Source organism: Paramisgurnus dabryanus, chromosome 1, assembly GCF_030506205.2.
Source record: "Paramisgurnus dabryanus chromosome 1, PD_genome_1.1, whole genome shotgun sequence".
In the NCBI taxonomy this organism is placed as follows: domain Eukaryota; kingdom Metazoa; phylum Chordata; class Actinopteri; order Cypriniformes; family Cobitidae; genus Paramisgurnus; species Paramisgurnus dabryanus.
This window is the reverse complement of record NC_133337.1, coordinates 10,690,270-10,762,358: the sequence shown is the minus strand read 5'-3', so window position 1 is coordinate 10,762,358 and position 72,089 is coordinate 10,690,270. Positions and strand designations below refer to the sequence as shown.

Genomic DNA, 72,089 nt, shown 5'->3' with positions numbered 1-72,089 from the left:
TTGGGTGTGCTTACACGCAAACAGTGCATGAGTAGCGCACTGGCATCTGTTTCACATCTTATTTGATTAAATATTTAAAGTGGCATTGGCTCAAAACACACGCAAATGATAAACTTCTGTGAAGATGCTGTACTGGCCCGATCATCATTCACACTGGCCCTGGGCCATTGGACTGTCAACTAATTACAACTAGATGAAAATGTTAGTGCGGCATAGAATCTCTGGGTGGTCGTAAGATTAGAAGAAGCTGAATAGGTGTGTTTTACTTTGTGCGCCATATCAAATTACTGCAAGAGTGAATTAGTAGAGATCTATGATCTTTCACCGTTATATCCTCTATTTTTATACAGCATCAAACTGTTTTTATTTAAGGATTTTGTATTTTGCGCACACTGCATCTTTTCATATAAAGACAGTTAACCTAATCATTTTGTTGTTTATATTTTGTATACTGTAGATTCTTATTTTAAACATTTTCCAGAATCAAAGGAAATCTAGAAACTGGACCTCATGGAACTAAAAATGAATATCCCTCAAATAACATGCTTGGCCTGTGGATGTGTTAAGGTCTCTCAGTTATTTTTCCAGCAAACACATTTTTAACTTGTTCATGTACTGGACAAATGTAGATAAAATATTCAAGATAATTACTGCTTTTTACATGACAGTTTTCCTTTTTTTTCATGTCAATGAGCCCAAATGTCTTTCGTGTCCCCAGGCACGATTATTTTTTCATGTCATTTTATGTATTGGTTTCTTGACTTTTTTCTATTTTTTACCACTGTTGTTTGCAAACAAAAAAATACAAAAATGTATTTGTCTTTTGCAAATCTATGAAACATTCTATTCACTCCATACATGCCATTATTTATAGAGTTAATCGTTTTAACACAATCATTTTTGTATTCAAATCATATAAAGGGGTAGAGAGAAATAAAAAAACTGTATCCATCCTACCTCGACAGATGACTCCAGCATCACCAGAATGATCACAGTTGTGTAATGCCCAACCACGAAATGTGCACTCCTGTAGTGATAATTCAGTCCCTGTACATTCCACATCATCCATCCATATTGTTCCCACACCAGGTCCAAAATAGGAAAATCTTTTTGCTTCAGCACCGGTCGGACATCCGACTTCTTGACATACCACTGCAGCATCAGTAGAGTCCCAGGAATCTACACACACTGTTCCCCATGTCCTATTATGAAGAACCTCCACTCGTCCAGAACATGAGTTATCACCATTCACCAACCTAACAGGAGCTAAACATGAATAAAAGACATGTTATTAAAAATGCTCAAATGTTCTTTTTAATTCTGTCATTCATTATTTATTCACCATCATGTTGTTTCAAAGATGTAAGCTATTATGGACCACTGAAAGAGACATTAAATAAAATGTCATGTAGCTCTTTTCCATACCTTAACAAATAAACACACCAAAATATTTTTTATTTAATTTTTTAAGCTCACGGTTACAGACGACCCCAGCATCTTGTCCATGGCTACAGCTGCTTGTTCCTAATGCCTTTGATGGACAATTTTTCACTGTCAACTCATTCCCAAAACAACTCAGACCATCAAGCCACACGGGTCCTGAACCCTGCCCAAAGAAAGCTCCAGTTTCTGCTGCTATTGGAGTCCCACAACCAACGCTACCACACACCACTGCAGCATCTGTTAAATCCCAGCCAGCATCACAGATGGTTCCCCATTGATTATTATATAAAACCTCCACTCTTCCAGAACACTGATTAGATCCATCTACCAGTCTAACATCTAAAGTAGAGTGGATAAATGTCAGTAAAAGTAGACTGTAAAAAAATGCATCATGAAGTTACGGTAAAACAACTTGGTTTTGCAAGTCAGTTGAGCCTACAAGTTTAAGTTTTGACTTGTGAAAGTTATAAACAAGTTGATAAAAGTTTAACTTAATTATTTAAGTGAAAGTAACATCAAATATATGTTGATTTGACTAAAAATGCTGCTTTTTTACAGTGTAGATGTTCAAAAGCAGGAAACTCTGTAAGAAAAAGCCATAAAATGTTTGATATAAGTCAGTGAGATCACATTTTGATGTTATTATTCACATTTTGTATCATTATTATTATTATCACTTTAAGTCAGCATTGTATATGTAATTTTTGTTTTATTTTCCACCATGTTTTCCTCTAGTATCCAGGTTGAAAAGATTTCTACTACTCTATTGTAAAATTTAATTATGTCACTTCTGACACCCATAGTAAACAAATCTAGGGGCAGTGAATATTTAGGTCTTAGCCCAAACGTCTGTGGATGCATGTGGATTCGTAGTTTGAATACTGAAATATTTCATACTTCAAAAGAAATAATATTACTATACCAAATCATTTTGATGACCTTTATAAAACACTTCAGTTAATCTTAAAAAAATACTGGAGGTCCCTCTACTGATATTGTCAAGAGACATGCCCAATGTTTTCTTCATAATGCGCTGGCTAAGTTTTATCTTTACGCCTTTCGTAGCGTACATTCAATGAATTCTAGTGAATTAAAGTACACCTAACCAGGGTTTCCCGCGGAAAATGTGTTAGTTAAGGTGGTAGGGTTAGCTGGGGGGCGTGGCAATCAAAGGGGCAGGGCTTATGCCTCATGATGAAAATGAAAATATTTTTTTTCATTAAAAACACTCAAATAAAACTTAATTTTGAAGAAACTACCACAGTAAATGAACACATACTAGATTATTAATGAATGAAATGTTTTTAAAAGATAGCTCTAACGGGAAAAGCTGCGTGATGAAGTGAAACTAAAGCGTTAATAAACAGAAACCGAAGCAGATGTTAGTTAGCACAAAGATTGTAAAAACAAATTATTTGCCATTATTAATTACATTATCTTAAAGGAGTGTAACTACTGTAGCATGTAAAAAATGCACATAAATAACTGAGCAAGAGCGCTCAACAATTATATCGAATCAACAGCTAGCAGGTTGCTCAAACAACAAAATCACCAGCTAACTTACTTTAAATTTGCAAGAACTACAGACTAATACAATAACAGGCTTAAATAAACACAAAAACAATTGAGTAACCAACACGTGAAACTGACACGGAAAAGAAAGTCTGTGGTACAGACAGAAAAATGCAGAGATCCGTGACAAAAAATTAATGAGCAAAAAAAACTGTGACTATACCATGGAACTTTGTAAGATCATGTTGGAAATTATGTAGTAGTCTTATAGTTTGATGATTAAATACAAACAGTTGTAAAGAATAAAACCTTGTATGTGGTTCATTCACTTAATGTTTTTAGAGATTAAATGCTTAAACATGAATCTCTAGTTTTCAATCTTCCTGTTACTTTTACTTTTTTAATACTCATGTACAATTTTAATGTGGTACTTTTTTACTTTTACTCAAGTATGATTCTGGCCAGATACTTTTACTTTTTATTGAGTAAAATTTACACTCGGTACTTGTACTTTCACTTGAGTAACATTTTTGAGTACTTCAGGACCTCTGCACTTACAGTTCTGTATAACACATATTCTACATTAGGTGTGACTTAGACAGGGAATGAGGATTCTGATTTTACCATTGCAAACAACTCCTGCGTAAAGTCCATCTGCACAACTGCTATCATCATGTCCGATAAATGAACAGTTCCGTACTGTTGACTCCTTTCCTGTACATTTAATATTATCCATCCATACAGGGCCAAGAAATGGACCCGTATATGATAGTGGTTCTACAAGGCCACCACAGCCAAGCTCTTTACACACAACTGCAGCTTCTTTCAGACCCCAGCCAGTGTGACACACTGAACCCCAGTGCTCATTATAAAGAACCTGAAGTCTGCCATTACATGGATTCGTACCACCCACCAGCTTTACATCTGTAGGAAATAACAGATTCACACATATTAAGTATACAGTGGCAAGAAAAAGTATGTGTACCTTTTGGAATTTCATGGTTTTCTGAAAAAAATTGTCATAAAATGTGATCTGATCTTCATCCAAGTGTATTGGCAAACATAATGTGTCTAAAAATAATAACTCATAAAAGCCCATTCTTCCTGGCAGATCTGCTTTACCGTCTTAAAAGGCAGGATAGGCAGGAATTATCTAAAAAACTTTTTTCCAAATTTGTTTAAACTGTCTTTATATACCAATACATAATTAAAATTTAAGTACTCTGAAAAAGAGAGTATAAAACTCGAGTGTCTGTGTTTTAAACACAGCTCATTATATCCATTCGGGACGAAACAAATGATTGGCTTGCGCGACTGTCACTCTCTCTCGCGACCATGGCACCACTCCTGTTGCTATGGGATCTGCCCAGACATGCGCACACCCGATTGATTTGAACGTGCACGAGGCACTCTAACAAGAGCAAAAGTACGGCAGAGAAAGAGCATTCAGTACTCACAGTACCTGCATATCCAGTCAGCGAAGGCAAACCAGGAATAAATGAAGAAATCAAACGAGAGTAAATATCGTGTGGCTTTTCCTCGAGTCGACCATGCAGTAGCGGTATTGTCTCCGGAGTGTAGTCCTCATCAGAGTCAACAATGCTTTCATCACGGAAACTCTTCCATGCCAAAAACCGTATATGTTATACATCTTCATCACATTGTAACTGATGGTAATAAAAAAACTTGTTTTTAGCTTTGTCTTATAAATATAACTAGCTCGTTTGTTACCGAATCAAACTAAATATATTTTAAACTTCACCAGTATCAATATGCTAGCTTAATTGTGAGTATTAAATGCAGTGCTATTTTTTTTATATTTATAGTGATAAAGTTAGGTGTATTATTACATGGGATTTTGACATGATGTTACTTCATGCACCGCGCTCCTTCCTCTCCGCTCGTCTGAGGTAAATGCTTCTCTCAGCAGAGCCGGTCGGCTTCGCGCGTTCATATGTTTTGGGGGCATGGCTTTAGAAGAAACCCAGAAGGGAGGGGGTGGAGTGAATGGAAAAATGAGCTGTCGTGAGAGGTCTACAGATACTCGATTTTTATACTCTCTTTTTCAGAGTACTTACATTTTACATATGTATTGGTATATAAAGAAAGTTTAAAGAAATTTGTAAAAAAGTTTTTTTAGATAATTCCTGCCTTTATGTCAATCCATAGCATCTCTATTGGGTTGAGGTCTGGGCTCTGACTTGGCCACTCCAAAAGGGGATTTTGTTTTTCTAAAGTCATTCTTGTATTATTATGCAACAAATTCCTTAGCTAATTTAAGATTAAAGTTCTTGTCTTCTGTGTGAAAATAACTTTTATAGGTATATATTTTTGTAATAAAAAATAAGCATATGTTCCATAAACTTGGTACTGTTAACTGTTACGAATTAACCCACCTCTCCGGGTCCTCCCGGTCGACAGAGGGCGCCTTCAGAGTTTTAGTTATCTTCCCCGTTCACTACATTTCCCATCATGCCCCTTACCTGGGACTGATCATGACACCAAATGTAACCAATCACGAACTGCGTATTTAAACTCCTCTGGAACAATGAACTGTGCGAAGTCTTGATTTGCCCTGTGTAGTAATTTTTTTGTGTTTTCATGTAAGTGTATTTCTTGTTGTGACCTGGTCTGTTATTTGGATTATTGATTGTTATCTGCCTGCCTCTGATCTGTGCCTGTATTTGTTATCGACTGTTATCTGCCTGCCCCGACCCTGCCTGTCTATTGTTTACAATTCTGGTTTGGCCTTAGTTTGTATTTCCTGTGTTATTAATAAAACTGCAAATGGATCCTCTGTCTCACGACGCCTGGCCTCGTTACAGAAGAACTCGCCATACAACGATCCAGCAGCAATGTCACAGATGTCAGCCAAGCTCACCGCTCAAGCTCACCAGTTAGCGACTCATCAGAACCAACTCACCCGCCTCACACATCTCACTGAGGAGTGGGTTACATCTCACTTAGGAGTTGGTTAACCCTCTGGGGTCCGACCATTTTGGGACACTGTCAGAGGTTCTGAGATGCTCTTACATTTTGTCTTTTTTCAATTGCTTTAAAACATAATAAATGGCAAGTGTCTCATAACATTGCGTTCAGCACAAACTGGGCTACCATATTATATGAGCTACATGTATGTACAGGGCCAGATTAACACTTTGTTATACCCTGGGCAACAATATTCAAGGGCCCCATCATCACGACCGCAGGATCACCATAATATGGTCATATACAGAATATATTACTGTAATATTCAGTAAATATACCCAATACTTCAAATTCTAACTGTCATCAGGTGTATTTTGATTTACAAATATTTAAATGCTCATAGAACTACAAATGCACTACTATGTCCCCTCTCAAAGACATTATCTTATGATGCTATGAAAACAAAACACATCAGCATCTGTATAACCTGGTAAAATTGACCCACTTCATTGAGAGGGAGGGAAATATCCTCCATTTTCACAAAAATGAATAAATAAGCAACCACTTTCAAACCATTACTTATTTAACAACATTAATTCCCAATAGAAATGTATTGAATTGATAGAGCTATAACAGAAAAACACAGATAACACATCAAGAAACATTTTGGTCCTCAGCTCATTTACAGCAGAAATCACCCTGACAGGGTGACCCTGTCTCCTCAGAATTCAACAAGGCAATCAAGTTATTAGTCCAACACAAACTATTTGGACTCTGACAGTTATCCCTCCACAACTATTTACAGCATTTTAATAAAGCTGGCACCTCAAGGAAAAAGATAAATATAATGCAGTATCACTATTATCTGCTCATAAAATTTTTTATCCTAAGCTCATTTTAACTTGTTTTAAAATAAAACAACAACATATCACAGCACAAATAACCAGTTAAACATTTTAGTGCTACATAAACATTTAGAAATCTGTTAATTTCTCTGAAGAAGACAAGACAGAAATAAATGCTATATAATCTGGCAAAACACACAATTTTAGTCCTAAATAATGAGGAATGCATGTTTGAATTTGAATTGCCTTCATTTGGCAAACACATCTTACAATGGCTTTTTTCTGGACTTTGACTGTGCAAACGGTGTATAACATCTTTAAAATCAAGGCCACTAACAAGTTCATCTCCAATAGCTAAAATAGAAAGTGCAGAGCCGTGTCTTTGACACAATTTCTTTCTAGAAGACAAGATAAAAATAAATACTACAAAACCAGGCAAAACACACAATTTTAATCCTAAATAATGAGGAAGTGCATGTTTGCTTTCATTTGGCATCTTATACTGGCTTTTTTCTGGACTTCGACTGTGCAAACTGATGTATAATATCTTCAAAATGAAGGCCACTAACAAGTTCATGTTCAATGGCTAAGAGAGAAAGTGCAGAGAGCCGTGTCTGTGCCATTGTGGTCCTCAGCTCATTTTTAACCCGTTTCAAAACTTAAGTTAAACCTTAACTACACGTATACCTTTTCTAGGCGTGTTTTCCGAACTGTACCTTAGCGGGATTCTTAAGGTATACCTTTGTGACAGGTGGGAAAGTTATGAATTGTGATGCACCGGGCTTTAGTGCGAACAGTTTTAGCGAGTCACGTGATCATGTTTAGTGAGTCATGTGATCATGTTTAGCGAGTCATATGAACATGTTTAGCGAGTCACATGACGTTCTCTCAGCTGACTGGATGTAATGCGAGTAGTATATTAGGCCACCCCGCATTTACTATTTGAAATCTGATGGTGTGACTAATTTATCACGTTGAACTTGGCCGGCGGTGATCCGATACGAAGCAGGGTTCGTTGTCTGCCGCGTGATCGGCATCTTTGGCTGTATATACATGGTGCGCTGATATTCAGGTATTTAAAGCTATTTTGTCCATCTGTTTGGTGCAGCTTTTTCATGATGTGTTTAATATTGTAGTTTCCTTGTTTGCGCTGTGTCCAGACAAGATGGATGGATAGCTTCATGAGTTTTGTTGAAGATCGTGTTGAAAGTAAGTGTTATATTTACTAAAGTGTAAATCATTAATTTTAAGATAAATAAGGGATATGCTGATTGTGTGTTTAAGATGCATTCATTGTTTTTATAGTTGCTTACAAATATTAAAGTGTAAACCATTAATTTTAAGATAAATAAGGTACATGCTGATGATGTGTTGAATATGTATTTGTTGTATTTATAGTTGTCTATGTGGAAACATTTCAGTCTATATGGTATGAGATCAGTACAGACGTGATCAGGTATTAAATAATTAATATTCTTAACCAGATATTATGCATTTCAAGTAATTGAATGGGTATGGGATTAATATGATTGTTTGTTATTTTCAGGAGTTTAGAACCTGGACGGTAGGACAATGTAAACTCGAAACGACCGAAAAATAAAGCCCACCGAGCCTGCCTAGAGTTCAAACGTTTAGCAGATTTGATGTATTCGAGATTCTTTTGATCAGTGTAAACTATAAAGGGCACACCCGACCCCTCAAGCCAATGACGCCATTCTTCCAGTGCTAGTTTAACAGCCAACAACTCCCGATTACCAATGTCATAATTACGTTCAGCAGGCGATAAGCGATGAGAGTAAAACGGGCAGGGATGCACCTTTCCGTCTGAGGATGTGCGTTGAGATAACACGGCTCCTACCCCCACATCTGACGCATCGACCTCCACTATGAACTGGCGTTTACGGTCAGGGGCCACGAGAATCGGGGCTGAAACGAAGCAGCCTTTCAGTTTGGCGAATGCAGCCTGGGCTGCATCCGACCACCTGAACGCCGTGCTAGGGGAGGTCAAGGCGGTCAGAGGTGCGGCTAGTTGGCTGAAATTGCGAATAAAACGCCGGTAAAAATTGGCGAACCCCAGAAATCTCTGCAGGGCCTTGCGAGACTCTGGGGATGGCCAATCCACAACAGCCGTAACTTTCTCCGGATCCATACGGACACCCTCAGTCGAAATGATGTGCCCTAGGAAGGAAACAGACTGTGCATGAAATTCGCATTTCTCCGCCTTGACAAAAAGCCCATTCTCTAGCAACCTAAGAAGCACTCGTCGTACGTGTTGCACATGTTCCTGGAGAGACGTAGAAAAAATCAGTATGTCATCCAGGTAGACATACAGAAACTGATCGACCATGTCTCGCAACACGTCATTAACGAGTGCTTGGAAAACTGCTGGCGAGTTGGATAATCCGAAAGGCATCACGCAGTACTCAAAATGGCCACGAGGGGTGTTAAAAGCAGTTTTCCATTCATCCCCCTCCCTTATGCGGACCAAATTATAAGCATTACGTAAATCCAGTTTTGTGAAGACAGATGCTCCTTGCAACCTCTCGAAGGCCGAAGACATTAACGGCAAAGGATAAGTATTCTTTACCGTAATGTTATTCAACCCTCGGTAATCAATACAAGGACGCAAGGACCCATCCTTCTTACCAACAAAAAAGAACCCCGCCCCTGCTGGAGACGAAGAAGGGCGAATGAACCCGGTTGCCAGAGAATCAGAAATGTATTTCTCCATGGCCTCCATCTCAGGAACAGAAAGAGAGTAAAGTTTGCCTTTAGGCGGAGACGTACCTGGCAGTAAATCTATGGCACAGTCATAGGGACGGTGTGGAGGTAGAGAAGCGGCCCGGGACTTACTGAACACTCCCTTCAGGTCATGGTACTCAGCGGGCACGTTAGTTAAGTCCACCGTCTCCTCCTGAAACACAGACGCAGAGACAGGTATACAAGCAGAGACAACACAAGACTTATGACAAGCTTCACTCCAACCGGTGATAGTTCCTAATCTCCAGTTGACAGAAGGGTTGTGTTTCAGCAGCCAAGGATGTCCAAGTACAATGGGAGCCAGAGGGGAAATGGTAACATAGAACTGCAAAGTCTCAGAATGGTTGCCAGAAAAACAGATGGTGACCGGGTCCGTGATGTGGGTGATGACAGATAATTCACTACCATTCAGTGCAAAGGGTGAAATGGGTTTGGAGAGAGCTGTCAACGGAACCTGGAGCTTACATGCAAAGTGGTGATCGATTAAATTCCCCTCGGCTCCCGAGTCCAGTAGTGCATCACAGGTGAGATGTACGTTGCGCCACCGCAGCTTCGCCGGGAGGAGGGTAGATGTTAACGGGGTCTTTGCTGAAGAGATTCCGCCCGAAAGTAACCCCAGCACTACTCCCGAGCGTTGCCTTTTACCGGACACCGATGGAGGAGGTGCCCGGCCTCTCCGCAATATAGGCAAAGCCCCAGTGCTCGACGGCGAATCCTCTCCTCCCGGGAAAGCCGAGCTCGACCCACCTTGCATGGGCTCCGGATCGGACATGGAGGAACCGGCCGCACTCTCTCTCGATGGTGGTCTTCTTTCCAGAACAGCGTGAACAACTCCTTCGTCGTCGTAAGCTGGAATACTCCTCAGTCGAATATCTGCTCGGATAGCCGTATCGATGAGACCATTGAGAGAGGCTGGAAGCTCCCCGTGCTGAAGTTCACGCTGGATGCGGCCGGTTAACCCATGCAGGAAAATATCCCACTGCGCCTCTTCGTTCCAATGCGTGTCCGCCGCTAGCGTACGAAAGTCGATGGCAAAATCCGAAACGGACCGTGTACCCTGACGCAGATCGGCCAATTTCCTGGCCGCATCTCTTCCAACTGCCGATCGATCAAAGACCTTCCTCATCATCGCTGACAGCGCCTCGAAACTAGAGCCCGACCGATACGCATTTTTTTGGGCCGATGCCGATACAGATAATAGGGAGTAAAAAAACACCGATAACGATATATCGGCCGATATTCTTTGTGTATATTATAGTACAGTACACACATACTACAGTATATTATACTACAGCAGGCTACTGTACATATAATACACTATATACATTAACAGAATATACTATATATAAATACTTTTTTTGCAATGATCACTCACAAATGTGGTGATCAAACACTTAAAATTACGTGACAAAGATATGTAATATAGGCAGGTTTTACAAGTTAACAATAAACTTTATTATCCAAAATGATTCTGACATAAGTGCACAAAACAGTAAACTTGACTAATTATAAATAACTTTTAAACACAAACAAAACAAAATACATATAACTTAAATGATTGTCAGTTTTGACGAGAATAATGTTATATTGGGCTTATTTTGAAAATGGAAACTTATAAAGTCATTTTTTATTAGCTTTACAATAAGTTATGTGCTTCACAAATTAATTAGAAACTTACCGTTAAGACGACAATGCTTGACTTGCTGACAACATAATGATGTAGGCTTATGTTTAATGTACTGCACAACGTTTTTATAACACGAACCCACAGTGTTCTGCCGAGACTTTAAACTTGTATAAAACTAAAGCGTCTTATCTCCGCCGCTTTAATTTAGCGAGGGTGTAAAGTTGCGCGAGCTTATTTAATCAATTGCTTTGAAATGAGCATGTTCAGTAACAGCACAAGCAGCTGTACTCCCACAGACTGCGCGGCAGTTAAAGCGCGTCCTTTCTCCGCCTCACGTCATTTCTTCCACTTGCGTTTTAAATAACTCGCAAGTGGACAAAAGAGACGGATTAAAAACACCAAATGTAAACCGGAATGTGTCTTTCTCGCCCACTTATAATCCAATCGACCAAAGCGCGTCTTAATACCAAGTGTAAAATGTTGTGAAGAAACCGCGTGACTGCCACCACCTGAACTGAGGGACTGACAAAAGTGAAGGGGGGTTGGCTGGTGTCACTACAGTGAGTGACCTGGGTCACCATTAGCAACCAGTAGGGCGCACTCTGCTGGACAAACAAGTACTTACATCTTTCAAAAGCATTTAATGTCTTCTGTAACGAACGTTCATATCGGCTTCATATCTGCGGCTTATACGCCGATACAGATATATCTGCGACAGGCTCATATCGGCCGATAAAATCGGCAAAACGATAAATCGGTCGGGCTCTACTCGAAACTCTGGGTACACGGGTCGTTGTTCTCCCACACCGCTGTTCCCCAACGCGCCGCCTTTCCCGTCAGGAGAGACAACACAAATCCTTCTTTACTTTCTTCCGTATTGTAGGTCTGGGGCTGAAGAAAGAAATGGAGAGAGCATTGAGATAGAAATGGTCTACAACATTCTGGATCACCTGCGTATTTCTCTGGCGTAGATAGTTTAGGTTCCTGACGGGACGCGCTCGCGGGTGGTCTAGGAGGAACAGACGGTGCGGGTGGCGCAGTGGGTAGCGTCAGCTGTTGGATCGCCTGGGTGAGCTCGGACACTTTGTCTGTCATGTCCTTCATTCCCCGGCTCAGTTCCTCAATCCGGCTGTCCTGGGTGGTGAATCGATGTATAGCAGCGGAGATGAACTCTTCAAACCGAGCCGGGGATCCTTTACCTGCTGCTTCCATTATGGGCCAGATGATTCTGTGATGACTGTATGTGAATAAACAGGAAGCAAATGCAGGAATGAAATGAAACACAGTTTATTTGGAAAATGACACAGATGATACGGATGATGTGGTGGGACAGACAAAGGCTGCGATGACGGATCCTGGTGCTCGTGGGTGAAGTCAGGTGAACTGATGAAACCGGATACACAAACAGGCAGACCTTCACGCGAAGACGAGACCACAGGAACACAGGAACACGAGAACACAAGCGAGACATGTAGCGTAATCATCTGGCAGTGAGAAGAGAGAATGAGTGAGTATATATGCCGTCTCCGTAACTACCACCAGCTGGAGCAAAGCAATCACGCGCACCTGCACTCACTCAGATCATTAGTGATCAGACACACACACGCATACTCCAGTCATACGACAACACAACACAGAAAGTCACGATGGATCCTACCATCCTACCGTGACAACAAGCAATAATCAAGAGGAGCAGTTTTCTTTTGAATGTTTATAAAGAACATGCAGTTGCCTTAAAGTTATAAAACATTAAAAAACTTCGATGCAAAGTCGAATTAACATTAATAATCATAATTAGGAAAATCAACACTTATGATTTTGAAAAAAATCGGGAATCCACATAATAGGTATTGCAATTATTTATGACAAGACATAAACAAAAATACTACAACGAAATGAATGTGTTTTCCCTTAATATTCCTACTTAAATAAACTTCAGTCAGGACCACTTTGTCAAATAAATATTTATTAAATTATATGCATACAGTTAGTGTTGGTTGTATGGTTCTGTTCTGGGCAAAGATTTCACTCGCCTGTCCATGCGCATGCATAGACAGAGCCTGGAGAGCAGCGGCTAGAAAATAAAATAGACCCCCCCATAGAACAGAACAACAAATAGGCTAATCATACATAGTATTAATGTGCAAACTTACAAGTTCGATAAAATAAAATAAAAGTGTAAAATAATAATAATAAATAAAAATAAATAGATAAAAAATATAGAGAGAGGGGGAGAGAGAGAGAGAGAGGGAAGAATGAAGATAGCGTTAAATTGGTACAAACGGACAACAGGTGGAGTCGGGGTTGGAGGAGGGAGTTTGAATGGCAGCAGCGACAGGAGCAATGCGCTAGAAAGCGGCTCAATGAATGGGAATTTAAAAGGTCGGTTGTTACGGATGTCGTGGATGATTGGTGCGCGTCATGAACAGCTGATTATCAGCTGATGCATGCTTGACTGACGTGGCATGCCTGAACTAACGCGATGCTTGATTTAGGTGGAATAGATAGCTGTCTAGGTGGGTCTCAGATTGAAGTTTAAGCATCCCTTATTATAATATATTTGCCGCCATCAAATACATTTTGGGGCTGCTCCATTGAAATTGACTCAGCAAAGTCTGTTGAATGCGCTTCCGTGGCATGCGATTTATACTTGATTTGTTTATTTGCAGCTAAAATACCAGGTAGACTAAAGATTTATCGGATATGAAATGCACAAATGAAATAGTGAGACTATTCGCTGAATAGCTGCCATAGTTTCACCAACTTCTCCACCCCAAATCATTTTTTAAATAGTTTCTTAAACCTGTAGCATTTAATAGTTCGTAGCTGACGTTTCTTTGGAAAATATAATTCAAAACCTAACAACCATCAGTGTAATGATGTCTAATTATGTGAATGCCTAATGGCACACGGAGTGTATTGCAACTTTTACAGATATTTAGTTATATAGACTGCAATGTACACAAGCTTTTTTCACAGTGATGGCCCCTGTGCATAGTCCCACAGCATACTCATTATTACCGTTTCCAGTTTATCAAGTTTTGCGACCAATGCAGCAGCTTCGAGTTTACTTTGTGTTTTCTCATCACAGTCTAAAGATATTTTGACTAATATATCTCTAATTGTCCCATAATTTTCTTTGAGAGCTTTTGTGGAGTCTGCTCTGCAATTCCATTGGGTGGTGCTGAAGGATTCAAAAGTGTATTTTATGTTATGTTCACTGTTCTTGAAAACTGTATTCCAGCAATGTGTTGATGCACAAAATCTATACAGAGACTGTATTGAATTGAATTGAATTGAATTCTTTATTGTCATTGTATATTTAATACAACGAAATTGCGAAGCTTCTCCCCAAAGGTGCATAATACATAAAAGTAATAAAACAAGTAGTGTACCGTTAAAAAGATTTAAGCTAAAACTAGGAATAAATAGAATTAAAAAAGAAAGTGATAAAATTCATGCATAATAAATTAATGTCGACACAGGTAGAAAACAAAAGCAGACTGATGTTCAAAGCATATGTGTGTTCAGTGCAATTATAGCTCTTGGAAAAAAGCTATCCTTAAGTCTATTTGTCCGTGACTTTAAACATCTGTAGCGTCTACCAGATGGCAACAGTTCGAACAGATGGGAGCCAGGGTGAGAGTGGTCTTTTTCAATCCTCAAGGCTTTGCCGAGGCAGCGGAAGTTGTAAAGTTCCTTAAGGGGAGTAAGAGTGCAGCCGATGATCCTCTGCGCGGTGTTAATAATCCTCTGTATTCCCCTTCTCTCTGCCTCAGTACAGCTGCCATACCATACTGGAATGCAGTATGTTAACAAACTCTCCACTGTAGAGCGATAAAATGTCTCCAGCAGCTTCTCCTTCAGGTTGGTCTTTTTTAGTACTCTCAAAAAATGAAGACGCTGCTGTGCCTTCTTGATAATAGCTGTGGTGTTGGCTGACCATTTGAGGTCTGCTGAGATGGTTGTGCCAAGAAATTTAAAAGTTTGAACCCTCTCTACACAGTCTCCATTTATATAGAGGGGTGCTGGATCCGCCTTATGCTTTCTGAAGTCGAAGATGATTTCCTTTGTTTTAGTGGTGTTTAATGTCAGGTTATTGGCTGAACACCACTCTGACAACCTCAGGATCTCGTTTCTATAGGGGGCCTCATCCCCCTTTGAGATTAAACCCACCACTGTTGTATCATCTGCGAATTTGATGATTTTGTTGTGATGATAAACTGGACGGCAGTCATGCGTGTAGAGAGAGTACAGGATTGGGCTCAGCACGCACCCTTGAGGGGAACCAGTGCTAAGCATGCGGGTAGAAGAGAGATGTGAACCAAGTTTAACAGTCTGAGGGCGATCTGTCAGGAAATTCATAATCCATTTACATGTAAGTAAAGGGAAGCCCAGATCTGTAAGTTTGCTGAAGAGTATGTCTGGTATGATGGTATTAAAAGCCGAGCTATAGTCAATAAAGAGCATCCTCACATAGCTATCCTGATTTTCCAAGTGGCATAGCGTATTATGGAGAGCAATAGATATTGCATCCTCAGTTGATCTGTTAGCTCTATAAGCAAACTGATGTTCATCAAAGGTAGAAGGGAGACAGGTTTTCAGGTGGTGTAACACCAGCTTCTCCAAGCATTTTGTGATAATTGGTGTTAGAGCAATCGGACGATAATCATTGAGGCTATTTGTGGCCGATTTCTTTGGTATGGGAATAATTATTGAAGATTTCAAACATGGTGGGATTACACCTTGTGTCAGAGAGAGATTAAATAGATTTGTGAAGACTCCAGAGAGCTGATCAGCACATCCCTTGAGCACCTTCCCTGGGATGCCATCAGGGCCACAAGCTTTCTTTGTATTCACCATTTTAAGCACCCACCTCACTTCATGCTCCTGAACAGTGAGTGAGGGGGTAACAAAATCTGGGGTAGACTGGGGTGGTATAGTTTTTTGCGGCTGTGGTTTATCAAACGAGCAAAGAAGCAGTTCAGCTCCTCTGCCAGTGATACCGAAGTGTTTTCAGCTATGCATTTGCTACCTCTGAAATTTGTTAAGTGCTGAAATCCCTGCCATACCTGTCGTGGTTTATTGTCTGTAAAATGATCTTCTACCCTATTTTTATAGTCCCTTTTTGCATCCTTGATTCCTCTCTTCAAGTTGGCTCTAGCAGCACTGTAGAGAGCTCTATCACCCGACTTGAAAGCAGCATTCCGATCTTTAAGAAGCTTATGGACCTGTCTGGTCATCCAGGGCTTCTGGTTGGGAAAAACCCGGATAGTTTTATTTACTGTAACGTTGTCCATGCAATACTCCATGTAGGCCAATACCGCTTCAGTATGAACAGCCAGGTCATGATGTTTAAAGACTTCCCAGTCAGTGTGTGTAAAGCTATCCTGGAGCTGTAAGAGTGCATTTTCAGGCCATATTGAAATAGTCTTTAAAAATGATGTTTTACATCTTCTAATGGAGATGTATGCTGGGGTAAGCAACAGAGAGAGATGATCTGATTGGCCTAGGTGAGGGAGAGAGGTAACTCTGTATGCGTGTTTAATGTTAGTATACACATGGTCCAATGTGTTATCCCCTCTGGTCGGACATTTAACATATTGGAAAAAATGTTGAAGTACTATTTTCGGATCTGCCTTATTAAAGTCTCCGGCTATAATGTGTACTCCGTTTGAGTGAGCACATAGTTGTTTGTTTATAGCATCCGATAAGAGAGCGAGAGCTGTGCTAACATCGGCATTGGGTGGAATATAAACAGCAGTAACAATGACTACTGTAAGTTCTCGCAGTAAAAAAGAACGGTCGACATTTAACGGTCATATTTTCCAAATCCGGGGAACAGTGGCTTTCAAGAATTATACTGTTGTTTGACCCTTTGCTCTTACCAGATTCATTGTTACTGTCCCAGCGATGTAAAGTACGACCCGCCAACTGCACTGCAGCGTCAGGGATCCCTGGGTGCAACCAGGTCTCAGATATGCTCATAATGCCACAGTCACGGATATATTGGTTCCCGGCGATGTAAAGCTCCAGTTCGTCCATTTTGTGAGCCATAGATCTTGCATTGGTAAGAAACATACTTGGTAGAGAAGGCTTATATGGTTGTTTTCTGAGTCTCGCGAAAAGGCCGGCCCGGCAGCCCCGCTTTTGTTTTCTTTCCCGACGCCGTCTGCGTCGTCTGCCAGGGCCGACAACAATCCACGGCGATCCCGGTGCTCTTATGATATCCTTCGGGACATTGTGTGTATGATGAAATTCATGTGTAACTGTAACCTTGTAGTGGAATCCAATGTCTACAGTTCTGACGGCTGTAGTTATGCTTCACTGGAGCAACGAACAAAAGACACACGAGAAAACAAACGAAAATGCACCAACGGCGAGAGCTGTAAGCCGCTGCGTCCGTACGCGCCGCCATCTTAAAGAACAAAAAAAGAGTTAACCTCCTCACAGCAATTATCAACGCAGTTAACACCTACGAGGTTCAGAGAATGCGCAGCACACGGTGTATAATAAATTAGCGGGTTTTGTTTTTTCAAGTGCGCCTGGAGCCCACTGTATTTGCCAGCCATGTTGCTAGCATTATCGTAACTTTGGCCACGACAATTTGACAAGTCTAACCCCAAGCGACACACCATTTCAATCACAGATTCGGCTAGGCTGACACCTGTGTGGCTGTGGATGTGCTCAAATCCGAGAAATCTTTCCACTACTCTGCCCTCTGCACTAACAAAATGAAAAACAAATGTGAGCTGATCTACATGTGCTAAATCTGGTGTTGAATCAACGATTACAGAGAAATATTTTGCATATTTGATTTCATCTGCAATCACTTGCTTAGTTTTTTCACCCATTAATGAAATAAATTCTTTGCACACAGTTGATTACAGGGAAGATGGCTTACCTCTACCCTTATTGCCATGTTTCTCAAGATGCTCCTTTAAAAAGGGGTTAAACTCCGCTATAAATTCAAACAGTACCCAAATAGTTCCCGTTGTGCACAGAGCCCAGCAGTTTGTTGTCGCCTCGAAATGGCAGGGCTCGCGCTCCCAAAAATTTAATAACAGTGACCACACGTCTGAGGACTTCTTTCCGGTACTGCTGTTCTGACTCACAGTGTCGGGCAAGAGAGGCGTCCACTCTGCATGCATATTTAGATCTGTGCAATAAAGACAGCATGTTTTGTCTATGTTCTGCACTCTTTTCGTGATCACTAACCCACTCTGGATGTTTCCAATCACAGAATCTGATGATAAATGTATGCTTTTGGGATAACAGAAGTTTTTAGGCTTAAAAATAAACTGATACAGTTGATGGCGAGTAAAGAAGCCATTCCCTTGGCACAATTTGATTGGGAGTCGGCAGTGAAGCAAATCGTTGGTGAGGGAGCGTGTCCTACTTCCAAGTCCGGACTCCCTTACCGATGCAGGATACTTGTCGGCTCGGTTCTGGAAAGCTGCAGGCCCTCTGTATATCGCTTCTTCCCGGAGCCGCTCCGTAACGGCCCCCCACAGTGCAGGATCCCCAGGAAGTAGAGGCGTTGAGATGCAGGGGCTGCTCCCAGACTCAACAAGCGGCTCAGGTGTCGCCGGCAGTGACACTGGAGACCCGCCATCACCGCTTTCCTCTACGATCAGATTCGTTGCCTCTGGGTTGTTGCTTGAAGTTGCTGCCGGCTCTTCGCTCTCTGTAAACGTAAGCTAGCGGTGTAGAAAAGTCCTGGCTAGCCGAGTTGTCCTTGTCGTTGACGGAAGCTGACTTAACAGAATTGTCGGCAACATTGACAGGAGTAAAGAAATGACCTATTTTAGGTATATACTAAAAAATTTCTGCCTTTCTCTTTTCTTTTTCTTTTTTTAATTTTCGCTTCGCGCTCCCACTTAACTTCTCCATGTCTCATTTTTTTCTGTTTTAAAAAAATGTGTCATGTGATCTGCTCAGCGTAACTTTTGACCCACCTCATGCGAACTGACCAATGAGGAGAGGGTCTTAACTTGAGGCCCTCTCTTCACTGGTCAGACTGCATGAGACTCTCAACTCACATTCAAAGTCATAGGCAGCGCAGCGTGCAGCGCAAAAACCAGTGTTGACAGTTTGTTTAAAAGCGGAAGATTACCAGATACATTATTTTGCTTGTGCTCTTGCTGCCCTGGGCCCTTTAGAGGTCTTGGGCCACTGGGCAATTGCCCAGTTGCCCATATGGTTAATCCGGCCCTGTGTATGTACATGTTTGTATTTTTGAGAGAAAAATGTTTATGCATGGTTTTTAAAAAAGCTACATTTTTAAGTCACTGATATAAGTCCACAAAACCCATACTAAACATGTTTTCAAAAGACTTTTCTCAACAGAATCTAGTAGTCTAGAGGTTTTTCTTTAAAATGAAGTGAAAATCATTCTGCCTACTCATTCACATAAAACAATATATTGATTTAGAAATTGTAAGACACTTTTTGTTTAGAGGGCCCGTATGCGAGAAGGATTGTTTGACAGCTAGCAAACAAAAGACTCGCATAATGAGCTGCATAATGAGGCAGGGAAAAATGTGAGGACCAATAAATGTATACATGTTTGTTTGTGGTTTATTAAGAAGTTAACAATATAATCAAAATAGAAATGAAGGTCAGTGGGACATTTTCAGTTTATTTGGAAACAAACCCTATTCAAAAACTTAACTTGTATAAACTAAGAAACTGATACACAACAGAGCTGTAAACATGTGGCTCATGTTACCATATAACTTTGTCCAAAAAGTGTGAATATGTTTTTCCACTTCATAGTTTTGTACTGATGAGAGGGATGCAGACATGTAAGAGAGTTATAAACAGCTGTTAGCATAAATTGTCCACATAAATACCCTTATATACATAACTGATAGGTAAATATCACTGATTGTACCACATTCAGATAAACTATCATGTACATAAACTGCATGGTGAGATCACGCGTCCTCGTTTGTAAACAAGCATGTAAACAATATATGGATCATATTACACCACACACTTAAAAGATCCAGCAGTGCAGCCTTACTGAAAGTTGCCATGAAGGATACGAAAGTATATAACTGTGTCTAACACTGTACAGCATGTAACAGTTTAATCCCCCATTACGTGAGATCACGCGTCCTCGTTTTTTTTGTAAACAATGCGAAAGTTTTTCAATACGAAGCCCGCAGTCTGCTGAGGTGGCTTATATAGGCTGAACTGCACAATCCATAAGCATATTACATGATAGCAAATATAAATGAGGATAAATTACTTACTTTCTGGAATATATCCTCCTCCAATGCGTCTTCCATTGTTCTTCTTCTTAGGTAACGTTAAAGATAAACGCTTCTCTTCCTCAATGTCCAGACATAAATGAAGATATTCCTCACATGTGTGTATAAAGTTTACCATCCAAAAATCTGATAAAACTTTATGCCTTGTTTGTTAAGGTTTGAACTGCTCATCCTCTCATTACCATGTCAACAGCGGGTACCGCCTCTGGGCGTGATCGCATTAGAGATAATGAGCTCTGCCAGGAAAAACTGTACTCTCTTTACTTCAATGCAGATTATACAAACAGGCAGTATTTGTTTTCGATTATAATTAGCTTGTTTAAAAGTAGACATTTCAAGCTTCCTTTGGATATGTGTATCATATTTGTGTGACGAGTATTCGCAGAGTTTCAATTGATGACGTCTTTAGTCACTACAGGCCTGTATCATTAACCTTTATTATAATTAAATGTTTTGAACAAATCGTTAAAAACATTATGCTTCTATATGTTACTCCAACTCTAGATTGTTTCCAATTTGCATATAAGCAGAAGAGAGGTACTGATGATGCAGTGGCCTGTCTCCTACATTGTCTACTGCAACATCTGGACATTTCAGGGAATTATGCCAGACTTCTTTTTATTGACTTTAGTTCGGCTTTTAACTAGATTCAGCGTCATTGGATGATAATGAAACTACAGAGTGTGCAAGTTCCATCATCTTTTATATATTGGATCCATAATTTTCTTTCTAATAGACCCCAAGTGGTTAAAGTGGACAGTACACTATCCATTGTCCTTAACACCGGTGCCCCTCAGGGATGTGTACTTAGTCCATTACTTTTTATTCTTTACACAAATGACTGTCAGAGTCCAGTTACAACTACTCAATATTTTAAATATGCAGATGATACAGCAATTCTGCTAAATGAGGACAATGACTCTCTTGTGAACTATCAGTGTTCTGTGGCACATCTTAGTAAGTGGTGTGAGGATAACTTTCTGCAACTCAATATTTTTAAGACTAAGGAATTGGTCTTTAGCACCCTAAAAAGACAGAACCATGTTTTTAACACTATCATTAATGGAGAGATAGTTGAGAGAGTTGAGCATTTCGAATATCTTGGCATTTCAATCAGCACACTTTATGGGTTTACAAATGCTGTCAACAAAGACTGACATCTATCCGTAAACTTAGGTACCTGTCTGTACAGCCATGTCTTCTTATGCTCCTGTATCGCAGTTTTATTGAGCCAGTCCTTACTTATGGTGCCATTTGTTTTTTCTATATGCTTACAGTTACCAATAAGAATAAATTCTTGAAGGTAACTCATTTGAGAAGTAAAATTATCGGCATCCCTGTCCCAAATTTATCAGAGAGTGTCTCGACACTCACATTGCGTAAGGCACAAACAATCGTAAATGATTCAAAACATCCACTTTACAAATATTTTATTCCTCTGCCATCTGGCCGTAGGTTTAGGGTACTGATGTGTAGAAAGGCCAAGTTTAGTAAGAGTTTTGTTCCCGTATCTATACGAGGTCTAAATACATAGGAATTGGCCATTGACATGTCAGGTATGCTCTCCATATATGCTCTCCACATATATATGTGTATATGTTTATGTTGTTGTAATATGTTGTGTATGTTTGTATCATGTTGTAATATGTTATGTATGTTTGTATCATGTATGTACGCATCGATGGTGGAAACAAATTTCCTCTTGAGGATAATTAAATTAATCAATCAATCAGTGTTTTGAGAGACAGCTGACGGAGACAAAAATGTCTGAATGCGCACCGTGTTTATTTTCCTTATTTGACAAAAACACAAAGATCTGTTCTTATTGTGAATGTAAACAAATTAAAGATCCTTCACAGTTTTAAATTATGTCAAACACGTAAGTGTATGATTATTAGGGCACTCACACTATCCAAACCGCGCTCGGCGTGTTTGACCCCCAAAGCCTGGTTTATCTGACTAGTGTGATCGCTCTGTTCCGCGCCCGGGCGTGGATTGGTTAATTGCGGCGTGGCCGGGTTGCAGAGGTGGGCCGGAGCGCGGTTTACTTGGGCTCAGGCGCGGAAGGCTGTGGTGTGAGCGCAATCGCGCCTGAGCGCGATTCAAAAGGTGAAGACGTCAGTTGCACGACCACTCACCTTCATCTGCCTCAGTAAAACCTTTTGATGCGAGCAGTGAGAGCGCTGTCTGTAATCGCGCACCAAACGACTCAGAATAAAAAACACAGACTTATCATTACGGTGGGTTCCAGTGTTAAAAGAGTGCTTTACTTCCTGCTTTTTTCAAAACAATCGCATCTTAATGACGAAAGCGTGCCCGGACTCGGATCGTTAAAAAAGTACAGTGTGAGTGTGTGCACCTGGGAGAGTAGGGAGGGGTGACAATCGCGCTGGGGCATGGTTTGGTTTGGATAATGTGAGTGTGCCCTTAATGATGGAGTACTTTAAGTTGATTCTGCCATGATAAGGAGAAAACACGTCAAAACGTGGCACCGCGTTTTTGGACCCCAGGGGGTTAAATCCCTACAGGGTCTGCAGCTCATACCCCCGGAGCCTCGCCAACCGTGACATAGTCTCTTCCTGCACCGGCACCCCAGAGCAGCACGAGTCCCTGGCTTGCTTTCCCCAAAAAGTTCAACTGAGATGCCGCCCGCTGTAAGGGATTTCTGTTACAATTCCGTGATGTTTTTGGACACCCTGCAGGAGGTAAAGAAGCAGGTGAGCAGCTGTTTACATTGCATCAGGGCTGCGAACAGCAGGGGATTATGCTTTAACGTTCCACACACTAGCTGCTCAGACTGATTGGGTGGAGGACACATTGAAGTTATTGTACAGGAAAGGATTAACCCCTGAGTTACAGTCTGAATTAGCATGCAGAGTCTAAATCATGCATGGAAATACCTGTCAGTATTTCTGGTCCGGGCATAACCCTTAATACATCTGCACTATTAGACTCCGGTGCTGCAGGGAACTTTGTCACTTCAGTTTGCTCAAAGTCACGACATCAATCTCAACCCTTGTACTTCTAATTTGGCAGTGGAAGCATTAGATGGGCGCCCAGTCGGAGAAGGAAAGATATTATTTGTGACAGAAACTCTAATCATGCAGATTGGGACACTTCACAAGGAAGAAATGAAGTTCCTCATCATTTCCTCTCCACACCACTCACTCGTTTTGGGCATGCCATGGTTACAGAAACACAACCCACAAGTGTCTTGGAATCATGGACAGATCACCCCACATGTTATAGCCAGTGCATCACTCCTATCAACAAGTTGTTCCAGATTTACCCAGAGAATATTCTGATTTAACCGAGGCCTTCAGTAAACTTAAAGCTACCCAGTTACCCCCACATCCCTCCATTGATATGGCCATTGAGCTCATCCCAGGATCAACAATTCCTAAAGGTTGCATCTTCCCGTTATCACAACCAGAATCAGAGGCCATGAAGGCATACATTGAGGAGGAGTTAAAGAAAGGCTTCATCCATCCATCTACTTCACTTGCTTCAGCTGGTTTCTTCTTTGTGAAGAAAAAGGATGGAGGTCTCAGACCCTGCATTGACTATCGTGCAGTCAATAACATCACAATCAAGTTCCGCTATCCTCTTCCTCTGGTCCACTCGAACAATTAAGACAGGCCAAATACTTAATCTCCAAACTGCATACAACCTCATTCGTATCAAAGAAAGTGATGAATGGAAGACAGCTTTCTCCACCACCTCAGGTCACTATGAATATTCTGTGATGCCCTTTAGCCTTTCTAACTGTCCATCTGTGTTCCAGTCATTTATAAATGATGTGCTTCGAGACATGCTTGACAGGTGGATCATCGTCTACATCGTCTTTTTATTATATCCTCACTTATTCAACCTCCTACGAAGAACACGTCCAACATGTCAGAGCAGTGCTTAAACGCTTAATCCAATTTCAACTCTACGCTAAGACAGTGAAGTGCGAGTTCCATTAAACGTCCACAGCATTTCTCGGATACATCATCAGTCAGGAAGGAGTTGCCATGGATGAATCTAAAGTAAAAGCAGTGTTGGATTGGCACCATCCAAATACACTTAAGGAACTTCAGCGATTTCTAGGGTTTATCAGAAACTTCAGCTCTGTTGCAGCACCTCCATGATGAAACGTTCCACGTCACGTCTGCCCTGGTCCTGTAAAGCTCAAACTACATTTAACACAGTTTCACTCCAGCACCCATTCTCCATCACCCAGATCCAGAAAAACCCTTCATCGTTGAAGTTGGTGCCTCAAACACCGGCATCGGGGCTATCCTCTCTCAACGGCACGGTAATCCTCCCAAAATGTTTCCATGTGCCTTCTTTTCTGTAAAGCTTTCGTCCGCTGAGAGGAAGTACGATGTAGGTAACTTGGAGCTCCTAGCCATGAAAGCAGTGCTGGAGGAGTGGAGGCACTGGTTGGAGGGGGCTTAACATCCGTTCATAGTGATCACAGACCAAAAAAACCTTGAATATCCGTTCTGCCAAATACCTCAACCCACGTCAAGCTTGCTGGGCATTGTTCTTCACAAGATTAAACTTTTCTATCACCTATCGCCTCGGATCCAAAAATACCAAAGCTGACACTCTATCCATCAGTCAGATGAAACCACCAAATCCGATTGGTCCGAAAATATTCTCCCTGTCACTCTGCTCGTTGCTCCAGTTCAGTGGGACGTCATGACAGAACTCGCCCAACACAAAAACCAACATCCACCTCCAGCCGAATGTCCACCCAACAGAATTTACATTCCAGAACCCCTGAGACTTAAACTCCTCCAGCACACTCACGCAAATCCATGCTGTGGACACCCAGGTATCACTAACTTATCTGCCGACACCACCACTTTCATTAACCAGTGCAATACCTGTAACACTGCTAAGGTTCCACGTCAACTACCACCAGATTACTTCAACCCTTACCCATACCTCAATGCCCCTGGTCCCACATAGCGGTGTATTTCATTACAGACTTGCCCAATTCACAGGGAAATACAGTTAAACTCACCGTCATTGACCGTTTCTCCAAAGGTGCCATCTGATACCTCTGCCGAAACTTCCCAGTGCTATGGAAACTGCTGTAAGTTTTTGTTAAAACGTCTTTTGCTTCTATGGTCTCCCCTAAGACATTGTGAAAAAATTCCATTCAAAAACCAGCCACTGGACTAACTCAATTTAAGTGCATACTGGGCTTCCAACCGCCAATGTTTCCATGGCCAGAAGAACCCTCCAATGTTCCAGCAGTCAACGATTGGTGTCGACGAAGCAAAGATGTTGGGTAGAGAGCTCACACCACTCTCCTGTGTGCGATACGACGGCAAGAACAACAGGCCAACCGGCATTGTCGTTCCAACTCAGCCAACGTTCCCGGCCAGTGGGTGTGGCTCTCAACCCAGGACATCGAGGGGGCTTTGTTACGAATGAACCTGCCTCTCTGCGTCCTCCCGGTCAACAGAGGGCGCCTTCACCAGAGTTTTAGTTATCTTCCCCATTCACTACATTTCCCATCATTCCACTTACCTGGCTGGGACTGATCATGCCACCACCTGTAACCAATCACAAACTGCCTATTTAAACTCCTCTTGAACAATGAACTGTGCAAAGTCTTGATTTGACTACTGTGTAGTAATTTCTGAGCGTTTTAATGTAAGTGTATTTCTTGTTGTGACCTGGACTGTTATTTGGATTATCAATTGTTATCTGCCTGCTTCTGATCTCTGCCTGTATTTGATTATTGATTGTTATCTGCCTGCCTCAGATCTCTACGTGTATCTGGATTATCGACTGTTATCTGCCTGCCCCGACCCTTCCTGTCTATTGTTTACAATTCTGGATTTATGATGTTAACACTCTGGGGTCGACTGCGGCGCGGGCGCCGCAAACTCTTTATTTTTTAATCACTCCGCAAAGAGACTTAAATTGCTCTGCTGATTTTGGACATACAGATATGATTTATACATCATTTAAAATGTTAAAGTGTCTAGTTTTTTTCTGTCCAGTCCCAATAAAAACAGAATGTTGTGCTTTTCGTAAAATAAAGAAAATAAACATGATGCATGTTTTGTTCTCTCTCCCTCGGTGAAGTCATTTCAGAAACACATCAGAAAAATTCACTGTAACTTAACGGATACTTGTCATAGAAACATAAGATACTACATAATGATTGGAATGTCTGCTTTTAAATGATGTTAGTGAGATCGAAAACAGATATTGTCATTCGTTGTAAACTGTGTGAGAAGGAGGAGAGGTACCATCTTTGTCCTGTTACCTGTTTATCTGTAATGAGATGAGATCGCCACACCCTGCGCCATTGAAGTTAATGAGCAGAGACATCCATATGCATAACTCGTGCCTCCTGCAGTCAATGGATACGCAATCCACAATCCAGCCTCTCTATTCCTTGTTATGCTGAGTTGTTTCATCGGAGTGCATCAAACATGACATCTAAATCCTTATTTACTTGCATATGTGTGTCAGTATCTCCAGACGCGAGTGTTTTCTTTGTCTTTCCGTCAAACATTTAGGGCAACAGGAACGCACATACACAAACACGCGAGTCAGGAAATTCTACACGCTTTTTGGTATTCTTATACGCGATTGCAAACAGTACAATCCTTATTTAGTTGCATCTAAGCATATATCTCCGCACAGCAAGTTTATTAAACACAGGATCACTCGCGTGTGCACACATGTACTGCTTTTATGATCTACAGGTGAGGGAGTAATGGCGGCGGCTGTAAACAAACATTGATACATTTATCACGCTTGTCCCTTGTGGTGTTTCTAGTATAATGATTACAAAAACACAAACAAGAGTCCAGACAACGATAGGCTGTTCTTCTTTTGAGCTTTTTACTGCACAAAAGTAAACCTCTCGCTGGCCAACCAAACACTAACACTGTGTTCATTACGGTGGCTAAACAGTACACTTTACCATGCTTAGTATGGTTTTTAAAGGTATACTTGTGAAATTAATTTAAAATATATATATATATATATATATATATATATATATATATTTTTTTTTTTTTATGGGTGTGTGTGTGTGTGTGTGTGTGTGTTTACATTCTATTGGAAATTTTTGTTATAAAATTCCCAAGTAAAACTTATCATGGTTTTACTACAGAGAAAGTTACATTCCTGTTGAACATTCCTACAAGGCTCATTATTCAACTCTTTTGTTCTCCACCTGTCAATCACAAATTATTCAGGAGCTTTCCCGCCTCCACGCATACGGCCTTTCCCAAGCAAAAGTGTCTTAGAAATTGTAAATCAATATATTGTTTTATGTAAATGAGTACGCAGAATGATTTTCACATCATTTTGAAGAAAAAAAACTCTAAACTACTATATACTGTTTTAAAAATTAGTTTTGTGGACTTATATCAGTGACTTAAAACATTTGCTTTTTCAAAAACCACGCATAAACATATTTCTCTCAAAAATACAAACATGTACATACATGTTGATTATATAATATTGTAGCCCAGTTTGTGATGAACACAGTGTTATGAGACTTTTGCCATTAATATGCTTTTAAGCAACTGAAAAAAGCACAAATGTCAGTGCATGTCAAAACTTCGCCAAGGCCCTAAAAACCCCTTAGACCTCAGAGGGTTAAAATAACATTCTGTTTGGTCAACTATACTCTTCTGAAGCTTCCCTAGGAGCACTGTTGAAATATTTTGGAGGTGGGGAACAATCAACGCCATCTGCCCCAAGCGCCAGTGTATTTGCTCAGTTTAATGTAGAATAACCCATGATTAATATTTCTAATTATAATTAGGGCCCGAGCACACCAGGGTGTGAGGACCCTATTGTTTTTGCTCCGTTTATTAGGGCTCGAGCACCGAGGAGCAGGCCAGAATGGCCTGCACCGTAGGTGCGAAGCCCTATTGTTTTTGCTCGGATTATTATTTTTATTATTATTTTTTATTTTATTTTTTTTAACACTTTTGGACTTTTTGGGTGCCTTAACATACTCGAAAACTCTTGAAAATTGGCACAGACGTCAGAGTCGTCCGTCATCGCAGAAATCCAAAGGCTGGAACACGGGCGTGGCACGGGGGCTCTGTAGCGCCCCCTGTAATGCAAAAACAAACATTGGGGCACAGATTCGACAAAAATTTACGCACATATACGGGAGTTGGTACGCATATAGATCTCATCGACCCAAACAACTTTCGCCCTCTAACATTTAAGCTCCGCCCAACAGGAAGTCGGCTATTTTGGATTGTTTAAAAAATGCATGCGTTGAACTTTTAAATACTCCTCCTAGAGGATGCATGCGATTGACACCAAACGTGGTGAACATGATGTCGAGACATTGGACTTGCTAAATTGCGAAGGGATTTTTGATATCTCGAACGGTTCTCCCATGGCGAGCCGACAAATTTATGGCGAAATCAGAGAAACAGGAAGTGTCTAATATCTAAGGCAAAAAATGTCTTATTGTGATGACACGCGGGGTCTTTGTTCGTCTGAAGATTCCGATCGCATCGATGTGCCTATTGTGACTCCCGGGTATAGCGCCACCACCAGGCGCCAGGAAGTGTGTCAGTCACAAAGGGGGATTTTTTTGACAGTTCCATCCGATGTTCTTTTAAATACTCCTTCTAGAATATTCATGCGATTGACACCAAAAGCGGTCAACATGATGCCGAGACATTGTAGATGATAAATTGCGAAGGGATTTTTGATATCTCGAACGCTGTTCCCATGGCAACCTGTCAAACTTTACTTTCATTTTTAAGGCATATTTAAACCTTACAGCTGCATGCGGTAAACTTTTAAATACTCCTCCTGGGGAAATAATGTGATTGACTCCAGAAGTGGTCAACATAATGCTTAGACATTGTAGATGATAAATTGCGAAGGGATTTTTGATATCTCAAACGCTGTTCCCATGGCAACGCGTCAGATTTTACTTTCATTTTAAAGGCTTATTGAAGCCTTTAAGTTGACGCCGATGTTCTTTTAAATACTCCTTCTAGAATATTTATGCAATTGACACCAAAAGTGGTCACCATGATGCTGAGGCATAGTAGATGATAAATTGCAAAGGGATTTTTGATATCTCGAACGCTGTTCCCATGGCAACGCCGCAAACTTTACTTTTATTTCAGGCATATTTAAGGCTCTTGACGTGCTTAGATTAACCTTAAAGTTGGCACAAACATCAGAGTTGTCGGCTTTTAAGTGTGCACAAAAAGATCAGACATAGGCGTGTCTCTTAAGTGGCTCACTAGTGCCCCCGTTTGTCTAAAATGTGGGGTTTCTTTTACCTACAGTCCCCAAATGGGTCAGTAACAACATTAAATAGCCCACTGATATTTACCCACTTGATGCCCTTGCCCGCCGTGCATCGTTTTCTCGGAGGCACCGTGTAGCGGTAAAAAAACGTGCGAGGGCCCGCCATTGCTGCTTGCAGCTATATTTATTATTATTCTTCTTCTTCTTCTTCTTCTTCTTCTCCGAAATGGATCGCATTTTTGAGGGCCTAAACATACCCGAAAACTCATGAAAATTTGCACACGCGTCAGAAGTGGCGAAAATTTACATGTAGTATAGGCGTCAGAAGTGGGCGTGTAAAAATGGCTCGATAGCGCCACCTGCAAAATTTCAAGAGAACAGCCCCCCCACTACGAAAAACTTACAGATACGAAATTTGGTAGGATCATCTATTACTCCAAGACCTACAAAAAAGTCTCTTGGAGCTAAGCTCTAAACCCCACAGGAAGTCAGCCATTTTGAATTTTCTCTGTCATTTTTTGACATTTCCAAGCGTCGTACTTTAACGAACTCCTCCTAGAGATTTAATCCGATCATCATCATATTTGGTCAGTATCATCTAAAGGCCTTTGCGATGCTAAATTGCGGAGCTTTTGACTTTTCGCTGGAGGGCGTGTCCTTGGCGGCCTGGCAAAGTGTGATGTTTCGCCATGAAACAGGAAGCTGATGTAATTCAGGCATACATTGTCCGATCTGCCCCTGACTTCACACGTTTGATAAGGGTCCAGGCCTGAACACATCAACATGGCATAATTCAATAACAGTCATAGCGCCACCTAGAGGCAGCAGGAAATACCATGTTTTACGCTGTGACTTACTGCTCTTAGGTATTTAACCATATCAACATCATATTTCACCAGTGTAATCTCAAGACTTTGTGTGATGATAAAAAGCAACGACCTTGACTTTTTATTAAAGGGCGTGTCCGTGGCGGCCTGACAAAGTATCGCTAAATGAATCACATTTTGACAGGCTAAACAAGCTCAAAAAGTCATAAAACGTTGCACACACGTCAGAAGTGGCAAAAATTTACATGTGGCATAGGCGCCAGAAGTGGGCGTGCAGAAATGGCTCGATAGCGCCACCTGCAAAATTTCAAGAGAACAGCCCCGCCGCTACGAAAATCCTACAGAAACGAAATTTGGTAGGGTCATATATCACCCCAAGACCTACAAAAAAGTCTCTTGGAGCGAAGCTCTAAACCTCACAGGAAGTCAGCCATTTTTAATTTTTGCTGTGATTTCTGTGCAAATTTTGTCATTTCCAGGCTTCGTACTTTAACGAACTCCTCCTAGAGATTTTGTCAGATCGTCATCATATTTGGTCAATCTCATCTAAAGGCCTTTGCGATGTTAAATTGCGGAGCTTTTGACTTTTCGTTGGAAGGTGTGTCCGTGGCGGCCTGACAAAGTTCAGCGTTTTCGCCATGAAACAGGAAGTTGTTATAACTAAGGCATACAATGTCCAATCTGCCCCACACATCACATGTTTAATAAGAGTCTTGGCCTGAACACATTTTAATGCCAATATTCAGCTTCAGTCCTAGCGCCACCTAGAGGTAGCAGGAAATGCCTTGTTTTACGCTGTGATTCACTGTTCTCAGAGATTTAATCAAATCATTATTATATCAGGTGAGACTGATCTTAAGCCCTTTGCGATGATAAATTGCGAAGATCTTGACCTTTCGTTGAAGGGCGTGTCCGTGGCGGCCTCGCAAAGAGTGATGTTTCGCCATAAGAAAGCTGTTGTAACTCAGTCATGCAATGTCCGACCTGTCACAGACATCATACGTTTGACAAGGGTCCTGGCCTCAACACATCAATGTTACAACAATCAAATACAATCATAGCGCCATCTGCTGCACAAAGGAGGTGTGGCACTTCAAAGTTCCTTTGAATATCCGCCTATATTTACCCACTGAAATTTCAATCCCCCTGGTTCATTGCTTTACTAAGGCCATAGAGTGGCGGTGCACATGCGTGCGAGGGCCCTTCCATCACTGCTTGCAGTTTTAATTATTATTCTTATTCTTCTTCTCCGAAATGGATCGCATTTTTGAGGGGCTAAACATACTCGAAAACTCATGAAAATTTGCACACGCGTCCGAAGTGGCGAAAATTTACATGTAGTATAGGCGTCAGAAGTGGGCGTGTAAAAATGGCTCGATAGCGCCACCTGCAAAATTTCAAGAGAACAGCCCCGCCGCTACGAAAATCCTACAGATACGAAATTTGGTAGGGTCATATATCACCCCAAGACCTACAAAAAAGTCTCTTGGAGTGAAGCTCTAAACCTCACAGGAAGTCAGCCATTTTGAATTTTTGCTGTGATTTCTGTGCAAATTTTGTCATTTCCAGGCTTCGTACTTTAACGAACTCCTCCTAGAGATTTTGTCAGATCGTCATCATATTTGGTCAATCTCATCTAAAGGCCATTGCGATGTTAAATTGCGGAGCTTTTGACTTTTCGTTGGAAGGTGTGTCCGTGGCGGCCTGACAAAGTTCAGCGTTTTTGCCATGAAACCGGAAGTTGTTATAACTAAGGCATACAATGTCCAATCTGCCCCACACTTCACATGTTTGATAAGAGTCTTGGCCTGAACACATTTCAATGCCAATATTCAGCTTCAGTCTTAGCGCCACCTAGAGGTAGCAGGAAATGCCTTGTTTTACGCTGTGATTCACTGTTCTCAGAGATTTAATCAAATCATTATCATATCAGGTGAGACTGATCTTAAGCCCTTTGCGATGATAAATTGCGAAGATCTTGACTTTTCGTTGAAGGGCGTGTCCGTGGCGGCCTCGCAAAGAGTGATGTTTCTCCATGAGAAAGCTGTTGTAACTCAGGCATGCAATGTCCGACCTGTCACAGACATCATACGTTTGACAAGGGTCCTGGCCTCAACACATCAATGTTACAACAATCAAATACAATCATAGCGCCACCTGCTGCACAAAGGAGGTGTGGCACTTCAAAGTTCCTTTGAATATCCGCCTATATTTACCCACTGAAATTTCAATCCCCCTGGTTCATTGCTTTACTAAGGCCATAGAGTGGCGGTGCACATGCGTGCGAGGGCCCTTCCATCACTGCTTGCAGTTTTAATTTTAAATGTATTTTTCTCATAGGTCATTCTACTTCTGTGGTCATTGGGATTGAAGTAACACCTACTCCCAAAGCAACTTCCAGCCTACACCATAGATCAGCAACTCCTCCAGTTGATCCAGCTGAGCTACATTTGTTTTAGTACACCACATTATGTAGGCCAACAGTCCTAAAGCATCTCTATTTGTAGATTGTTTGCTTAACTGTAGACGGGTGATTTTCTAAATTCTTTAAAATAACTTTGTAACCATTTTTAGCTTTATGGAAAGCAACAATTGTTAATCATAGCTCCTTCAAAAGCTCTTTTTGGGATGTATGGCTCACATAAGCTTGCTCTTCTTGTGCAGAGCAAACTCCAAAAGTTTGAGGGGGTTTTATCAGTCAAAGCAGCTGTAGTTCACACCTACAAACGTATTATTTTAACAAGACTCCAGGTGTACTAAAACCTGACTCCAATTAACTTGTTTGAGGTCATTAACTCAAGGGTTCACATACTTTTTCCACAAGCACTATAAGGTTTTTTGGTTGTTCTCAATAAAGACATGAAAGATCAAAATTTTTGTGTAATTATTTTATACACATTATGTTTGTCAATAGCCTTGACTTAGATAAAGATCTAATTTTTATTCAGAAAACTATGATATTTCAAAAGGTTCACATCATTTTTCTTGCCACTGTAAGTTCTTTCAGTCATAAATGATAATTTCACCTCACCTTGACAGATGACTCCAGCATCCTTCGAATGGCTGCAGGTGCTTGTTCCTAATGCCTTTGATGGACAATTTTTCACTGATGGCTCATTCCCAGAACAAGTCATATTATCCAGCCACACAGGTCCTGAACCCTGCCCAAAGAAAGCCTCGGTCTTTGCTGCTACAGGAACACCACATTCCATACTATTACACACCACTGCAGCATCTGCTAAATCCCAGCCAGCATCACAGACGGTTCCCCATTGATTATTATTTAAAACTTCGACTCTTCCAGAACACTGATTAGCCACATTTATCAGTCTAACATCTACAGTAGAGTAAACGAAAACCATAAGTACATGTTAAAGTATGTGTCAAAGTCATTCTTGCAATATCTTTTTTGCTAATCTAAAAACTCTTAAGGATAATGCTATATTAAATAATACTAAATACATACAAGAGACATAATAATGAATTACATATTTTATGTAGTACAGCCATTTGCAGAAACTGTTGTCTCGTAATTTATTACTCGCAGGTCAGCAAAACTGATTAAACTTCAGTTAGCAAAAACTTGTTCTCTGAGTATAGTTTTAAGGCTTTTAACAGGATTTAACAGAAATACTGCCCATCCTTGCACATGACATTCATTTCCAAATGTTGAAGTTCACCACCTAGTGGCTATGGAAGCATATTGGTAGAAATTTAGAATTTAAGATTCAGTATGGCAATGCAATTCTGTATTTGAATTTACATTTTCTATGCTATATGCTCAATGTTTTGTGCAAAATAAATTTTCAATTCAATAATTTAATTTACGTTTGCCATTTGCCAAATTTAAAAGGTTTACCTCTCTTTTATAAATAGTTTTTAAAGGATTTGAGTGAAACTGACAAAAAAAGGAATAATAATTTACACCTCGCACACAGAGCTTTATTTGTAATAAACTGAAATCCAGTCGACAGGTGGAATGCGGTCTAGTTGCTTAAATTACATTTTTTATGCATCCAAAGCTCGTATCGGATCCCAGTATTTCTCACAGAATATTGTGAGACTATGGGGGTTCAAGGTACTTTCATTTAGGGGGGTCCAGGGGCATGACCCCCATAAGAAAACTTATATTTTAAATGGAAATACTGCAATCTGACATATTTTGAGAGCAACATTAGGGGCACAACCTATAAAGAATACAATAGCTATAGAAGTAATTTAATCATTGAAACAAGCATTGTATACTGGTTCTTAAAAGCTGAATAATCCCAAATGAACTACAATATTTTGACAGAATGACATAACAAAGCACATTGTTTACATGCAGAGTTTATGGTAGACAAATACATCCAGCGCACATCCATTAGTCTTTAGTACAGATCGCTTGAACCGAACACAACTAATATAGTGAAACTATATCTTTGCTAAACTTATACTTAGCCTCCAACTCACACACTGGGAAAATCTACTTATTAGCCAATGGCCAGTGTTGGGAACGTTACTTTAAAAAAGTAATTAGTTATAGTTACTAATTACTTCTCACAAATAGTAACTGAGTTAGTAACTCCGTTACATTATTATAAAAGTAATTAATTACCAGGAAAAGTAATTACTGCGTTACTTATAAAAAATTAATATTTCAAATAACTTGAATGCCCCTTACAAAATTAAATATGTTAAATTAATAAAATGGATACTAAAGAGAAATCACTAATTTTGTGGCAGCATGTGACGATGTGAGGCGCTTTATTAGATCAGAATTACTTGCCACAGACGTGGAGAGACTTTTTCTTCACGGGCATAAGTTGCACATTACACAAACATTCTTGCCTTTCACCTCAACAATGGAAAAGTAGTGCTTTATACTTCGTGTTTGCGACCGCTACCTTTGAGCTTGTTGTACTTGCCATCGCCCTGTCGCCGGTGTTTTCGGAGTGATTGATGCGCGATGACCGGGCTGCATGTCAGTGCTTTGAGATGGGGCACAGACAGCAGCAGCACCGCCGCTCGTTGAGAAGACAAAACGACGCGTATTTTCATGTCAGTCTACAAAAGTCTCCAACCACGCCAGGAAAGATAGCTAGATTTGTCCTATAAAGTCGCTAAAGTGATAGAAAGTTGCTAAATCTAGCGACAAAGTGACCAAGTTGCTCAGATTTTTTAATACTGCTGCTCGCTCCTCTGACTTGGACTGCGCGTGTGGGCGGGCCTTTTTGTGAACTCTGCCTCTGGTTGGCTACCGATGGAAATTAAGCCAATCATCATTCGTTATGTTTCTCACAACACACACAAGAGAAAAACAGTGTTTGGCTGAGAGAGTGAGCATACGCGGCTGAAAATCACTACAGTAAGATCAATTTTAGTAACGCGCCGCATTTTAATCTCAGTAACGATAACGGCGTTATAACGGGGGAAACAGTAATTTATTTGATTACTCGTTACTAAAAAAAATAACGCAGTTACTAACGCCAATTACTTATAACGCCGTTATTCCCATCACTGCCAATGGCTAATATAATCAATTAATAAGTCGCCTAGAGTAAAGATTAAGTAGCATATGCAAGTGATTTTCTTGCATTGTAAAGGGTTGTTTTTAGTGATGGGACGAGACCGCCTATGCAGAGTCCGAGTTAAGACAGAGTCTTTGAAGGGTCGAGACAGAGTCCGTTGGTTTTCAAATAGAGTTGAGTCCGAGTCAAGACTGAGTCTTTGAGGAAGCAAGTCCGAGTCGAGACCAACCCTGCTGAAAAAAACAGCATCAAACCAGCATGGACCAGCATGGGAATTATGCTGGTCTATGCTGGTTTACCTGGTGGTCACAGCATACCAGCACCAAAACACAACATATGCTGGTATGACCAGCATGGGATGCTGGTGCTAATGCTGGTTTAGCTGGTGCTAATGCTGGTTTGTTGCTGGTTTAGCTGGTGCTAATGCTGGTTTGATGCTGGTTTAGCTGGTGCTAATGCTGGTTTGATGCTGGTTTAGCTGGTGTTCACTAGCAAATCAGCACCAAAACACAACATATGCTGTTTTTTTCAGCAGGGAAGACCATAAAAACATACAAGTTTTCATATTCATGATTTAATATCACACCAGTTAATAATCAACAGTTAGGCCGACAGACTAAGCTTGACTGGGAATTGTTTAGAGAAGCAGTCTTTACGCCTTAATATAGACTACCAAAAAATCCCTAGCACATCCACCCTGCCTATTTTTCTAGAGATAAATAAACGACTTTGATGGCAGCATCTTTGCACCATGGGATGTCATTATCAAATAATGCCCGTTAACATTGCATTTTATTACTATTGTGTTGTGTTGTGTGATTTTTTATATGAACATAAAAAATGCAATCGTCTCGAGGACTCGAGTCCTTCTCCTGTCACTGTGGTCCGAGACAGAGTCTTTGAAGGAACGAGTCTGAGACAAGTACGAGAAAGCAGAAATGGTTGACTCGAGTACAGTACTACATCACTAGTTCTTTTACTTAACTAAAACGATGTTCTCATTAAATATTCGTCTAAAATCCTGGCCAGTTCGTAGCTCTGCATTTCAACCACAAAAGCAGAGGCAGCAACCGTGCTTTCATACAGTAAATGCAGAGGTGTATAATACTTAAGTATTTTAGTTACATTTTCCAAGTATCTGTGCTTTATTGGAGTGTTTGTCTTGGGAAAAGATTTACTTTTCAATACTTAAAAATGTTCACTACATATTAAAGCATAAAATCATACTGTGTATTCATTATATATTGCATATTAAGATTGATTTGGTACCTTAATTACATAAAAATTGTGTACTTTTACTTTCTTGAGTAAAAGTAAGAAAATAATTTTTACTTAAAGGCGCAAAAGAGGATGTTTTTCGCCGACTGAGAATAAAAATCCAAAAAAGGTTACTGAGTTTTTTAAATGAGCGCATGCGTTAGAACAGCCTCCCTCCTTCACAGCTCATTTCTAGGGAACGCCTTCCAAAACTCGTGCACGAATATTTGAACACGAGTTTGTTTAAAGGAGCATTTCACCCGTAGAAACATTATTCTTTATTGAAAGTGCGTCATATTTGTAGTCGAAATGTAACATACATTTAGAATTTGGTGCCTATTTGACCGAGAAAATGGGTGTTTGTAGTCTCCCCCCGTCAACAAAGATATTCCACTTCCTTCTTTCAATGATGCAAAATGATGCTTTTTACATCATTGAAAGAAGGAAGTGCAACACTGAAATCTGTATTTCTCCTGTCTCAGCAGCAACTGAGAAAATGATGCACGACCATTCAAAAACATGACTGGGGTTCTAACTATACAAATATTAATGCAAATGGGTGAAGTGTCCCTTTAACACCGGCATATGCTGTGTCGCGTGACTCGCGTCAGTGGATTCATTATGTGAAATGATGATAATAAACAAATAAGACGTTAAAACGTTAGATCAGTCTACGCTACTCCCATTTCAACTAGTATGTAGCAGACTGGTCACTGCCTTACAACTAAAGTACAAGAACAACGTCAATATACTTGAATAACAGTACAACAATAATTATTCCCCAAAGAAAGAATAATCACTGTTACCTGTCGGGAAGAATTTTGCGAACTGCGCGTCTGTCTTGACACCTCTCTGTTCCTTCATTGCTCTCCAGCGTTGAAATGTTTCTCCAAAAAACGACTCTGTTTACATTACGTTCTTCTGACAATTTTCTCCTATTCCCAGTGCCTTTAAATAAGTCTTTCTTTTGCGTCCTCCTTCGGGTTTCTTCTCTACCGTGGTGCAAATTCGAGGAGGAAAGCAGGATCGACAATGAAAACAAAACGTTTAATGTTTAGTTACTGGAGCACGCACGTCCCTCACAAGGATCGTAATGGCAGTGATTGACAAGCCAGAGGGCCAATCGCTTATGCGATGACCACATGAGGAATTGGCTGATGTTTTTAAGGCCCTATTTTTTGCACAGATGACGTATATTAATAATTAATTATTAATTTTATTAATTAGTCTTTTATCATTTAGTAAAGACAGTTTCAAGTAATATTGCAAAAATGTATTAAACAAACATCCTCTTTTCCACCTTTAAGTAAAAGTACAAACAATTACTAGATGTTTAATGTACTTAAATATTAAATATAAACCAAAAACTTGAAATTATGAAATGTAGTGGAGTAAAAATTATGATCATATGTTTTGGAATGTATGTTTTTCAAGTAAAGTAAAAATACTTAAGTACTATACAACTCTGACTTACATGTTTGTGTGTGTGCTGCGCACATTGCCCTGAATCAACAAAGAGGGGGGCGCATTTTATCTGGTTGTGAAGTGGCAGAATAACGCAGAACATTACAAATATTTGTTTTATAAAAAAATTGGCTCATTTTCAGACTGCCAGAACAAAAGACTATGGGGCCATATACGAAACTGACATACAAAATATTAGCTTTGGCAGATGATCGCAGCTCTTGTGTGATATAGGAAATGAATGACAGACGTTGTTTGTTGTGTACAATGAAAAGGCAGCAAAACACTGATTCTATCCTACCTCGACAGATGACTCCAGCATCCTGTAAATGATCACAGTTGTGCAATGCCCATCCACGAAAACTGCACTCCTTTAAAGGGGACAGAGAATAAAAAACCATTTTTACCTTGTCTATGTTGAATAAAGGTAGTCTACCCACATTCACAAACATACAAAAAGTGCTAAACATGCTAAACATCTCAGTCTCATAGAAATTCCTCTTTTAGAAATGTCAGCCAGAAAACGGCCCAATCTGAAAAACTGATGCTTATGACATCACAGGCATCTAACTGCCCCTCCACTTTAAAATAATTGGCTACATTTTTTGAGTGGCAGCAAAGTCAGCCAATCAGTAATGAGATTGCGTTTAAGCCAGTAGGGGGAGCCAAATAGGTGCAAAACCACTTGTTTAAAATCCCCCACCCTAATAGAGCTATCTGAGAGAAGTTTTTAGGAAGCTTCTAAGGCATTACAGACCCAAACAAAAAATGTTTTGTCTACATGTCACATCACAGAACAAGGATAAATACTCTGTTCAATCATTCTATGTCACCTTTAATGACAGTTCAGTCCCTGTACAGTGAACATCATCCATCCATATTGTTCCTACACCAGGTCCGAAGTAGGTATATGCTTTCGCTTCAGCGCCAGTCGGACATCCGACTTCTTTACACACCACTGCAGCATCAGTAGAGTCCCAGTTATCTATGCACACTGTTCCCCATGTCCCATTATAAAGAACCTCCACTCGTCCAGAACATGAGTTATCACCATTCACCAACCTAACAGGAGCTAAACATAAAAAAGGCCATGTTATTAAAAAATGCTCAAATGTTCTTGTATATTCTATCATTATTTATTCACCATCATGTTGATTCAAATATGTAAGCTTTAATTTGTTTCTGTGAAATAACAAAAGAGAAATGTAAAAAAACCTCTTTTCCATGCAAAGACAAAACATCACCTTAAAACTAGATATGCAATTCCCAAGGAATTACCAGTGCATGAAAATGCAAAAAGTTGATTGCCAGAAATGTAAAAGAAATTTAGTCTAGTAGTTTACCTGGCTGTTGACATGTTTTAGTGTGAAGCTAGCATGATTTAAAAAAGTTATCATGATGAAATATGATGCTAGCATGATTAGCATGATTCAGCATGACGTTAGCATGATGCTAGCATGATTAGCATGAAGCTAGCATGAAGCTAGCATGACTAGCATGAAGCTAGCATGATTAACATGAAGCTAGCATGATTAGCATGAAGCTAGCATGATGCTAGCATGATTAACATGAAGCTAACATGATGTTAACATGATTAGCATGAAGCTAGCATGATGTTAGCATGATTAGCATGAAGCTAGCATGATGCTAGCATGATTAGCATGAAGCTAGCATGATGTTAGCATGATTAGCATGAAGCTAGCATGATGCTACCATGATTAGCATGATGCTAGCATGAAGCTAGCACGATGCTAGCATGATTAGCATGAAGCTAGCACGATGCTAGCATGATTAGCATGAAGCTAGCACGATGCTAGCATGATTAGCATGAAGCTAGCACGATGCTAGCATGATTAGCATGAAGCTAGCACGATGCTAGCATGATTAGCATGAAGCTAGCACGATGTTAGCATGATTAGCATGAAGCTAGCACGATGCTAGCATGATTAGCATGAAGCTAGCACGATGCTAGCATGATTAGCATGAAGCTAGCACGTTGCTAGCATGATTAGCATGAAGCTAGCACGATGCTAGCATGATTAGCATGAAGCTAGCACAATGTTATCATGATAAACACGAAGCTAGCATGATTAGCATGAAGCTAACACGATGCTAGCATGACTAACATGAAGCTAGCATGAAGCTAGCATGACTAGCATGAAGCTAGCATGATGCTAGCATGATTAGCATGAAGCTAGCATGATGCTAGCATGATTAGCATGAAGCTAGCATGAAGCTAGCATGATTAGCATGACGTTAGCATGATGCTAGCATTATTAGCATGACGTTAGCATGATGCTAGCATGATTAGCATGAAGCTAGCATGACTAGCATGAAGCTAGCATGATGCTAGCATGATTAGCATGAAGCTAGCATGATGCTAGCATGATTAGCATGAAGCTAGCACGATGCTAGCATGATTAGCATGAAGCTAGCACGATGCTAGCATGATTAGCATGAAGCTAGCACGATGCTAGCATGATTAGCATGAAGCTAGCACGATGCTAGCATGATTAACATGAAGCTAGCACGATGTTATCATGATTAGCATGAAGCTAACACGATGTTAGTATGATTAGCATGAAGCTAGCACGATGTTATCATGATTAGCATAAAGCTAACATGATGTTAGTATGATTAGCATGAAGCTAGCATAATTTGCATGAAGCTAGCATGATGCTTGCATGATTACCATGAAGTTAGCATGAATTTAGCATGAAATTAGCATGATCCTAGCATTATTAGCATGATGCTAGCATGATTAAGATGATGCTAGCATGATTAGCATGAAGCTAGCATGATTTAGCATGAAGCTAACAAGATTTAACATGAAGCTAGCATGATTTAACATTAAGTTAGCAAGATTTATTATAAAATTAGCATAAAGCTAGCATGAAACTAGCACGAAGCTAGCATGACTTAGCATGAAGCAAACATGAAGCTAATATGACCCAAAGACCCCACCCCCATGTCTCTATGACACTGCGCTGCAAAGATATCCCATCCGGGACGTTTTTAGTTCCTTATATGGGCATGATTCCTGCTCCATTATAAGTCTATGGGGAAATTTGGGGACCTCTTACACCCCAGGGGTACAGCTTACACCCCATTGTGAGGTATGTTCTTACAGAGCCTGCCAGCCTCTTCAAATGTGGCAAGTCACAAGTTTCTGTGAAATCCTAGGTCTGAGCTACGACTCGTCAAAGTTTGTCGCAATGTTAAGTCTATGGGATTTTTCGGCTGCTTTTTCGCCCCTGGGGCGAAGACCGTACCCCCGATCGCTTATAAAAGTCATAGCACACTATTCCCGAATAGTCCGCACGTTTGAGAGTTTGAATGAAGTTTCTAAGTTAAACGGTTCGAGCCGTATTAATTGCGGAAATTTGGTTGGAAGAATAATAATAACTAGATATTAAAGTTTGAAGACAAACTTTATGTTGGCTTGAAAAAGCGTAGCATGAAGCTAGCATGATGCTAGCATGATTAGCATGAAGCTAGCATGATGCTAGCATGATTAGCATCATGCTAGCATGATCCTAGCATGATTAGCATGAAGCTAGCATGATGTTAGCATTGATTAGCATGAAGCTAGCATGATGCTAGCATTGATTAGCATGAAGCTAGCATGATGCTAGCATTGATTAGCATGAAGCTAGCATGATTAGCATGAAGCTAGCATGAAGCTAGCATGATTAGCATGAAGCTAGCATGATGTTAGCATGAAGCTAGCATGATGTTAGCATGAAGCTAGCATGATGCTAGCATGATTAGCATGAAGCTAGCATGAAGTTAGCATGATTAGCATGAAGCTAGCATGATGTTAGCATGATTAGCATGAAGCTAGCATGATGCTAGCATGATTAGCATGAAATTAGCATGAAGCTAGCATGATGCTAGCATTGATTAGCATGAAGCTAGCATGAAGCTAGCATGATTAGCATGAAGTTAGCATGATTAGCATGAAGCTAGCATGAAGCTAGCATGATTAGCATGAAGCTAGCATGATTAGCATGAAGTTAGCATGATTAGCATGAAGCTAGCATGAAGCTAGCATGATTAGCATGAAGCTAGCATGAAGCTAGCATGATTAGCATGAAGCTAGCATGAAGCTAGCATGATTAGCATGAAGCTAGCATGACTAGCATGACGTTAGCATGATTAGCATGAAGCTAGCATGATGCTAGCATGACTAGCATGAAGCTAGCTAGCATGCTGCTAACATGATTAGCATGAAGCTAGCATGCTGCTAGCATGAAGTTAGCATGCTGCTAGCATGATTAGCATGAAGCTAGCATGATGCTAGCATGATTAGCATGAAGCTAGCATGATGCTAGCATGATTAGCATTAAGCTAGCATGATGCTAGCGTGAAGCTAGCATGATGTTAGCATGATTAGCATGAAGCTAGCATTATGCTAGCATGATTAGCATGAAGCTAGCATGATTCTTGCATGATTAGCATGAAGCTACCATGATGTTAGCATGATTAGCATGAAGCTAGCATGATGCTAGTATGATTAGCATGAAACTAGCATGAGGCTAGCATGATTAGCATGAAGAAAACATGAGGTTAGCATGATTAGCATAAAGCTAGCATGATTTAACGTGAAGCTAGCATGATTAGCATGATGCTAGCATGATTAGCATGAAGCTAGCACTATTTAGCGTGAAGCTAACAAGATTTAACATGAAGCTAGCATGATTTAGCATGAAGTTAGCAAGCTATATTATGAAATTAGCATAAAGCTAGCATGAAACTAGCATGAAGCTAGTATGACTTAGCATGGAGCTAGCATGAAGCTAACATGACCCGAAGACCCAACCCCCATGTCTCTATGATGTTCAGATCCAAAGATATAAGGCTTTGTTTATTATGTTGCTAGGGTGCTCATATTTGGTTGCTAGGGGCGTGGCTTAACACCTCAATAAGAATCCTATTAAGACTGATTGGATGCCTGAGTAAAATGAGCCCACCCCTATGTCTCTATGACACTCTGGTGCAAAGATATCCATCTGGGCTTTTTATAATGGTAGTCTATGGGAGATGTTGCTAGGGTACCCAAAATTGTTGCTAGGGGCGTGGCTAAATAGCTTTGGGGCGATCCTAAGAGACTGATTGGATGACTGAGTAAAATGAGCCCACCCCCATGTCTCTACGACACTCTAAAGTAAAGATATTCCATCTGGGACGCTTTTATTCCCTTATATGGGCATGTTTCCTGCCCCATTATAAGTCAATGGGAAATTTTGGGGGCCTCTTACACCCCAGGGGTACAGCTTACACCCCATTGTGATGTATGTTCTTACAGAGCCTGTCAGCCACCTTAAATGTGGTAAGCCACAAGTTTCTACAAGTTTCTCACTCACAGCTATGACCCGTCAAAGTTTGTCTCAATGTTAAGTCAATGGAAATTTTGGGGTGTTCGAGCCCCCCGTTTAGGAATTCGGAAGGTCCCATCAGTTAGAAAAGATATAGCACACTAAGTCAGACCAGTCTGAAGGTCTGTGGAAAATTTGGTGCATGTAGCTTGAAAGCTCTAGGACGAGTTAGTGTCAGAAATTTTGGGAGGAGAAGAAAGAATAATAATAACTAGATATTAAAGTTTGAAGACAAACTTTATGTTGGCTTGAAAAAGCGTAGCTTGAACGTTTAAAACGGTTTGACAGAAGTTTAGTTTAGTAGGCTATCTGGCTGTTAGAATGTTTAAGTATGAAGGTAGCATGATTAACATTAAGCTAGCATGATGCTAGCATGATTAGCATGAAGCTAGCATGATGCTAGCATGATTAGCATGAAGCTAGCATGATGCTAGCATGATGAGCATGAAGCTAGCATGATGCTAGCATGATTAGCATGAAGCTAGCATGATGCTAACATGATTAGCATGAAGCTAGCATGATGCTAGCATGATTAGCATGAAGCTAGCATGATGTTAGCATGATTAGCATGAAGTTAGCATGATGTTAGCATGATCAGCATGAAGCTAGCATGATTAGCATGAAGCTAGCATGATGCTAGCATGATTAGCATGAAGCTAGCATGATGCTAGCATGATGCAAACATGATTAGCATGAAGCTAGCATGATGTTAGCATGATTAGCATGAAGCTAGCATGATGCTAACATGATTAGCACGAAGCTAGCATGATTAACACGAAGCTAGCATGATGCTAGCATGATTAGCATGAAGCTAGTATGATGTTAGCATGATTAGCATGAAGCTAGCATGATGCTAGCATGATTAGCATGAAGCTAGCATGATGCTAGCATGATTAGCATGAAGCTAGCATGATGTTAGCATGATTAGCATGAAGCTAGCATGATGCTAGCATGATTAGCATGAAGCTAGCATGAAGCTAGCATGATTAGCATGAAGCTAGCATGATGTTAGCATGATGCTAGCATGATTAGCATGAAGCTAGCATGATGTTAGCATGATTAGCATGAAGCTAGCATGATGCTAACATGATTAACACGAAGCTAACATGATGCTAGCATGATTAGCATGAAGCTAACATGATTAGCTAGCATGATTAACATGATGTTAGCATGAAGCTAGCATGATTAGCATGAAACTAGCATGATGCTAGCATGATTAGCATGAAGCTAGCAAGATGTTAGCATGATTAGCATGAAGCTAGCATGATGCTAGCATGATTAGCATGAAGCTAGCTTGATTAGCATGAAGCTAGCATGATTATCATGCGGCTAGCATGATGTTAGCATGACTAGCATGAAGCTAGCATTATGCTAACATGACAAGCATGAAGCTAGCATGTTGCTAGCATGATTAGCATGAAGCTAGCATGATGCTAGCATGATTAGCATGAAGCTAGCATGATGCTAGCATGATTAGCATGAAGCTAGCATGATGTTAACATGATTAGCATGATGCTAGCATGATTAGCATGAAGCTAGCATGATGTTAGCATGATTACCATGAAGCTAGCATGATGCTACCATGAAACTAGCATGATTCTAGCATGATGAGCATGAAGCTAGCATGATTCTACCATGATTAGCATGAAGCTAGCATGATTGTAGCATGATTAGCATGAAGCTAGTATGATGCTAGCATGATTAGCATGAAGCTAGCATGAGGCTACCATGATTAGCATGAAGTAAGCATGAGGTTAGCATGATTAGCATGAAGCTAGCATGATTTAACGTGAAGCTAGCATGATTAGCATGATGCTAACATGATTAGCATGACGCTAGCACTATTTGGCGTGCAGCTAACAAGATTTGACATGAAGTTGGCATGATTTAGCATGAACTTAACAAAATGTATTATGAAATTAGCATAAAGCTAGCATGAAACTAGCATGAAGCTAGTTTGACTTAGCATGGAGCTAGCATGAAGCTAACATGACCCAAAGACCCAACCCCCATGTCTCTATGATGTTCAGATCAAGAGATAAAAGGCTTTGTTTATTATGTTGCTAGGGTGTTCATATTTGGTTGCTAGGGGCGTGGCTTAATGCCTCAATAAGAATCCTATTAAGACTGATTGGATGCCTGAGTAAAATGAGCCCACCCCCATGTCTCTATGACACTCTGGTGTAAAGATATCCATCTGGGCTTTTTATAATGGTAGTCTATGGGAGATGTTGCTAGGGTACCCAAAATTGTTGCTAGGGGCGTGGCTAAATAGCTTTGGGGCGATCCTAAGAGACTGATAGGATGACTGAGTAAAATGAGCCCACCCCCATGTCTCTACAACACTCTAAAGTAAAGATATTCCATCTGGGACGCTTTCATTCCCTTATATGGGCATGTTTCCTGCCCCATTATAAGTCAATGGGAAATTTTGGGGGCCTCTTACACCCCAGGGGTATAGCTTACACCCCATTGTGATGTATGTTCTTACAGAGCCTGTCAGCCTCCTTAAATGTGGTAAGCCACAAGTTTCTACAAGTTTCTTACTCACAGCTATGACCCGTCAAAGTTTGTCTCAATGTTAAGTCAATGGAAATTTTGGGGTGTTCGAGCCCCCCGTTTAGGAATTCAGAAGGTCCCATCAGTTAGAAAAGATATAGCACACTAAGTCAGAGCAGTCTGAAGGTCTGTGGAAAATTTGGTGCATGTAGCTTGAAAGCCCTAGGACGAGTTAGTGTCGGAAATTTAGTCTCAGAAGAAAGCGGAATAATAATAATAAAAATAAGTTTAATAGCAATAACAATATATTGGCTTTTTCAAAGCCAACATAATAAGTTTAAAAGCAATAACAGTATGTTGGCTTTTTCAAGCCAACATAATAATAATAATAATAAAAAGCCCAGTAAGAACAGTACAGCGCATTTTCAATGCACTGTAATAATGAAAAATTGATTTCTGTGCTGTACTCCAGTGGAACATTTTCATCATAAATGACCAACAATTTTGTCACAAAACAATGTGAATCACAAGAAAAGAGTCAAAATTAAATGTCTCTTTTTGTTAGTAAACAAGTTTAAAGCAGATAAATAAGAGTTTATATTTTGGGGTGACCAACATAAAATGTATTAAAGGATTTTAAGCTCACGGTTACAGATGACTCCAGCATCTTGTCCATGGGTACAGGTGCTTGTTCCTAATGCATTTGATGGACAATGTCTCAATGTTGGCTCATTCCCAGTACAACCTACAGCATCCAGCCACACAGGTCCTGAACCCTGCCCAAAGAAAGCCCCGGTCTTTGCTGCTGTAGGAGTCGCACAACCCAAGCTACTGCACACCACTGCAGCATCTGTTAAATCCCAGCCAGCATCACAGACGGTTCCCCATTGATTATTATATAAAACCTCCACTCTTCCAGAACACAGATTATCTCCATCTACCAGTTTTACATCTAAAAGAGAGTGGATAAAAAAGTAGATGCAATTGTGTCAAAGTTATTCTAGCAATTTAGTTTCTTAAAACGATGCTGCGTCGCATATACTCAATGCAGACAAACAACATAGAATTATATTACAAATTATTAGGGCCCAAGCACCTATTGTTATTTAAGAAGTTAATAATGCTGTTATTCTTTCAGCTTGTATCTTATGAGTTTAAAAAAATATATGCAGAATAAACAAACTTGGGCACATTAATGACTAAACTGTGTTTCTCCGTAATATAACGCCATGTTACTTGTATATGAATGTGACTGACTGTCTACTCTGTTGGCAGTATTTTCCAGTCACAAATGTGACCGTACATGTAACATACTGATCTGAGACTAGAAAGGTTGAGGACCCAAATGTGGTATTATTTAGAGGGTGGTGATGTGACATTCAAGCCGAGGCTTTGGAGCTTGTGTCAAGCAAAAATGGGCGTGCAAAATGGGGCCTCGATTCAAAGCTTTTGTTGTTAACGTAGAAATCATGTGACCAATGACAAGCGAAGCTCCACTTTCTACTTTTTAGAATCTTCGAATTCCAGAGCTTTTTTAATGAGTTATTTGCCTTATTCAAAATAATACTGTATAGATTGTATGCACATATGACCTACATGACAGACATATTTTACTTGTGTTTGTGAACATCATTCTTGGAAATGACAGGGGCCCACTTAAACAATCAAGTCCAAAACCAACACACACAAAAAATAAGATAGATATGTAAGGAATAATTGACGACAGGCCGTTGAATTATTCGAAAATAATGCACACCCAATGTGCAATGCAGCACGATGCAAAGTGGAGTTGTTTCAGCTAATGACTTCTACTACTTCTGACTTCTGGACTCGATTACTCAAGTGGCCCCCTGTCATTTCTAAGAATAGTGCAACAGTGAGTGTGTTAAGTATAAATGCCTCATCCACCTTTTAATTTTATAAAACACCTTAACATCATGCTGTGTTCTGTTGTTCACAAAGTATTTTAAGCGTATGATTTTAAGTAACATGATTAATTAAAAAGAAATTTATTAATTTATTAATGTGTCTATGTGTGTTTTGTTGGTGACATTCATTTAAACAAATGTTCTTCTAATTTACAATATAAACCTTTAAAAATATGCTGAATTAGCTGTGATTTAAAAGGAAGTTTAAAATTGAACTAACTTACTGTTGCAAATAATTCCTGCGTAAAGTTCATCCGCACAGCTGCTGCTTGCACCCCATCCAGTAAATGGACAGTTCCGCACTGTCGACTCATTTCCATTACATGTAAGATTGTCCATCCAAATTGGCCCCACATATGGACCCACAAATGACTGCAGCTCTACAAGGCCACCACAGCCCAGCTCTTTACATACAACCGTGGCTTCTTCCAGACCCCAGCCAGTGTGGCACACTGAACCCCAGTGATTATCATAAAGAACCTGAAGTCTGCCATTACATGGACTCGTACCATTCACAAGCTTTATATCTGCAGGAAATATTAGTTTCACACACAGTATAAGCTCTTTCTGGCACAAAATGTTATCATTAGTCATAAATGATCATTTTACCTTACCTCGACAGACAACTCCAGCATCTTGTCCATGGCTACAGGTGCTTGTTCCTAATGCCTTTGATGGACAATTTTTCACTGTTGCCTCATTCCCAGAACAACTCAGACTATCCAGCCACACAGATCCTGAACCCTGCCCAAAGAAAGCCCCGGTCGTTGATGCTATAGGAAACCCACAATCCATGCTTTTACACACCACTGCAGCATCTGTTAAATCCCAGCCAGCATCACAGACGGTTCCCCACTGATTATTATATAAAACCTCCACTCTTCCAGAACACAGGTTGGCTCCATTATTCAGTCTAACATCTGAAGAAAAGTGGATGAAAACCATAAATTCAATACATGTCATTCTTGGAATTTCCTGTCTGCAAATCTACAAACTCATCTACTCTTGCATAATGCTGTGTTACAAACAGGGTTTGAAACAACCACCAACACGCCAAATGCGGGTAAAAATCAGCAGTGCCGGGAAAAGTTGTCAAATCACTAGCCAATTTGGCGTGTTACTTTTTCTAAATTATGTTCAATTGTTATTTCTTTGGCAGATTTGGCTTACATGAGCTTTACAGTTTTAGCACAAATGCTCAATTCATCATGGTATACTAAATACAGCACAGAGAGCCACATTTGCTAATTTCGGGTTTACTTCCCAGTCGGCATTTCAACGTTGATTCAACGTTGAATCAACGTCAGGTACCAACGTTGAATCAACGTTGGATTACCTTTCGGTTTTGCAAAAAATTTCAACGTTGAAATCACGACGTTGTTTCAACGTCACACTTTCAACATAGGTGAATTATGGTTGATATCATGACGCAATTTCAACCTTCTATTTCCTTGTTGTTTTTAACACTAAATATAGATTTTTACTTTACACTGCAATACTCACTAAATGATTTACTGTAAACGTGTCATTTTTAATGCAATTATCATATGAATGCAACTTGCTACGCATAACTTACAGTACAACCCCATTCATAAAACTAAACACTTAAGGAAGGTAAAGTTTAAATGTGGACAAATAAGATGGCAGGTGCCTACCCTTTCCAAATAAACATGAAAGCAGCTGTTAAAAATATTTTTTTATGGATAAAAACACATTCTTTCAAACAGTTAGGTTTCCAGTTAGTAGTGCAGAAGTGGAATTTTCTAAATATAGAATAAAATCATAAAATATGAAACAAAATCATGTTTAAAAGTCATTTTATTAATCTGAATAGAAAAACTTTATTCAAGAAAAACTGCAAATATGAATTTTGTTGTTGGTTTAGTTGACAGTCTTCTTATGGCCACCACCACACATCTATTCTGGCTCATGCTGTACTTAATACGATGACAGCATCTAAAGAGGGGGAAAAAACAAGATATTTAATTTTCAAAAAATGCTGCATTTTAGCCCATGTACAAAAAAATCTTGTTATTGCACATCAGGGCAAGATGCGTTTTCTTTGATAGTCTGACTTGAAACATTGCATAGTCATCTGATGAAGGAACAAAGCTGTTGTGTTTACGAAGATGACAATGAGGTTCAATTAAGATAATCTACAGTGCATTCAGAAATCATACACCTTTCACTTTCAATTTTATGTTGTTGCATGATACTGTAATTGTTTAGATATTTTTACAAAGTAAAAACAGAATTTTAGAAACTTTTGCAAATGTATGAAAAAAGAAAACACATCATATTTACATTATACATATTCAGACCCTTTGAAACAACATCTGCAATTTACCTCAGTTGCCTCCAATTTCTCTTGAGGTTGCTGAGATGTTTCTACACCTTAAAGTGTCATGATGAACACAAAGATTTTTTAAGGAATGTCTGCAACCAAACTGACCAGAAGCACCATTGACTTACATAGTAGGATAAAAGAATACTATGGTAGTGAATGGTGCTTCTGATCGATTTGGTTACAAATGAATCCAATACTGAACGCTTAAGTGATATTGACTTTATATTTTCAACACGCCCAAATGAGATGCTTAACAAAGCAAACACTGACAGGTTGCTTTACGTGTGGGTCAAACAGCCTTTTGTGTAGTCCCTTACCAATGAAATCGAAGATGGACTTCAGAACTTCTGGACTGTCTGTGTAAGACTTTAAACTCACTCAGACCAGCAAGGCATCTTGTTAGCAGACATCCCAACCTGATCAAAAACTTTTGATTAGGAGATGTTATAATCCTATTTTTAATATATGTTTTACAAACTTACCACAGGTGATCTGGCAAAGCGACTTATGAAACAGCATCTTCCCAAATCTCCTCTTCAGCTCATCTTAGCGATCATTGCATTTGATAAAGTTTGGAAAAAGAAAAACATATTTCATTAGTATAGAAATATAAATGTAATCTTGTGGTAAGAAATACAGAAAACTGTGGCCCAAGTACAACTTTTAAAGAAATTAAGAATGTTTACATTTTTGTCATAACACTATTCATTACCTTTTAAGGGGGAATGATTTGGGGATCTGGAAAGACACACTACTTCACCTCTCTGTATTTTATCACACGTCTTCAAATTGCATGTTGATCTGCCTACAATTTAAAACACATAATAAAATAAAAACAAGTCATCATAGCCCCTTTTAAAAAGAAATCATAAATTGTGAAATACAAAACACTGCATCTTAATTATTAGGATTAGTAGAACTTGATCTGATTACAAAACAAATATTAAATGCATTGTAAGGTTTTAGGGGAGACGCTTCACAAAAAAGAAATGGTAAATTACGGATTTCTATTACAACATGGTATCTTGGTGGTGCATTACCAGGGTAGGTGGCAGCTCATTGACAATTAAAAAAATTATGATTAAAGCCATAATACATAAAGATAAGAACAAATAAATGCTGTCATGTACACCACCACAAAGACCCATTTTTTTCTGTCAATATGAAGCTTCTTTAAAACTTGCATCACCATCCACTCTGAACACTGGATTAACTTTTGTCTCTGTATACTGAAAACAAAGTGTTTGAAATATGTAGGCCTACATACTGTAGAAGGAATAGTGGCATACAAAAGAAATTAATTGCTGTGTTGAAAAGTAACCATTGTATCCTAAATTAGTTTCTTATATTTTCCTAATGACAATGATAAACCAGTCTTGAGAAACAAGTAGCAGGTGTTTTTAAAAAGCCACTCTCAATTCTCACCTGTGAAGTTTCTTGTGTTTGTGTGTCATTCTGTTTCTGATCTGACAACCCTTGCTGTCTGTTTCTTGTTCAATCTTGACAAAATATAAAAAAGTAAAATTAGTGCAACATTGGAAGAGAATTCTATAATGACTTTATCAGAACATGAATACATACACTTGCATACTGCATTTAAGTAAATATTGTAGAATAGCAGGGTTAACACAACATTACCTGATCCAGATGTAGTGGCTGTTGATGCATGAAAATCTCAGCATTGACAAGATCATTCTCACTTTTCTAATTTGAAGGGCTCTGATAACGAAGACATTACAAAAGAGTTATAAAAATATACTGATAATAAGAGCACATTTGTCTAGATAACCAATATTTTCTATTTCCATTAAAACTTGCTAACTATTCAACAAGTAAGCAAAATTACACCGTTACAATGTATTTCAATTCGAATAGAACATGCCAACTTACACGACATGATATTTTCGTACAAAGGAGTTAACTTAAGTGTTTCATGCCGCTTAAAATAATGGATACTGCGCGAATGACCGCAGATGCGATCATAAACGTTTATGTAATTGACTGATTACCATGGAAACATGAGGGTCACGTCGACTATCTTGTCCCTTTTAATTTTATAACTGCATTTATACACATTACCCCGTCGAGAAAACCTCAGCATGATTAATATTGGATTCGACGCCCATGTTATCACGTCATCAATAAGTTTGGATTAATGTCATTAACACGAACTGCTATACGTATCCGTTATTGCGAATTCGTGAGCCATAAAACACCAACATCTCATCTAAGTTTTAACACTTTATCAGTAATATGAATTTGAGAAACTAAGCAGCTTACACTGACCGCACCGCACTCGAGCTGCTCCTCCTTACAAAAGGCTGATAGGTGTCTGTGGCGCCTGTAAGACCTCTCGGATATAAGTTACGCTGACTGAACTACGAAATCAACACTTTTTCACCGAAGTTGTCCAAAAAAGCCCTTACATTTATAACTAGTTGCTTTTCTGAAGCAAAAACAACCAAGTGGTTAAGTTGATAAAAACACACCTCATATTAATTTATTAATATTCATAATAACGAAGTCCAATTTCGGCGGGAACATCCCGTGGACTAGCAAATTAACTACTATAACGAATACAGTCGCAACTAACAGAAAAAAACCCGATTTGGCATCGTGCTTTTTTTGTCATACCACTTTGTATATGTGAATAAAATAACGTTATGCGTTTACATTGACTTATATTTCCTTACCTCTTCTTTCTCTGAAGCATTTTCTCCTGTGATACGCAAGATCTCGAAGACAGCCGTTAAAACAGTCCAGTCTCGCGTAATCTCGCGAGATTACGTCGCTACCTGTATATTCAATTATTTGTTAATTTTTTTTATAATGTCATCAATTTTATAAAATGAGTTTTTAAATTTTTTTTCTGAATGATTCATATTATAAAACATTATTTTATTGTCTCTCTGCAACCATTTACTTCACGGTTGTTTCAACGTTGTTTCAACGTTGAATCAACGTTGAAAAAACAACTGACGTTATTTCAACCAAATTTCAACGTTGATTTTTAAGCATTTTATTAACCTTTTTCAACCGTTTACCATTCACCGTTGTTTCAACGTTGTTTCAACGTTGAACAAACAACTGACCTAATTTCAACCAAATTTCAACGTTGAAGGTCGGTCATATGCCCGCTGGGTTAAAAACCCCCATCACTACGCAACAAACAACAGGGCTCTAGACTCGAACATCTGGTCTAGGTTTTAATGCCAAGTGGCAAACTGGGTGTGAATAGCACGTTTATCCGTGTGTCTCAATCAGTTCCCTAGCCCCAGGTAGTTAATCAGTATTTCGTGTACATTGGCTCACTATCAGGGTACCCCCAGGATTGTCAAACCTAAATTCAAGGCTTTTTAAGACCTTTTTAATACAATTTCAATTGAAATTTAATACCTACATCGCACCATTCGGGTAAAATAAATCATTTTAAATAATGTAATATACCTCAAATAATTACTATTTTTACTACTATAATTACAAGTGTTTGAACATTCATGACAACATGCCTCTGAAAGGCTGAGTCCAAGGCCAAACGGCCTAACCCAGGGGTTCTCAAAGTCCGGACTCCGGTCCGGATCCGGACCCGACGGCAACTTGATCCGGACCTGCGTCCACTTCATATTACAAGTGCATTAATTTCTATGTGATTGATTAAATGTGTGCATTTGCTATTTTACAAATGCATATTAAACTTGTAAACTATTCGTTTAGTTTCTTTTCTTTTTAGATTTAAGAGTAGTCCTGATCTGAAAATAAAACAAGTTATTTAAAAATTTCCTGTGTGACGCTGTAGCCATCACACCCAGATATTATGCACAGCTACTTCATGTACTACGGCTTTTGATCATTAAGTCCTTATCAATCACTGTTGGTTTGAGTCGTTTATAACATGCATTTAAAAAAAGCAACACTCCTCAAACATAATCATGAAAATACCTGAAAAGGTTTGAAGAACAGTAATATAAATATATCCTTAAGCCATTTCCTGGAGCTCCGTGTGTCTGGTTCTTCGTCTGCAGCACATATTAAGTCTCTGCCTACCAACCACACTTTTTTGCCATGGTTTATGCATCTGATGGAGAACAAACTGTGCCATTTCTCTAATTAGGTTGCTCTGTATTTTGCACCTGGTTACTTTTGGCATATTTCTTGTGTTTATTTATTTTATTTTTTTTTAACTTTAAATGCAAAATACACTTATGTTTTTCCCAAACTATATGTGTTGATTTGATATATAAACAAATGATTTACATAAAGTTTTTCCGGACCTATGAAAATTATGGGAATTCAGATTTGGACCTTTGAATGTAAACTTTGAGAACCCCTGGCCTAACCCTTATCTTTACCCAACAATCAAAATCAACAATCAAATAGATTTAATAGATTTAAATGTACATTTATACATTTATTATAAATTTAAAAATCCCTATATCAGGGATGGGCAACTGGAGGGCCAGGCCCTCCTCTTTATCTTGTGCAGTCCGCCACATTTTAATATGACCATTATGTCGGAAAAGGTAATTTATGTTAAAACAATAGTTTTGTTCGATCCATGCCATAAGCTGCAAACCAAACAATAACACCAATTTTAAGGTATTAATTTTTTGCTGTTTAATTTAGTTAAGATAATAACAACAACAACATCTAATAACACTCATCAGTTATGCTCTGAACCAGAACAATACTGACAAACAAATTAACCATATTAAGCCAAATGAAACAAAAACCCCTCAAACACAACAACAAATTAAAATGTAATGCTATTTTGACCCTTAAAAGACAAAAGATTTGTTCACTGCACCAGACAAAAAACTGGACACAAGCTCATATATTATATAGATATATTTCTGTTAATCTTTTCTGTTAATCTTACAGGACCATACTAAAGTTTTCTAATACTAACTTAGTGTGACAATGTCAATATGTAGCCTATAGTATATATTGCAAGATGATATTAACTAATTAAACAGTAAACAAAATATATAATAGTTTAAAAATTAAAGCTTATTATTGCATGGATCACACAAGACTTCTCCGACATACAGATCATAATAAAACGTGTCTTCTCTACCTAGATTTACTAGAGACGGATTGTGGAACAGAAGATAGTGTGTGTCACTGAATCAAACAAAAATCAAACAACCGATCACAGGTGCTTGGACACCCGTCATTGTCCCGCCCCCACAGTCCCAAGTCATCTTGATCGAGCAAGTGCGTGTTGTGCAGCTGCGAGCGCATAGAAAGAGTCGAGCGAGTGCTCATCCCAGCGTTTGCTTGCGTGACTGCGTTTTTGCGCTCTGAGCAGAGGTGCGCTCTCGGGAGGACGTTTTTCTGCGCGCAAATAATGTTCTGTGAACACGCAAGGATGCTTTCCCGCGCGAATAGTGTTCTGTGCTCGTATCTGTCGATCGCGCATGGTTTTCGTGCATATAAATCTATTGATCATTTAAAAAATTAAGACCTCCGTGAAAAATTCAAGACTTTGAGGTGAAATTCAATACCTTTTAAGGCCTTAATATAGTTATATGTAATTCAATACTTTTTCAAGACTTTTAAGACTCCGCGGGTACCCTGACTATACATTGTGACACATGATGACTTATTTTCTGTTGACATGCTTATTAAAACAAGAAGTCACAACTTGTATTTGAAAGCAACATAGAGACACAGCATTTGACCTATTTAAAGCGCCATGAAACCCAGCTGTTTCAGCTCCAGTCTACCTCATCATCATTTTGAAAAATGCAACTTAAATGGGTGTGGATGCTGTGAGAAGAACGGCGATGAGTGGGCGGGGCAACTGATATAAGCTAAGATTTACTAAGATTAGCAGTATTACAGAAATAATTAAACGAATATAATATTTAACACATTCACTTCAGAACCGTATCCATGTGCGATTATCCTGAGCCCCAGACACCCCTCCCTCGGCTGACCTGGCCGCACGGAGAACATGCACGAGCGCGCGCACACACAAAAGCAAAAGTCTCCGCATTGGATAAGAACACTCTATCTTATAAATAGTAATGAGAGACTGATGGTTATGATGCACTACGGTAATTTGCCACGTCAGTCATGACGTTTACACGATATGGAGTTTAAACCCGGAAGAAAAAAGCCAAAAATTAACTATTTTTCACCTAATGTTAAAATTAACAGATACTAACATTGTCTTCTATGATGTGCAACACAACTAACTTTGTTAACATCTAAAAAAAAGTGTTGGTTAGTCTTTCATGACACAAACATGAACAAATACACGGCTTCATGATCTTAGAATAATATTTGGTTATTATATTTATTGGTTCTTCCTAACCCCAAAATAGCTGGTAGAAATCTGAAAAAAGACAAACCAAAGCTTGGGTCTTATGAGGTTAAATCTTATTTTTTTTTACCTACGGTGTTTAACAACTAATGCATTTTATTGTTTGTATTATATTTTGTTGCTTTTGAGTGTTCCATTTATGTCTGTTTCTAATGTACAGCACTCTAATGTACAGGTCAACCTTGTGGTTGTTTTTATAAATAACTCTAAACCTACAACTACTACTACTACTACTACTACTACTACTACTACTTAATTTTGTTATTTTCTTTCTTTTTTGACTAGTAGAAGTTATGAGTGGCCATTAAATGCATTGGCCAAATTGGCTGGTGAGTGAAAAAGTCTGTTTCCCGTTATTTATTGGTCAGCTGGTCAGACTTTATTTTGCGTATGATCTGGTTCTGTGAGTATAGACTTGATGCTGTTAACAGGATAAATTTTATGTAATAACAAATATCCTAAATTGTGCTTAGGAAAAACACTGATTCTATTGTACCTCGACAGATGACTCCAGCATCAGATAAATGATCACAATTGTGTGATGCCCATCCACGAAAACTGCACTCTTTTAGTGATATTTCAGTCCCTGTACATTTGACATCATCCATCAAAATTGTTCCTACACCAGGTCCAAAGTAAGTATGTTTTTTAGCTTCAGCGCCGGTTGGGCATCCGACCTCCTTACACACCACTGCAGCATCAGCAGAGTCCCAGTAATCTGAACATACTGTTCCCCATGTCCCATCATGAAGAACCTCCACTCGTCCAGAACATGAGTTACTTCCATTCACCAACCTAACAACAGCTAAAAAGACAAGTTATCAAAAATGCTCAAATGTTCTTGTAATTTTGTCATTATTTACTCACTCTCATGTTGGTTCAAAGATTTAACCTCTTATTTTTTAGGTAAAAACCAAAATAGACACTAAAAAGAAATTACATAGCATCCACATATCTGATTGGGGGATGTAGTCAAGGAATGATTCACATGACGAATGACCTACAATTATGTCATAAATCTGTCATTGTGAAAAAGTCACATGAAGATTCTTTATAATGTCTTTATTTGTGTATACACAACACTTAATAAGAGATTTTAAGCTCACGGTTACAGATGACTCCAGCATCATTTCCATGGCTACAGGTGCTTGTTCCTAATTCCATTGACAAACAATCCATCACTGTTGACTCATTTCCAGAACATCTCACATCATCCAGCCACACAGGTCCTGAACCCTGTCCAAAGAAAGCCCCTGTTGTCGCTGCGACAGGATTCTCACAATCCACGCTATTACAAGCCACTACAGCATCTGTTAAATCCCAGCCAGCATCACAGACGGTTCCCCATTGATAGTTATGTAAAACCTCCACTCTTCCCGAACACAGATTGGATCCATTTACCAGTCGAACATCTAAAAGAAAGCAGATGAAAACCATAAGTAGATATCCAGGTATCCAAGACATTCTTGCAGTTTCTTTGCTGATCATTTTAGAAACTACATGGCACAATGCAGAAAAGATACATAAAAATATCTTAAACATACAAATATTGCTGTTGTATATTTTTGCTTATTTATTAAATGAGTTTAAATGAATATCACTGAATAAGCACATATTAATGACTGAAAACTGAATTGCTCTGTAATTGAACCCAATGTTACTTAAGACCATAAGATATTTCAGCTATAAGCTACATCAACATTGAGACTAGAGTTAATTTGTAATGCTTGTCTATTCTGTGTTTGTATTCTTTTTTCTGTACTGTTTGTGTATGTTGCAGTTTTACACATAATGTACAAGTGCCCTTCATAAGTATTCCTCTGTTTGCTGTGGAGTCAAGAAATGTCTAAACATTAAAAGATGAACATTATACAAAAGTACAGAATCTGTCACATTATTTTTGTTTAATGGGCACTGAGCTGTGTCCTGATTGTTTACACATGAAAAGCATAAAATGTGTAGGATCAGTTTGATTCACTTGTGTGCATTTGGGTACAACACATAAGTCAGCATTTAATGCTGTTGTTCTTTGTTGTTAAAGCATGTATGTGTTGAAACATAAACAAAGATTAATAAAATGTGACATTCTAAACTTCTGACATACTGATATTTATCTTATCAATATCTGGTCTCCACAGCAAAAAGAAAAATCTTGTCTTTACTGTTCTGATACTTATGGAGGGCATTGTATTGTGGGTGGGTGTGCGTGTGCATATATGTATACCTAGATTTATTTTTTCATGAGAAACTAGTAACTCGCTACTTGAGTATTATTTTCATTGCATACCTTTTACTTCTACTTGAGTAATTATTTCTTTACTCACTTGTACTTTTACTTAAGTAAAGTTATTGGCTACTCTTTCCACCTCTGTTAAAATCTTCATAAATCCAGGCTGAGTTTGCCACGTTAGCCTAAATAATCAGACAGATAGCAGCTACCTATCATAGCTTGCAGACAAGCAGCCTAGGTTACTATTTTTTTGGTAGGCATTAGGCAAACATGTTTGCTGATTTTAATAAAGACCCTGTTATTCTCAGTCCTTCATATAGGCTGTAAGTTTTTTTTTCAGGGGGGTGCCCTTTTTTTTAGGACAGTTCAACTGCCTCTAAAAATTCCTGTGCACGTCCCTGCCTTCACGTGTATTCGCGCTTTGGCTGTTTTAACTTTATTTATTTTATTTCCAGCTTACAACACCACCTTTTCCGACAGTTGTTGTCTGATATGTCGGCTCAATGATCACTTGCTTATCCACAATTACATTAGATAAAAGATCCTGGCGTTTCTCCGAAGTTCAAAGCAGACAAAGGCTCAAATATTATGCGAGTCATCGTTCTCACACAAGAATGTAATTTAAACGAGTAACAGTTAATCGCCCATCGCTCACAGCCCAGCACCTGCACCACTGTATGTGTATCGCGCTGACAAACATACACCTGATTTTACTGCTCTGACGAAATCTAAAAGTATAATTTCTCTTATTAGAAGCTAGCCTAATGTTTGCCAGTTATTAAGATGGCTGTTGTAGTTTAAATAGAGGTAGTGAAATAATTAGCTTTGACAAAAAACTGCATAAAACAATGTTATGTTTCATATTATAAACTTTTGGTTATGTGTACTTAAGTGAGTAAATAAGTTAAATTCTCAATGAGTGTGATATGGCTCTTATTTACCCCTTTAAATGTAGAATAAATCTTACTCGAGTATCTTACAATGCACTTATGTTATGCAGTTTTAAAATACAAAATACGAACATGTCTGGATGTAGATAACGCCTACTTGGTCATATTACAATGCACAAGTTTGTTGTATGCAATTGGAAAATACATGTTTGTAGAAAAAGTGTATTGTACAATGCACTGATTTTGTTGTTATGCAGTTTCAAAATACAACATGAGTATGTTTAAATGTATATGTAGTCATCATCACTGATATATCTCTGGCCCCCATGACAAACTTATTGAATAGCCCTGTCGTAGACGCTCAACACACAATCATATTCATAAATAGTAAAGAAATGAAATGATGTTAGGCTATCAGTGCTGCTGTCGCTCTCTCCTATCGCTTATTTTAAAAATGAGCTTATGATCAATAAAATGCAGCTTATATCTGCAGCTTTTGGTGACGTGAACTCTGGCCTACATTAAGTCTCATGTTTTTAAGATTATCTTAAGTACTAAAGAAGAATTTTTGGTATATTATGTACAAAATATATTATGCACTTTAAAGGGATTGTTCACCCAAAAATGTAAATTATTTAAATTACAATTCTAAAAAAATTTAATAAGAAAAACTGAACATTTGCAGCACAGCCATTATAGTAGGTTCTAGGCTAGCTAGAGGTTATCTAGGTATGTGATCCCTGTATTTACATAAAATGGTCTGTGCTAAGTCCCGGATGTCCTTCAATACTGGAAACACCCCTGGTTACAAGCCTGTATACATTTCTGTGTGTGTGTGTGTGTGAGAGTGTGTGTGTGTGTGTGTGTGTGTGTGTGTGTGTGTGTGTGTGTGTGTGTGTGTGTGTGTGTGAGTGTGTGTGAGAGTGTGCGTGTGTCAGGAATGCTTTCACGTATTGAAACCAAACTTTGTACATGAACTTGGAACTCCAATGCGAGGATGCACAAGATAAAAAACATTCTAAAATTTTACATTTCACAAATCACGTTAGTGACCGCACCAGAGCAAGCACACTTTTGCGGTTCCTCTGGAAGTGCATTTTCTAGTTATAATTTTTTTTTATGTGGCATCATCTACTCCCATGCCTTTTTGATATGCAAATTGTAATGGATCTTGAAAACCTGACAACTGTCTACTCAAATGACCAAGGATGATCCTTTCAAAACATTTCATTATATGGGATGTCAAGGCAATGGGCCTTAAATTATTTAAATTGCGACCCCCATTTGCATGTTTTGGAATCGGAAAAAGACATGATGTCTTCCACATATTTGAGAGAGAGAGAGAGAAAGAGAGAGAGAGAAACAACTTATAGTTTAAAAGCCTGTCGCGTTACTACATTATCATTAAACTGTGTTCTGCTGTTTACATAATCTGGCTTTCTATAGTAGCTTGTTTCAAATCCAAATCTTTGCTCATGGCCTTTAAAACCACCATTGAGTTCAGCACCACCCTACCTTCAATTACTTATTCAGACTTATGAACCGTTTCTACCCAGTCTCTTGTAGGTGCGTATAAATAGCACAAAGTGTAAAAATCGTGCAATACATATGCCAAATTCCACTTTGGCATGCATAGAATACACCAGTCCTTCCCATTCCCTTAAATGGCGCATCTTTTTTTTGTGGTTTTATTTATTGGTTTCTAATTTTTTTCTGTTTTTAAACCATTTCTGCTTGGGTTTAAGGTTAGATTTGAGATTTGCTTAAGGAGGTTATTTAATATACGCATTTCTCCATGTTTTTGTCTATATTTAAGCCATGGTCACTTGGAGTTGGGGTTAGAATTGGGGTTTGGGTTAGGACAGTGGTTCTCAAGGCCAGTCCTCGGGACCCACTGCTCTGCACATTTTGGATGTCTCTCATATCTGACAGACTCAGTTCAGTTCATGGAATCTATCCTAACGAGCTGATGATCTGAATCAGGTGTGTTAAATAAGGGAGACATGCACAATATGCAGAGCAGTGGGTCCCGAGGACTGGAGTTGAGAACCACTGGGTTAGGATGTCATTTTTATATAACAAAAAGTTGTTCTAATCCTAAACCCAACAAAAATGGTAAAATTAGCAAAAAAAATTGAGAAACAAATAAATAAAACAAACAAAAAAGATGCAGCATTTAAGTGAATGGGAAAGACTCATATGCATATGCTATGATACTGTGTTAAACTTGATGAGACTATATCTAGGGCACTTATGTATCGCTGTTATTGTGTGGTTCTAATTGCTTCTATTGTTTGCCTCATTTGTAAGTCACTTTGGATAAGAGCGTCTGCTAAATGACTAAATCTAAATAGGGGAACCACTTTATGTGCTATATAGCACCTGTGTAGAAAATAGGGTGCTATTTAGAACCATTAACTCTTTCACTGCCGGCATTTTTCATGATTTTCACAAAAGTTTAATGCCTTCCAGAAAATGCTCCTTTTTAAATATATAAACATATGAAATAAAAGAACAGACCCTCTGCTTTCAAACAAAAAAGTTTCATCCTACCTTCATGTGTTCTGTTTTTATCACCTCTCAAATATGTGTAGGTTTCATCAAAACACCAAATTTGGAGCAAAAAGCTGAGATAATTGATAGACTTTTGATAGAGATCAAATGCAGAGCGGTCTTTAAAACATACACGGACATACAGCTGTTTGCCCTAGGGCAATACTTCAGTTTTTTTATAAGTTGCGGAACCTGGTGGATAATAGCGGTATTGCAGATTGACGAGATAACTCGTCAATGGCGGGGAAAGAGTTAATGGTGCTATAGTCAAGCTATTGCTCCACTTATGTTTTTACATAGGTGCTATATAGCACTTAAAGTGGTTCATCTATGATTAGGAGCCAGTGAAGTCCTTTTAATGCAGTCTGTGAAGACATGTTATAAATGTAGCTATAATTCAGGTACATTTTTCCCATGTAAGCCTAAGGTTGTGTTTTCAATCTTATTAATGTCTGTTACTATTAAAGAATAGAAGTGAGAAAGCAGAATTGCGTACATCCTTCCAGAATGGTTAACATGTCTTCCTAAAAGGCTGATGAGTTAAATCAGGTGTGTTAGATAAGGAGACATCTAAAACTTTCTGGGAGGGGGAACTTAAGGACCAGTATTGGAAAACACTGCTCTACAGTGTCCACAAATTAAAACTGCATAAAACAATAAAATTGGGTATTTTATGGCCACTGTTTAATTTGTGGTGTGGCATCATGAGAGGGCATTTGCCATAGGGAAGATACATTCTCTTAAGATGGCTGGAACAAGAGGGTGTCTTGGCAAGAACTACAACTACCAGGTCATCAGGTGGAAAGTTAGGGGGCAAGATGGCCACCTCTTAAGGATTTCAAAGCCCAGACTGCTTACACACGGGGGAAGCTGCAAATAATGGGGGCACATTGCATAGTACCCCACGGGTCAAGTCAGGTCAGCTAACATTTGGGGGGTTTTCCACTGGGTACAGTACATAGTACCAATACTTTTTTTAGCACCATCGCAGTTGATCTTCCATGCGAGCAGAGCTTATACTAAAACATGAAGTGAAAACACTGTAGATCACTGATTGGTCTGAGAGAATCGTCACTACCAGGGTCATTACTAAATGCAGATTAGCATGACGCATGTATGCAAAGCGGAGCATGATGACTGATGCCACAGGTGTTTGTACAGAACCTGTCATGTGAGGTAGTGATGAACGTGATGTGCAAAAATCTATTTGTGGTGGACTGCACTAGTAAAAGATCCTTACCTCTCATGTTGCCACAGCAGGTTACTGTTGACATTCACCATATTTTAAAGTAAAGTAATGCTTAAGTAGATGTAATGCATACATAGAATTCAATTAAATGTATCACTGCCTTTTGCCTGTTAAGTCCTTATCCCTAGAGGTCCCTAGGTAACATGTTTTACTAGCTTTCATCTAAAAGCCAATTCAACTTTTATAGTTTAAGCTTTAAAAAAGTAAGATGCTTCAATGACAAGATTAATTTACAATGCATATTCTGCATTAGCTGTGACTTAGAACGAAAGATTAAAAATGATCTTACCATTACAAACAACTCCTGCGTAAAGACTGTCCATACAACTGCTTACACCCCATCCAGTAAATGGACAGGTCCGCACTGTCGACTCTTTTCCTGTACATGTAAGATTATCCATCCATATTGGCCCAACAAATGGACCAACATATGACTGTAGCTCTACAACACCGCCACAGCCCAGCTCTTTACACACAACTGCAGCTTCATCCAGACCCCAGCCAGTGTGACAAACTGAACCCCAGTGATTATTATAAAGAACCTGAAGTCTGCCATTACATGGACTTGTACCATTCACCAGCTTTATATCTGCAACAAATATTGGTTGCACATACAGTATAAGCATCAGGCACAACATTGTATCATTATTAGCCATAAACAATCATTTCACCTTACCTCGACAGACGACTCCAGCATCTTTTCCATGAGTGCAAGTACTTGTTCCTAATTCCTTAGATGGACAATTTTTCACTGTTGGCTCATTCCCAAAACAACTCACACCATCCAGCCACACAGGTCCTGAACCCTGCCCATAGGAAGCACCAGTCGTTGCTGCTACAGGAGTCCCACAATCCAAGCTACTACACACCACTGCAGCATCTGGTAAATTCCAGTCAGCATCACAGACAGTTCCCCATTGATCATTGTATAAGACCTCCACTCTTCCAGAACACAGATTAGCTCCATTCATCAGTCTAACATCTAAAGGAGAGTGATTAAAAAACTAAATTAGATGCCAATTTGTTAGAGTCATTGTTTCAACTTTGTTTCTGCAAATTTAACACCATGGGGTTGAAAAAAATGTGAGCGCAGTTTGACAGACTTCTTTCTCATCAAATCGGAATAAACTTATTATACTCAATCATTCATGACAACAAAACTTTGTGCATTTTTCGAATAAAGAAAATAAACAGAGCGACAGCTCTGTCTCCACAAACATCTTTCTGAAACATGTTACACATGATGTATTTCAGGTGAAATCTCAGGATGCTTGACTACTTCCGCCAGTACTAGAGCAATATGATTTTCATATAATATGATTAATATGATGAACATTCGTTACCCAAAAAGCTAAAAAACAGCTAATTTTTTATGCCTGTTTACTTAATAAACGCATTAATGTGTCATCTGACTCGCTCGTTCCTCCAATGACTTCATGGAAAATATTGATAGACAGAACGTGTAGCCAATAGATAACGAATCCAACAATCTTTGTGTGACGTTTGATTTCCTGGTGTGGAAACGGAATTTTATACGCTTACATAAGGATAAATAATAATAAGAACGAACATATATGCATGTAAACAAAAGACTTTTATTTTGGGGCTGACTGGGCCTTAGAAAAGGCACTAGTCTTATAAACTCTTGCAATAACCAAATTTTTGGGCCTATTGACTTCAAACGTGAAATATAACTACTTCAGACTTGTGGCTTTGGCATCATTGCATTTCTAGGTTTCACACACATATTTATCATTAAAAAAAATTGTATTAAAAAAGATGTTATGCAAAACATTTTTATTACAATGTACTTCAGCCTCTCTAACTTTTTTTAATTTTTTATCTTAAAATAATTTTGAAATCTGGAAAATGAAGCTCAAAGTGTATTCTATCTAATGATACCACAGTTATGCTTATACTCTAAGTGGTTTAGTAAAAACATTTTCATGGTTTGGGCCAGAGTGGGGGTGCTTTTCAAGAGGTTAAAGATGGGAGGTCAGTACTTCTAGCCACCACTGCTGTGTGCCACACTGCCATAAAGCATGCCAACTTTAACACTGCTAGTTTTAGCCAAAAAATTCACTAATAACAGTGTTATTCCTCTGTTTTTGATACACTTCTGAACAATGTATAATTATCATCAATACAAGCTAAGATAACATCTGTGTTTATACAAGCGAAACGTTAGAAAAGTAAAAACACATATTTTTGTAGATTTATGTATGCTTTATTAATAACACCATTCAGCATTATGTAGCAATGATAACATCGCAGGCACGCAGTTGAAATTCTGTGTCAAAAATCTATTTCAGCCTGTGTGGTACTGTAACAAAGTGTGTCATTCACTCTGTGTGTCATTCGGTGTGCTTCCACTAAACTCTGGAAACTAATGAAAGGTAGGTGGACATGAATATTTAGCTTTTATCTTAGTACTGACAAGATTTCATTGAAATCTATTGTGGAGAAGGTATTTAAATAAATCGCGGAAATTTGGTAGTCACATATTTGGTGGTAGATTAGCGGATGTCCTGTCCACTGCAGGCATCGTTCTAAAAACCATGGGTAGGCTACCATGAGTCTGATGCCCATTCCAACTAAAGTCTGATTGTTTGTGACATTTAGTGTTTGCTGATAAGTAAAACAGATTGGATTTCATTTTACATAAAGTCTGGTTCTTTGAGCATAGATTTAATGCTTTTACCAAGATTATTTTTTATGCAATAAAAAATATTCTAAGCAGTCACTTAAGTAAAAAAAAAACAACACTGTATCATGTAGGGATGCACCGATAGGATTTTTTGGGCCGATACCGATTTAAACAGACAACTTCTGGCGGATACCGATATTAAACACTTGTATACAATACTATACAGTTGGTCTATTAGCTAGTTTATTTCTGCATCAAATTATTTTTTACTGAACATGGATTGGATCTAATTAACATTCAACTGACCAACATAATAAGAGAGGCACAAATTAAGCTAAAACAAATATAATAAGACAGCATGACAACCTTCAAAGGTGGTTTTTGCTATAAAGCATTTATTTTATTAACAACATTAACTCATTTTTTACATATAATGGATTTTTTTATGCAGTTAATTAATAAACAATCGGTATCGGCCTTTCTCGTGCTATTGCCGATATGCCGATGGTTTCAAATTCATCAAAAATCGGCCGATAAATATCGGTGGCCGATACATCGGTGCATCACTAGTATCATGTCTTACCTCGACAGATGACTCCAGCATCACCTGAATGATCACAGTTGTGTGATGCCCATCCATTAAATCTGCATTGCTTTAGTGACAATTCAGACCCTGTACAATAAACATTATCCATCCATATTGTTCCTAATCCAGGTCCAAAGTAAGAATATTTCTTTGCTTCAGCACCAGTCGGACATTCCAACTCTTTACACAACACTGCAGCATCAGTAGAGTCCCAGTAATCTGCACACACTGTTCCCCATGTCCCATTATAAAGAACCTCTACTCGTCCAAAACATGAGTTCTCACTATTCACCAACCTAACAGGAGCTAAACATAAAGGACATGTTATTAAAAATGCTTAAATGTTCTTGTAAATTATGTCATTATTTATATTTCTGTTATACTCTGCTTACAATATTGAATACATTCTTATTGGAAAAGAGTTGCATGGAGATTCTTTGAAATGTCTCCATTTTTGTTAGCAAACATGTTTAAAATGATAAATAAATAATGACAGTTTAAACTTTGGTGCAAACTACAATATTTATTCAAAGATTTTAAGCTCACGGTTACAGATGACTCCAGCATCTTGCCCATGGCTGCAGGTGCTTGTTCCTAAATCATTTGATGGACATTGTGTTAGTGTTGGCTCATTCCCAGAACAATTTACATCATTCAGCCACACGAATCCTGAACCCTGCCCAAAGAAAGCCCCGGTCTTTGCTTCTATAGGAGTCCCACAACCCATGCTCTTACACACCACTGCAGCATCTGTTAAATCCCAGCCAGCATCACAGACGGTTCCCCATTCATCATTATATAAAACCTCCACTCTTCCAGAACACAGACTATCTCCATTTACCAGTCTAACATCTAAAGGAAAGTGAATGAAAACCATAAGCAAATGTAAATGTGTCAAAGTCTTCTTGAATTTTTTTCATAATGCTTTGGTAAATAATACAGACAAGATATATGAAATTTTATTATATTTATAATTACAATATTATTATTATGCTGTTATTTTGTGCAGCAAGCAGAATTTTGCAACAGAATTTCTTATTCTCAATGAAAAATAATATTGTACTAATATCTAAATTAATACTTAATCCCCACAAACGAATGATTAGTGGTATGAAATAATCAAAGACTAATAAAGTCTAACCTTACTTAGGAGACTTAAGGATTCAAGTTTTAATAATATTCATGTTAGGCAAATGAAAAAAAATTCACCAGAACATTTTACCTATTCTCAATTTCAATTAATGTGTTTAACTAGTCAACTTAAAACATAAGAATATTGAAGTAACAAACGAGTTGATAGGAGTGCTACTTGGGTGTAGAGAAAAGTGAATTCCTCTGGTGCTCTTCAGCTTGGAGATCCAAAATTAACAGTTCAACAATAGTTCTGAGGCACTCACAAGGAATAAATGTTAAAAAGCCTTTATTGTAAACTTGGCTTTATATTTAAAACCATGCCAACATGTTTCGGCCTATATGGCCTTCTTCAGGGCAAACTCAAAATGGCAGTCTGTGGACTGCATGCTCTATATCTTCATATGGTCACATGACCTAAAACACATGATCTATACAGGTATCACATGACACAAAAAAACCCCACCAAGTTACATTGTCAATATTATAAAGTAATAATTTTAAATACCACTAACAATACATATAAATATAGCACCACAAATAATTTTTCTACAAAGAGCAATTCAATTTGCCTTTAAAAAGGATAATACCTGTTTAATGTAATGAAATAAAACACTTAACTGTATGAATTATACATGCAGACATTATTATGAAGTACAACAGTTTTTGATTTTCTCTTTGATATTATTGAGAGATAAATGATGATATTGCAGCTTTAAGACATGGGAGAGATCTTTGTTCTGTACTTGTGCTGAATGACAGCGTCTAAAATGTGTCTAAAATGGGAAAAGTAGTTGTGTGATCGAAAAAGATTCAACAAAAATTTTGAGCAGTCTTTTTCTAGACTGCAAAAAACACTCAAAGGAGAAGTAAATCAGTTGCAGTAGCCATATGTCAGGTATGTAAAATTTTAGGATAAAAAATCCTATAAAAAATACCCCAATAAAAACTCTTATTCTATGTAATTGCAAAGTTTTGTCAGTGAGCCTTCATTTAAAACATCCGTTATGATGAGCCTTGTGTTCTACAAAGGTGGGATGATTTAATAGTGTTAGGCAAGACAAACATATATGTCAGGAATATATGTATATACATTTGATGTTCACTCACTTACTCACTTTCCCGTGTTACAACGGCAGATGAACGCGTAACCATAATTAGCTAAAGATTCTGACAATGAACACTACTAATTTATGTTCATACACTTTTGTTAGGGTGTGTTTACACATTGCATTAACGTGATTGCATGCTGATCAGTTTTGGGGACAGTTACTTTTAAAAGAACAGTATGTAGGATTGTGGCCAAAACTGGTACTGCAATCACACAACTGGTGGCCAATACATAAAATGACAACATAAACATCAGCCATTATGATTAATTGATATAAATTTCTTACATACTGTTCCTTTAAAAGTAATGCATTACAATATTAAGTTACCCCCCAAAAAGTAACTAAATTGCGTAACTTAGTTACTTCTCATTGAAAGTAATGCTTACTTTACTTTTTAATTTCTTTTGCGTAACTCCAATATTAATGTGTACATTTAAAAAGTTATGCGTTGTCACGTGCTGTTGCCATGGTAAATATCAGAGCTCCACTGATGATGTCTTTTCATGGTTGTGCACGCGCTTAACTCAGACTCAACCTACTTAGAGTCGACTGAAGTAATTTCAGCTGTTTTGTAACCGAGTTTCCGATCTTAGAGTAGTCAACTCTAGTAGTTTATCTCAGAGTTGGTTGAATCTCCTTAGTGAAACAGGCCCCTGGTTATAGTGTAGCCTTAATGCAATTGGTCAAATCGGTGTTGTTTTGAGCAAATTAATTGCATTTCCGCAAAAAAACAAGTACTATTATGCCAAAATGTTGCCTAAATAGTGTTGCGTGCCACAGGAATAATCTATCTCTCCATTTTGCATAGAAAGTTTGCAGGACTGCTTTCTCTGAAATCCTCTCAAGCAGAGGACTTACCATAGCTCATTACCATAAAAATGACCCAAGTTAAAATCTCTTTGAACACCACACGGTCCAAGACATGCCACGCGTTTATCACTACGCCTCTACGTCTAGTATGTTACATCATGTGCTGGAAACACACCATCTCATGAACATGCGTCGGTCATTACGGAAGCTAGCTATTTTAGTTTATTAAGTTGAAAGTATTAATATTTTTCTTACAAAATCGCATTGTTTGACCCTTAGAAAGCCTTTATTAACTTCTGTGAAGGATGAACTTTTTGGGGCTTAGCCTACTATTATAAGGCTTGGAACAGCCAGGACATTTTCTTATATCAGCATTAACATTGATTGTGCTCATTTGCAAAAAGATAATCAAATACATCAAGGATGTTGGTGGGAGAGTAAATTATGGGATAATTTTCCTTTTTGGGTAAATTATCTCTTTAAGGTTAGTTTTTTATTGATTCTTTATTACTTCATGTCTTTACTAAACATCAGTTTATGTGGAAGTTTTACATCATATAACAATTCAGTACAGTTCAGCAGTCACCCTTAAATGGTTGAGAAAAGACTGGTGATGTAAAAACGCTGAATCCTACCTCGACAGATGACTCCAACATCATGTGAATGATAATAGTTGTATGATGGCCATCCACGAAATAGGCAATCTTTCAGTGACAATTCAGCCCCTGTACATTGAACATCATCCATCCATATTGTTCCCTCACCAGGTCCAAAGTAGGAATATATCTTTGCTTCAGCACTAGTTGGACATCCAACCTCTTTACACACCACTGTAGCATCAGTAGGGTCCCAGGAATCCTGAAACACTGTTCCCCATGTCCCATTTTGAAGAACCTCCACTCGTCCAGAACACGAGTTTTCACCATTTACCAACCTAACAGGGGCTAAACATGATAAACATAATGGATATCGTATAAAAAAACTGAACTGTTCTTGTCAGTTTTTATTTATTGACCCTCATATGTTGTTTCAGTGCAGCATCAAAAGAGACAAAAAAATGTAGCTCTTTCCACAGGTGCATCCCAAATCGAAGGATCCAGGCTTCGAATTGGGGTGCAGCTCATACAATGAGAAATCAACATGTGAAATTGAAAATGTGGGATAGCAAATGAGGCAGGATTCGCTATATATTTCTGGGCCGTAGTCAAGGGAAATTTTCCATGATTAATGATCTACAATTGTGTTGCATGATGTATCAATACTAGAAAGGTATCGCAATACACTGCTTTTTACTTTTTCATATTTTATTAGCATCTATACTTTAAAATTTACTGTCCATAAATAAGAACCATATTTCCCAAGTTTCGCATTTTGATGTCCCCATGAGGAAACAAGCTTATAAATTAAAGAAAATGTATCTTGAAAATGTGAAGTAGGAGAAAGGTTCATGTGATGGTTGGGGTTAGGGAATGGGGTAGGTTAGGGTAACAGAATATACAGTTTGTACAGTATAAAATGGAATAGGTCTATGGAATGTCCCCACAAAACATGGAAACCAGAATGTGTGTATGTGTGTGTGTGTGTGTGTGTGTGTGTGTGCGTGTGTGCGTGCGTGCGTGCGTGCGTGTACTTCTCTCTTCATTTTAGTTTTTGCCATGATATCAATTTAGTATCTGTATCGAAATACTT

At 38.9% G+C, this 72,089-nt stretch overlaps 1 long non-coding RNA gene and 2 pseudogenes across 1 annotated transcript; all 3 read right to left on the bottom strand.

Annotated features, from left to right (window-relative positions):
* Positions 1 to 47,215: 47,215 nt before the first annotated feature.
* Positions 47,216 to 49,480, bottom strand: LOC135747038 (soluble scavenger receptor cysteine-rich domain-containing protein SSC5D-like; annotated as a pseudogene).
* Positions 49,481 to 49,787: 307 nt separating this feature from the next.
* On the bottom strand, positions 49,788 to 53,629 carry LOC135747204 (uncharacterized). The gene is made up of 7 exons (XR_010531783.2): positions 53,145 to 53,629; positions 52,503 to 52,583; positions 52,290 to 52,363; positions 51,577 to 51,669; positions 51,347 to 51,409; positions 51,182 to 51,280; positions 49,788 to 50,473 (listed from the first exon to the last, which is right to left on the bottom strand). It is a non-coding gene; the product is annotated as an uncharacterized lncRNA (long non-coding RNA).
* A 4,646-nt stretch (positions 53,630 to 58,275) lies between these two features.
* Positions 58,276 to 68,074, bottom strand: LOC135747039 (scavenger receptor cysteine-rich type 1 protein M130-like; annotated as a pseudogene).
* Between the last annotated feature and the right edge of the window lie 4,015 nt (positions 68,075 to 72,089).